The sequence below is a fragment of the Monodon monoceros genome, unplaced genomic scaffold (genome assembly GCF_005190385.1).
Source record: "Monodon monoceros isolate NGI ecotype Baffin Bay Population unplaced genomic scaffold, NGI_Narwhal_1 Super_Scaffold_8, whole genome shotgun sequence".
NCBI lineage: Eukaryota > Metazoa > Chordata > Mammalia > Artiodactyla > Monodontidae > Monodon > Monodon monoceros.
Window position 1 is genome coordinate 38,071,129 of NW_021703785.1, and position 72,089 is coordinate 38,143,217.

Below are 72,089 nucleotides of genomic sequence, written 5' to 3' on the forward strand. Positions count from 1 at the left end.
GCTTGTCTTTGATCATATTTAAGCCAAAATATTTTTCTAAGGAATGAAGGCATGGTAAAATATATTAAGATTTTTTTAATCTATAGAGTTAATTAATATTAGCTATAAAATTATGTCATGTTGCCATATGTTAAATTATTTTAGGTGTTCACAATAGTCACTCCCATATTTATATCCTCTCCACAAGTATCTTTCAGTACATACAGCTCATGGAAGCAACATATGATGATCACAGGGCAGTCTTTCTTCACCTGAAATATTACAGCGATGTGAGTCACGGGAGAGCAGAAAACGGATTAGAGATTCATAGTGCTCTCATATGCTCATAGGTGAGAAAGAACATTGCAGTTTCAGGGGAGTAAGGATGGCTCAGCACAGATGGAGGCTCCTATGTCTGCTGATCTAATGTGCAGCATAGAAGGGAGATGAAGATGCAAAGAGAGGCAGCGGTCAGAACATGAAATGCTTTGCCTGCAAAGCCGAAGTCTTGGAATATGACATATAATCTATGAAAAGAAGGCTTTTATGTAGGGGGGAATAACTGGAAGAATAAAAATGTTCATGGCCTGCATTTTTCTCCTGAAAATTGCAAGGGCTTTGTTGATGTCTATGAATAATATATATATATATATATATATATATATATATTCTTATAAATTGGATGATCTATTTTATTGAATGGAATAATGTTACTGAGAAATTGACACTGCTCTTTAATAATGAAAGTTAATATTAATATCTAGAAATCTTTTGGAATTAACAATAGAAGCAGCCTTATCATGCACTCCTCTCATTTGTGATTTACTTTAGAATTTGCCTGGCAGGTTCACATGTGAGATGTCATGGCATGCTCACTTTCACAGAAAGCAATGAAAGTTCAGAAGCTTCAGGTTACTTTCTCAGTCTCACACTGAGGAAGAGCTGGAGATTCATATTCCTTTCAATGGGACATTTGTTGAGCACCTATCGAATGTCAGGTTCTGTGCTGGGCATACGAAGCAGAGCAATAAATAAAACAGTCTTCCGTCAGTCTTTCCAATACCAGGTCTTTTTTTTTTTCTTTAAATGGAGGCTCTCCATCACCTTGGGCTAGCCCACCTGATGTATTGTTGCCACCTGTGATCTCTAGGACATCCTTGCTATCATTGGATTTCTCTCCAAATCCTAAACCCAAGTCCCAAGACAGGCACTACACTGCATCATTCACAGACAGAGCATGTCTACAGATTTCTTTTGCTAAACCTCTTTTTCATTCTCGAGGTTGTGGTTACATGCTGGTTGTACCATACTCACTCTACCTCTAGTGTTTCTTCTTTGTAAAAATGGAATGGTGCACTTGAAATTAGATTGCAAAGCTAATTATATATATATGCTGGTGGTGGGTGTTGGGTTGCTCATGCCTGTGCTGCTGGAGAGAAAGCAGCAGAACGATTTGTACCAGGAATGTACTGCAACTTAGAAAGATGATTGAAGCTTACTTAGAACAAATAAGCCTTTCTACTTAGTGTAGAAAAAAAAAAATCTAAAGATACAAGACTAAACACCAATTGGGAGATAATTTGGTAGGTCATTGCTGAAAGCAAAATAAGAAATGATGAGGGTCCAGCCAAAATAGAGGAAATAGGATTGACTAGGAAAATACTTAGAGAATAAAATCAAATGTATTTAATGGCTGACTAGATATAAATGAAAACAGAAGTCTAACATAACTTCTATATTTATGAGTTGTACACTGTAATGCCCCTTTAAGAAAGGAAAAATAGAAAATGTGACTTACCCAGCTTTGAAAAATTGAGCCTATGTATGTCCAGTCACACATTTAAGGTTGCTATTTCCTTGCTAACTTCTTCCCTTTCACACTCAGATTCCTAGGAAATTCCACTTATTTTTGTGGTTTAAACTAGTACTTATATACTCATAATGAATAACTATAAGATAAAATAAAATAATTAATATAATATAATATACTTATCCTGGCTCTTCCTCCTAAGCATCCTACTCTTATATCCAGCTCCCTATTAGACCCCTCCAACTGTATTTCCCACTGGTGAATTCATTCAATATGTCCTAATCTATATTCATAGTCTTTCCATCTTAAATTGTCCTCCCTGCTATACAGTATCCTTTCAGTTCTCTAAATTCATTTTCTTATCTATAAAAGAGAAATAATAATATCTATACTAGATTATTTCTATGAAGTTTAAATGAGACAAAAGTATTAGCATTATGCTCTCATACTAGTAAAAACTCAACAATTGGAAGTTGTTGATGATTTGTTCATCCATTCAATCATTAATTCTTAAATATTTATTGAGTAGTTATTATGTGCAGGTATTATTATAGGGACTAAAGATGGAGCAATAAACTAAACAAGGCCTATCTCCTATAGCTTCATTCCAACTGGGGGAAAGCCAATAATAAAAAATAAAAATGCATTGAGGTTAATGACATAAGAGCTATAAAGAGAAATAAATCAAGCTCTGTGAATCCAGATTGGTAGGGGTGCTCTTTCTGATAAAGAAATCACTGAAGACCTTTTTGAAGTGGTGACATTTGATCAGACATGGTAAAGTGAGGAATGAATGGAAGGAAGAACTTTCAAGGCAAAGACTAAGGAACTGAAAGGACAGGACCATACTTGGTGTATTTAAGGATTAGCAAGAGACCAATATGAGACAGGCTGGGACCTGGGATCCTATGCTGCAGTTCTTACACCTGGACAAACATCTCCTCCAGCAACAAAATACAAAGAAACTCTAAGGGACTAAAATTAACTACATGCATGAGCAGATAGGACAAATTATGAACAACAAGATATGAAAAGACCAAAACCCACACAGCACCACCAAGGGGGTGGGCAGATCACCTAAGCTACCCCTCTGGCTGGACCCTGGACACACCCCTACCCTCACCCCACATCAGGAATCAGCTTGCCCTGCCTCAGGGAGCAAGCAAAGAAACCTGCTACTTGTTTTTGCTCCCTCCTGCTGCAGCAGGGACCACAATAAAGCCTTGCCTGAATTTCTTGTCTGGCCTCTTATCAATTTCTATTGATTAAGTAGGCCAAGAACCCTGGTCGGTAACAAATATGGCTGTTGTTGAGTGGGGAAATCCACAGGAAATAAGGTCAGAGAGACAGAGAGAGAGAGTCACAGGCTAGATATTCTGGTGTTTACTGTACACCATGGATTGCCATTTGTTCTAGAAACACCAGAGGGAGATACAAAATAAATCTCTCTTAAAAATCTGTTATAAATATAATAAATAGAAACAATAACAACAAAATCTTGTGTAAAGAAAATAATAATGAAAAATTATTTTAAATAACTCAGAGTGTACTGTGATCATCCTAAATTTAAATTTAGTCTGGTATTATTGTTTTGTAGATGTTCAGGTGTATAACACTAAATCAGACTTTGTCCTCTGTATAGTTTGGCCCTTCATTTACATATTTCCCTTGAGTACAGCTTACTTAATCCAGGAGTTTTGTTTTATTTTGTTTTGTTCTTTTAACTATTTTTAACAAGTGGTAAAAATTGTACACTTAGCTTACTTTAAGTTTTCCCTTTAAAATAAATTTAGCTTATTTAAAACATTAAAGATACAATCGGGCTTCCCTGATGGCACAGTGGTTGGGGATCCCCCTGCCGATGCAAGGGATGTGGAGCGGCTGGGCCCATGAGCCATGGCCGCTAAGCCTGTGCATCTGGAGCCTGTGCTCCACAACGGGAGAGGCCACAACAGTGAGAGGCCTGCATACCAAAAAAAAAAAAAAAGATATAATCACTTTCTATTATAAATATGCTCTATGAAATTTCACAACTATAGCATAAATGTTATATTAAAATTTTACATATCAGCTTGAATCAAAGGTTTTTCACTTCCCATTTTTTATAAGGCAGTTTTTTCATAAGAAAATACATACTAGCTGACCCTCAGTCCAACAAAAAGATATTTTCATAATTTGAATTTGTGTTTTGGAATAGTGATGATGGAAAATGTTTAATATTTACACAAAATACTTTCTTAGGATTATAAACACAGAAATGTCATATTTCTTTTAGTTGGCTACAACATAGCTACACTCAAGAACTTTTTAAGATTTGATGCAGTTTTATAAGAAAAATCATGTTTGTGTTTATTTCCCTCATAGTGGTATATACCCATCCTGAAAGCTTGAATTTATTAGTACTCAATAAAGTACTAGGTTTGTTGGACTGATCCCATAAGACATTTTACTGTAGAAGGAGAATCAAAGGCCTCCAATAATAATTTATTTGGAGGCTGAATTTAATAATATGCCAGGCAAGGAAGTGTCTTAAGGAAGAGTCCCCCCAGCTCTGAAGTATGAGAGTGTCATATAGAACAAGGTGGAAATACCTTCCAATTAGGATAAGATTTGAAAAGGCATTTACTGATTGCTTATAGAAGGGAACTGGAAATCTGTCTTGCTCATTATTGTCGCAGTGTCACATCATTATTGAAGGCATGAAACTAGGCCCATTTCTTTAAAAGGTCTGGAATGTTGAGACTTGGCTTAAGGTCATGAAAGGGTCAAGCCCACATATGCACGTGCAAGACTGAATAGAGATTTCCTTTATCATTACTTATACTCATTTAGCACCTGCCTATAACCTAGAGGATAAAAGCCCCAAGTATATATTTCAAGTTGTTATATGGTCCACTAACTGTTGGTCTATTCAGCGTAAAGCCTTTATATGTTTCTGTTTTTATTTCATGATTTGACTATCAGTAATTGGTTGCAATTAGCCCATACTTAGTATGCTGTTGACACCAAAATGTCTTTACACACCCTGTTTCCTTTGCCTCTAATCACCATCTTGATAAATATTTATTAACAATGCATATTTAATAGGTATTTATTATACATTAATTATGTGCTAACAAATAAGATAGACAATGGTAAACTAAAAATATCACAGGATTTATTAATTCAGTAAGTATTTCTGTTTAATATATAATTTGTGCTAGATATGGTTCTAAAAAATAAGGATACCATGGTAAGCTGAACATAAATTACCACCATCATGGTGTTGAAGGAAACCAGAATATGTCACCTCCAAATACACCTCTCTGACATAAAATATTATTTTGAACAGAAGGTATTTAAGAAGCAGCAAATGTAGAGGGAGCTTTCTCTCATTCTTCTTTACTGCCTAAAGCCCCAAAATAAATTCTCCCTTTACTGCAGACAGACTCTTATCAGCCCAGAGATGGCACCAGAGAAATCTGTAAACAAACCTTACTCCTTTAGTTTCCTCCCGTATATTTTCCTTTTCACAGTTTGCCTTGGAAGCCTTAAACTGCTTTCCTTTGTCCTGATATTTCTCTAGAAATGTATTTTTCTTTCTTGAAGTAAGCCAGAGTTCCAAACCACCACTTTGAGTTACTTTTCTTTGAGGATTCTCCCATGTGATGTTCACTGCATGTGTTAACAAGCTGTTCATTTTTCCCTTGTTAGTCTGCCTTTTTATTAAAAAGTCCCAACTGAAAACCTATGTTGGGTTAGAGGTGAATTTTTGCCTAACTTACAATGTTTACATTCAAGTGGAGGGTTCAGAAAATAAACAAGAAAACTAATGATATAAGATTAGTATGATGAACAGTATCAAAGCGAAAACTGCAATGGACAAAGTTAAACAGGCAAGGAAGACTTTTTCCAAGATTATTACAATTGGGAAGGGAGACCAAAATTAATCAGAACTCAAATATACTGAAACAAAGAGCAGGAGAAGTTTTAAAGGTTGCAATAAACTAGTGGAAAAGTTCTGGAAGATGTTTTGAGAGCAGGCTGATCTGAAAGATGTATAAAGTACCTTGAGTTATTTCCTGAGTTTTCAGATAATTTTCTCTGTGATGAGACAATCTGTTTTTGCTAATTGGCTGCCATGGAAGTTAGTCTCCTATTCTTTCCATAGAGACTGAGAAATAGGGGCATTACCTTTCTTGATAATTACATTTCTAAGGGATGTCTTTCAAGTCTATGAGAAAAAACATTCCTGGGTTGTAAACTGGCAAGAGGCTTTTTAGAAAGACTTACATTTATCTCAAAGGGGCAGAAGGAATAACTCACAATTATAGTTGACCATTGAACAACACCAGGTTTGAACTGCATGAGTCCACTTAAACACAGATTTTTTTCCATAGTGAATACTACAATACTATATGATCTGTTTTTGATTGAATCTAGGGATATGGAACCATGGCTATGGAGGAACAATGACTCTAGTTATATGTTAATTCTTCACTGTGCAGAGGGTTGGTACCCTTAACTCCTGCATTGTTCATGAGTCAACTCTATAAATTTCCTAAAGAAAATACTCTGAGAAAAGAGAGGGCAGGGGCCTACAATGAGGAAGAAGCTCATATAAAGTTTAGTCAAGCTGAGGGAAGTGTGAAGTCTACCTTGGTCAAGAGAAAGCAAGCAGGAGAGAATAATAATGGGAAACAGCTCATTTAGAAAGCATTTTAAGGAGATGGCAGAGGAGGTGATATGTCAGCGATGGCAAAGAGGTGAGAAATCCTGGGAGCCAAAGTTTCTAGGCAGGGAGAAAAGAAAAGATGCTTTTTTTCTGATGTTCCCCTTTTCACTTCCATTCTCAGCATTGTCATAAAGCAGGAGGAAAGTTAAATAGTTTCTCTGGTCTTCTCTTTTATATCCTGGGTTAGAGGACAGCCTTGATCAGAAGTACTTTTCTTCTGGTCCCCAGCTGTTCAGCTGATATGGAAGATGGTTCCATAATGAAATTATCAAAACACAAGGCTAATGGAGACTATAGGACCACATACATTTCTTATAGCAAAGAAAAGTTCTCACATGTATTTCATTCACTGTGTTGCTTACACGAAGACACAAAGTGAACTGCTATATCTTTACCCACTATTATTGTTTGATTACTGTTTAATCTACAGTCCCTTTAACTTATACTCAGTACAATTATTTGTGTAAAAATGTTAGAATGGAATTCTACATTGCCATACATTTTTATTACTATTATACATTTCCAATGACTGACAACTATATTTGTAATTGAAATTCTTTTTAGTTACCTCCTTATAGTAGGCTATGAACTCCAAATTAAAATGTGAGTCAGCCTGTCTGAATTTAAAATTTAAAATGAATTATAGAATTTTTGAGAAAATAAACTTCATTAAAACTTTATTTGCACATTAATAAGAATGAAGTACTTGAATATTCTCTCAGGTATATTAAATATTTCTCATGCCATGTTATTGCCTTATTATTAAAATTGTTTATTTTTATACAAAACTAAGGAGGAAAAGAGTAAACTCTAGTCACAGAAGTTCAATTCAGTAAATGTCATTATTACTCCCCGTCCCTCATAAACACACACAGTGAAGTGAACTTTCAGAAAATGGCTTACATTCTAGCTGGATTTATAAAGCTGAATGATCTATAAATAACTTAAATAAGAATTGAAATATTTCACAAGGAGTAACTGCACAAATTGAGTTTATATGACAGTGTTTTAGAACTACTGCTCAGTTTGGGTAGTAATAATTTTAGGAAAAAATGTATATCCGCCTCTTATATTCATATATTATTTATTGTAGCAACTATACATATTCATATTTCAATAAACATTTTAAATATAAACAAAGTCTTCATCATGATGAAAACAGACAATATGAACAGCAACAAATAAGTTTTTAATTGTTTTAAAAATACCTACTTTTTCAAAAAAGAAACTCGATTAGTGAAAATGTTATGGTAGAACATAAAAAAATTAATGAAACATTTCAGAATTGAGTAAATTGTTTGCTTTAAAATATTGCTACTAGTATGTGAATGGAAAAAAAAATCTGACATTACAAAACTTCTTGTTTAAAAAGTATCTTTAATTATACAATAATTTAAGTACATAGGAATTATTTCCCATGTAATGGAATTTGCTCTTCACCAAAAAAATGTAGAGCTATAAAACTGATTAACATTAGCTAACAAATTATTTTATTACTGAGAATGATTTTTACTTTTAGTAATTTGTTAATTTTAGTTGACATTTTCAAAGTAACTGAATTCATTAACAATTTATTAGAAACAATTGTGCTTATTTAAAATGTAATGTATTCTCAAATTATAATGCAGCCATCGTGTTCTTTGTTATGTAAATATTGATTGACCACTATGCAGAGTTTTCTTTACCTGAGGATTTGACTATTCCCACGTTGTCAAGGATAAAATCCCCAATTGTTATGCATTATAGCCAGTGTAGGGTGCAAAATAAAGGCACTGTGTAGCAAGGAGGAAGTGGTCAATATCTCATTAGTCCACTGAACAAGATTTACACTCTGCAACACATCCTCAAGCTTCAATCTATAAATTATGTAGAACCTTTACCCCCAACTCGGGGACATATTTGAGGTTGCTATTCAAAAGGTAGGCAAAAAATTCCTTTCATGTGCTGAATTTAAGTAGAGGCATGGGTTCTAAAAAGGCAAATTTAACATAAACATTTTAAAGTTATGTAGATGGATAAATGTCATTTTTATAAAATAGTATTCTACAATGATGGATATATAATATGTTTCTAAGTCTCTTTAAAATACATAATAAACTAAAGTGCAGATAATTTATGAGATTAGAACTTATTTTATAAAAAGAATTGATAATTATTTTTGAATAACTTGTATTCAGGCCTTAAGTGTTTGTGTGTTTTTCTGTACTCTGGATTTATTTTTCCCCCAGAGGTCTTAAAAATAGAAAAACAGCATAAAGCCCATTCTATTAAAACACCAAAGGTATTTTAAAGAGGCAGAATAATAGTTTACTAGAGTAAGTTGGGGAATTTATTATGTATCTTTCACAATTCCAATAAACAGAGAAAGAATTAATAGACATCATTTGGAAAAAGAAGTTAGTGGGTCCCAAATTTGACAGCTGATGCTGTTAAGGGAAGTGAAGATGGGCACATGATTTAAATATTCTGATGCTCAGTTTGCTCATCTAATAAAATGGGGGTAACCATTTCTAATAATAATTATGAAACAAGAACTTGTGTAAAACCCTTAACATATGTGCATTAGCGTCCCTCAAATAATATGCATCTCTAAATATATAGGCTATTGTTTTATTTTTATTCTTGTCCCTAACAAATGTCTTCGTCATTACTATTTGTAATGATGCCATAGTGACTTATCAGTAATGTAATCTTTTAGAGCATCTTATTCATTACATCATCACCCTATTCACAAACTTTCTCTTAATTTCTTTAATCAAGTGTTTAAGTGCTTCTACTATTTTTCCCCTAAAATCTATTTTTTCTTTCCACTAGCTCTCTTCCCCAAACATACACCCCTGTCAAACTATATGACTTGATATTTCTTAGAAATTTCTTCCTCTGTGTCTTTACCCACATCATTGTTTTCTCATTCACAATTACCTTTCCCTCACTGCTGGTCTGGTCTATAGAAATTTGTCATTTTTTAAGAATCAGTCAAATCTGGTGTATAATTTTTAATGACTCTCATGTTTCCCCTCCTTTGTGCTGTTTTTGTGTATCGTATTTATATAACCTACATAATAAATTGCTTTATGTTACAATTGTATAAACTTTTCATTTACTTTCATAAATTATAAAATATTTGAAGGCCCCACTACTGTCTTATATATCCTTATAACTGTGACCTCAAGTATATTATATATGTAGCTTTTTTCTTGAAGAGTAATACTGTGCATTGAGTTTACCTGAAATCATGTCTGCTCACAGAAATGAATCAGTTCCCAAATGAAAATCAATTTGACCTGCTTTTTTTTTTTTTGGCCATTAAACTTAACACAAATATGGAATATATACTACACTATGTAATAGTATTGTAGTCCCAGTTTTATGTAAATGGATTCTGACAATTTAGAAAGTACAAGAGTGATAACCTTGAAACAGAATTTTTAAATTATTTTTTCATATTTACAAAAGGTTAAGATATAACTTTGTTGAGAAACATATATATCTGGAATACCAAAACACACATTTATTGAAAGTATTCTACAGATGAAGGCACAGAACAATTTTACAAGGCTTTATTATGAGATGATTATAAGCTAACCTTGAGGTTAATGGAAAGTTTGCTTAAGAGTACTTTACAAAAAAAAAAAAAAAAAAGAACCTGGTAATAGTAAGCCAATGTCACTAAAAACTTTCAAGGAAAAGGGGTTATTTTATAATCAATATGTTGTTTAACCTGTAATTTGGATAAAAATCAGAAAGGAGCATGAAAATATATTCAGACTTACATCTTTTGCAGGAAAAATCTGGCAGCAGCATCCAGCACCAGCTGGAGTTTATGCAGGTTCCTTTTGGGCCAGAAGCCAGGAGAGGATTGCAGTAATCTAATCCTGAAATAGCAAAAGCATGAAAGACCATTTCAAGGTCTAATTCAAATAGACATGATTACAACCAAATGGGGGTTCCTTTAGGAGAAAGGAAGATAGAATACCTTCCCTAGGAAATTAAATATTTTAAAACAAAATAAATCTAGAAAATATAGAAAGCAATAATAATATTTTATGATTATTCATTTCTACTAGCAATTAAAACATTTAGCTCAATAGAAGAGGAAAACTTCAAAAATAAACTACCATATGAAAGATAATTAAGACAAAAAAGGAGCACATTGCAGCTTCAATTATTTCTGTAAATATTCTTCCACAGTCCATAGTGAATATATATCATACAATTATACTGTAGGTAATCTGGCCAGATAAATTATAGGAACCAGGAAAATATATACTGCTACTGACTATTCTTTTTGCTATATGATTGGAATCTAACTCCAGTAGAAATATTTTTAAATGTATAAAAATAATAAGCAATACATTAAAGTGATGAATTAACAGTTAATAAAATATTTATAATAAAATGAAAAACATTTTAAAAAGTCAATTGTATAACAGAATGAATAAAGAAGAAAAATAAAAGAGAGAACTGTTTTGTCAATAAAAATAGTAAATTAATATTACATATATGTGTTTATAAATTGCTCTGACTGAAGCAGTTATATATGTCATACACTATGGTTGCCATTAAATGTCAAGTTAAGCTCAAAGAGAATCAGTCAACCTCAAAATAATAATTTTGTATTGTTATTAGCACTATTGGTACTTCAATATAAACAGGATTTTATATTCAAAACATTTTCAAATCTTGAATTTCTGATCAGTTGAGACTATCAAATTATTTTAACTTCTCAATTCATTCAAACCAGTTTATTTGATCTCCCTTCCCCCTTCTCATCCTCAATCTCCCTGTCTCTTCCTCCCTCTCTCTCTCTCCACATGCAGACACACATAGGACACATATTATATAATCTGCTTATCATAACTGAAAACTATTTATTAACTTTGATATTTAAAATGTTAGGTTCATCTATAGCTCTATAAGTCCACATGAGGACTGAGCTGACAGATCTTTTGACCAATGGCTAGCATTCCAATCGTTAAATTACACTGCAGGCAGATGTGACCCTCTAGGTCACACTGAAGGAATAGAAATGGTCATGCCCAGATCTTTTATCGATCCTAATGGTACAGACCTGCTGATATTCCACAGCATCGTAAATGAAGCATTTATAAATAATTACTTGATAAATTTATGGAATCTATCCATTCCTTGAGATTAAGCAGTCAAAATAAGAATTATGGTCTTGATAAACTAAGAAGCAATTTTGTTGTAAAATTTGCCAAAATACAATAAATTATGATATAAAATATCCAAATGTTTAAACCATTAAATTTAAAAATATATCTATTCATCCATTTCTTATTAATAAAGATGAAATAGAGTCTATTTTATTCAACCGTACCTAACAATAATTTCTATTCACTAAACAATCAATTTGGAAACAAGGATTATGAGATTATAACAACAGATCAAAATCTTAATAGATGCTTGAAGCTTCTATTTAGTGAAAATTTGAGTCATTTTGAAAATTTACAAAGGAACAGTTCTACATTTCCCCTTGTGAATTTTATGTAAGAGAGCTTGAAGACGAAAATATGGAATACTATTAAGACCATACTGAGTTTGGCACTAAAATACAGAGAAAAAAGTGAGTATAAAATAGCTCTTTCTAAAGAAGGTAGAGAAACAGAAGAGGAGGGGAAAAAAATGGAGGAGCTGAGTTCAAGCACATAAGCTTAGGAAAATCAAAGAGAAGTTTACAGAGTAAAGTGGTTAAAATGTTCCCCCTGAATTGTTGTAATGTAGTCATGAAAGTAAACTGTTTCTGGAGGGAAAAGCAGGTCTTTGATCTATACCTCACCTTAAAGCCTGAGGGATGTAGGTGGATTATATTTTGAAATCAAGATCAGAAGTCTGTAAGAAACAACCAAAAAAACTACAAGGAAATATTTGGTGTTGGCAAAGGAAAGAGGTCTTGTCTTATTTATTCATATTATTAAAGGAGTCAAGATTCCCTGACTCTCAGGACAGTCTCTGATACAGACAAACCAGGGTCCTCTCATCTTATCTTTTATTGTTGATTTTTGAACCTAGATAAAGACCTTCAGATTTATCATCAGAAAATCATTTTAAAAGAGTACAACCTTCCAATTTGGGGAGTCTTGCTTTTGAAAAATCAAAAGGTAACAGAAGTATAATAAATTATTAACAATGATATAGCCTCCCTCAACACCTAAGCTGCATAACTGTCGATTGCTAGGAGTTCTATTGGGAACTATAAAGCTCAGGGCTGCCATTAGTCCCCATGTCTACCCTTCAAGTCAGAGGAGAATATTTTTTTCTTTTTCTACCTTCCAAATATCATGCAAGTATGTAGTTTGGACAAAATTCAAACCAGATTTTTGCTGACAACATTGTCTGGAAACATGATTCTTGTTTGCCAGTATGTTTCATAATAGAAAAAATTCAAGAGGACATAGATGATCATTCTATCAAAATACAGTATCCAGAAATATTTAGCCATTAGTTAACAATCAGAAAACTAAAGTCAAAAAAAAAATTGTAAATGAAATATAGATGCTGGATGTGAGGAGCAGAGAAAGATCCAGAACTTTTTTTTTTTGGTGTAGCAGTACACATTGGCTGAAATCTGGAGTGGAAGAGAATAGGGAGGTGAAGATCAACAAAAGTATATTTGTAAGTGCTACCAAAGTTATTGAGGGAATACTTAAGAACCCTTTCAACTACTTACATATTTTCCTAGGACTGACCTTTACACTTTTCTCAGTGAATCAACCATGGAAGAGAATAAGCATGTCCATTTGTAACTAGAGTGTATAATCTGATATCTCTGAAGAATAGTGGCCAGGTATATTTACTGAGGTTGAAAATAGCATATAATGAAAAATAGTAAATAGTAAAAAATAATAAGTAATTAATTGTCATATGACTGCTCCATGATTTATTAAGAATTAAATAGAAACATTTTTATTGAGAGCTGGAATTATCTTTAAAGATCAACTTTTCTAATCATCTTATTTTAAGTATAAAGAAACTAAGGCTCAGAAAGTTTAAGTGTCTTGATACACACATCTAGTAATAACTTTGTTTATTACCACACATCTAGTATAATAACTTTGTCTTCTTATTCCTAATATTGTGCTCTCTTTGTGATACCATCTTTAGGTTATGTAGTAGACAACTCTTGTTTTTACCCATTTAGCCTCCATTTTGCTACTTCAAGTATCATTCCTGTCTTGTTTAGGGAACAATCATACCATCGTTGAATCATTGTTGAACCATTAAACAAGTTGCCAGATAATCCTTCTTTCTACATTACAAATTACATGTTTCCAAGTTACATGCTCCTGACAAACCCAGGCTAAATAAATACTCTATGCCTTAAATTTAATCAGTAGTAAAGTATATAGGACTGAAAAAAATTAGCAGTCCTTTTCTACAGTGGTGTCTTAAAGAAACCATGCATTAAATTCTCCTACATAGCTAATTTCCTATTTAAGAATAGATATTTTTTCTTTAAATTCTGCAATATAATTCACATTATTTCAAAACCTTCCCTCCTGCATCCAGTAGGCAGTATAATTATTGTTATTTGCAATCAATCCTAATCATACAGAAATTGTTACCAGAGAATGAATACTCAGAACAGATGGTCAGGGAAATGTACATGATTTCGTAATGTGGGGTAGAGTAAAAGACAGTGAGATTCACTAAATATTAGTTCTGAGTTTACTTGAATCTTTCATAAATCTGGATAGCACTACTATCCTTGAAACAGAGTCATGTATTATGGGAATCAGATGACAGACAAAGTTTGATTTCGTAGTGATATCCTTTATCAACACTTTGCCATTTCCTTTTTTTACATAATACAAAAATATTATGTATTCTTGAATACATAATAGAAAAAGATATACTCAGCTTCTAGAAAAATTCTAGCATAAAACTAGAGTAATTTTGGTTTTGAGGGCTAAATAGAAGACATTGAATCTCTTACTACCTACCAGGTACATTCCTGCATAACTACTTGAAATATTCAGTAGTAAAGATTTTTAAAACTAGGTAAGGTAATGACTCCAACTATAATTGCTGTTCCAGATATGGGCTTCTCATAAATTGATAAGGCCTCTGGTTCTTGGTATATGGCTATCAGCTTGACAGATGCTTTCATCTGCAAGGGAAATATATACACATATATGTATATATATACACACTATATTAATATAATATATATATGTATAATACATACACACTATATTAGTAGAGACTGATTAAAGCTGCTGAGCCAGTTATATAAAAATAAAGGGTTTATTATAGATATTAAACCATATGCAATTGAGGGAGCTGGTGGAGAAGTCTAAATGGCTGTTGCCTCTGCATACCGTGTTAGAGTTTAAGCCACCATAATTAAGTGAGGCTGGTAGTCAAGGTGTGTAATGGCAGAAAGCATGGAAAACTGAAACACAAAAGGAAAAACTGAAACTTATAACAATATGGAACCGTCAAGGACAAAATGGGATGATGAATGAAAAAGTGGAACTCATGTTTGTCTGGTGGGATTATGGAGCTGGCTCATTAGCCCATGAGAGGCCAAATGGTAAATGTTAACAATTTGTTGAGACAGTTAACATAATATTAGTAGGTTGAAATAGGCCATGGTGAGAAAAGTTTCACCATGAAATTGGCAAATTCTTCTAATTAGAGATTTTATTTTCTTGAAATCCAACTTCTAAACTTTACCACTATAACACTGCATCTACCTCCAACCATCTCCAACCCCAATGACGCCACTGACTGGTGTCACACCCTCCACCACGGCGGAGCAGCATGACTGCTTAGCCCAGGACTCTGAAAAGCTGAAGGAGAAAGCCTATGGGAGCTGGAGCTACAAGCTGGGTGATCCCACTGTCAAGGAGATGAGGCAACAACAACATGTGATCTGATGTAAGCTGAACACCTTGCCCTGAACTTCAGAGCATAAAAGCAGCTACAGCTTCACTTCTCCCTCCAAATCTTACTCAATTTTTCCACATTGTAAACCCTATCTCAGAAATATTCAGGGAAAAGAATTCTAGAAAATGTAGTTCCAACAAAGCTAAGTTGACAAATCACAAAACCACTACACAGCCAGACACCATGCATTTGAACTTCTCTGGGACAGCTATAGTTCTTTCCCATTTTGTTTCAGAGACATGTTAGCTCTCTGAATATGTACCATTCTGTAGAATCGCTAATCATCTACCATGCTGTTGATACTGTGTTGATAAAATCTGAAAAATGTGTGGTATTTACATTTCCAATTAGGGGTCTCAAAATAAGCCCTCTTGGTGCCCTGGATCACACATACAAATAACACTGTGGCAGGTAAGTTTCATTCCCAATTCTTCGTTTCCCCTTAGTACAACAATAAGCCACACACTCGCAATGGTTTCATTGTGAGAGGAACACACTTTCATTTTCCCAAACCATAATTTTGGTGAGGCCATGTAACTTGCTTTAGCCAATGAAATGAACGCATCAGCATGAGATATGTATGGATGTTTGGATTTAGTACTTTTGTGCTTCTGCTATTTCAAAGTGAAAGAAATACTCCAGACAGCCACTATCCATGGTGTCTGGAGCCGAGGCCAGCTGAACCCAGCAGAGGCCAGCTGAGTTCATGGAAATTTCAGCTAATCTGCAGATTTGTGACTTGAAGGAGAACCATTTTACCTAAACTGGAGAGCTATGGAAAAGAAGATAAAAGAGGATAAATTCTTATTATTGAATATCAGTGAATTTTCCAGTAATTAGTAAGCATTATGGTGGCAAGAGTTAACTAACACAGCTACTTTATAAGGAGACTTTCTTTTGGTGCAGAAAACATGTTTTAAATTAACTGAAAAAAATGTGTGGCTTAAATAGATATTTTATAAAACTTGATTATAATATGTCAGTTTGAATCTAGACAAAAGCATTTCCATTTAAAATGTTAAGAGCGAGACTGGCTTTTAGCTTTGTATAAATTCTATGGTTTACTTCCTGAGTCAGTCCCAAAACTCAAATTCAGGACTACTACCAATGGACTTCATAAATATAAAGAATCAAATAGCCATCTTTCCAGGACAGTGTGGAAGAACAGAACATGCATGCTATTGATGGCAAAGATATAGCATCTGCAAACAGCCATTGTCAGATGTGTTCTTCCTGCCCCAACTGTATGAGAAAGGACACAACCTGGTACCTGACAACACATCACTGAGGTCTCTCTCAATATTCAGCAGGCACCTTCTGCCTTGAGTGACACGAATCACCTCTTTCATTACTTTTTAGTATCATGCTTATCTTTTGACCTGAAATCAGTGGAAATAGCCTGATAAATAATTTTTCTCAAATCTCTTAAGGATCTGTACTACTTTCTTAGGGTTGCTGTAACAAATAACCACAAACTAAGTGGCTTGAAACAATAGGAATTTATTCTTACATAATTCTAGGGACTAAAGGTCTGAAATGAAGATGTTGCCAGGGCCATGATCTCTCTGAAGGCTCTAGGAAAGAATCATTCCTTTCCTCTTCCAGCTTCTAGTGGCTTCCAGCAACCCTTGTCATTCTCTAGCTTGTGACTGCCTTCTAATCTCTGCCTCTGTCTTTGCATTTTTCTCTCCTCTTTATAGGACACTAATCACTGGATTTAAGGTCTACCCTAATCCAGTATGATCTCATTTTAAATAATTACATCTGAAAAGATCCTATTTCCAGATAAGGTTGAATTCTGAGGTTAAAGGTGGACATGAATTTTTGACCACTATTCAACAGACCATAGTTTGCCCTTGGGTCCCCTAAAATCCATACCCATCTGACATGCAAAATATTTACATTCATCTTGTCTCAACATCCCCCAAAGTCTTAAAGTATTCCAGCATTAACTGTAAATCCAAACTTTAATATAAATATCATCAACTGAAAATATTCCAAATCTTGTCATCTATATCATACATGGATGAAACTCTGGACATCATCTATTCTGGAACAAAATATTTCTCCATCTGTGGACCTGTAAAGTTAGAAAGCAAATTATTTGCATTCAAAATGTAATGGTGGAACAGTCATAGTGTAGGCATTCCCCATTCAGAACGGAAGAAAATGGAAGAAAAAAATGGGATTACTGCTCCAAAGCAAGTTTACAATCAAGCAAATCAAATTCCATTAGATTTTAAGGCTTTGGAATAATCATTTCTGGTTTTATGCTCTTTCCTCTGGGACCTTGGCTGCAGTGGTGGCTCCACTCTGCAGACCAAAACACAGAAAACTTAATGTCTTAAATGATAATTTATTATTATCACTAACGATTCTGAGGTAAACTTGGCACAGCTTGTGGTACTTGTTTGGATTTTTCATGCTGTTACAAACAATCTGGGACTAGAGTCCCCTTAATGTTGGGCAAGCCAGATGGTTTGTTGAAAAGACTGATAATTAATATTTACCATAGGATGGGACTGTTTACTAACTCATGACATGGCCTCTCTGTGTGGCCAAGCTCTCAAAACGTGGCATCTGTCTTCCAGAAACAAGAGTTTCAAAAAGTAGAAATCTAAAGCTACTGGGCAAATCAAGGGTTACTTCCAGAACTACTATCATGCCACTTCTACCATGTTTGACTGGTCATAACTGTCACAAGCATGTTCAGAGTCAAGAGGTCTGAGAAACAAAAGCCATATCTGGAGTTTCAAAGTCACATTGCAGAAGAGCATATGAGATGGGAACTACTGTCTCGAAATTTTTTTAGAGATACTAGTTTATTAAATATATATATATATATATATTTTCCATGTTATCTTGTTATATTATGTAATATGGGTATATTAGTATTTTCCAGAGAAACAGAATCAATAGTGTATATATATACACAGAGAGAGAGAGAGAGAGAGAGAGAGAAAGGAATTGACTCATGTGATAATAGAGCAAGTTGAGAAGTCCCACAATCTGTCATCTACAAGCTGGAGATTCAGAAAAGCTGATGGCATAATTGCCATCCCAGTCCAAAGGCCTGAGAATCAGTGGAGCCTATGCTGTAAGTCCTGTTCCAAGGGCAGGGGAAAATGGATGTCCCAGCTCAGCAGAAAGGCAGGAAGCAAAAGGAACAAATTTCTCCTTCTTCTGCCCCTTTTGTTCTATTCAGGCCTTAATGGATTGGATGATGCCCACCCACACTAGGAAGGAAAATGTGCTTTACTGAGTCCACCAATTCATTTGCTAATCTTATCTGGAAACACCCTCACATACATACCCAGAAATAATGTTTAATCTGGGGACTCCTTGGCCCAGTCAAGTTGACACATAAAATTAACCATCACAGTGGGTCACATTTTTCTCCAGCATCTAATGAAAAATTTTATTTCTTCCAATCTCCTGAAGGCCTTCAGATCTCTGCCCTCTGCACAATCCTAATACTAATGTCACATAATTATTTTTTAATAACAATATCTCATTTCAGGAAGTAATTTATGTTCCAATTATTCTTACATGCCAAGCTACCCCAAAACTTAGTAGGTTAAAAAAATCATTTATTATTAACCTTTGAATTTCTGTAGATTGTTTCAACCTAGCTAAGTGGTCTTTCTTAGCTCTCTCATCCATTAGTCAGGTGACAGGTAGGACTGGAGTTGCCAAGTAGGGTCACTGACATGGCCTTTGATGCTGTTTGTCAATTGGGAATCTCAGCTGGAGCTTTCAACCAGAGTACTTATCCTCTTAATGTGGCTTGGGCTACAAACAGGATGGCATCTTTTTTCCAACTGGGAGCATCTCAAAAATCATCATCCCAAAATATGTGAAGCTGCAAACTTGATTGAGGACTACCCCCAGAACTGGCAAGGTGACATTTTTCCTAATCTATGTGTTAAAGCAGTCTCAGGGCCTGCTCATATTCAAGGGGTTGGAGAAATAAGTTCAAATTCTTGGTGAAAGTGGCAATGTCACTTTGCAGAATAGCATATGGGGATGAACATATGGTTGTGGACATCTCTGGAAAATATGGCTATGGAAGGGGTTTCTCTTGTAAGAGAGACTAAAAGGTAATTGCTCTGGTCTGATGTTTTGCCTCCTCAACATTCATACATTTCAATACTCTCCACCAAAAGTCATGGTATTGGGACATGGGACTTTTAGGAGGTGCTTAAGTCATGAGGCTGGAACTCTCATAAATGGGATTAGTGTCTTATAGAAAGGCTCCACAGAACTCCCCAGCCCCTCTGACCATGTGAGGATACAATGAGAAGTCTGTGACACAGAAGAGAGCCCTCACTCAAACCTGCTGGCATCCTGACCTCTCTCTTCCAGCCTCCAGAACTGTGAGAAACTCAGAACATGTTTCTGATGTTTATAAGCTACCTAGCCTCAGGTGTTTTACCATAGTAGTCTGAATGGACTAAGACAGAAACCATCTAAATACATTTCCGTTTCACTTGAGGCACAGAGCTAGAAGACATTTGTAGTTTCTTTAACTTTTAGGAATGGCCATATCACTTACATTTTAGAATGAACTTAGAAATACGTGTACCACCTCCATACCTGAACCATGATTCTCCCTATTGTGTTATTTCTCACATATTTTTCTGTTTTTAGTTGGCTAGGACAGTGATACCCAAGGGCAATCTGGGAAACAACATGGAGATGGCAGAATTTCTGTAACCCTGTGTCCCAAAGTGACTGTGTGGATTAGACAGAGCCATTGATGACACAACCACTTATCTTGATTCTTCTATGTGTAATGTGTAATGAGTGTAGAATTCTAATATGACAACTCCCACCCCATGACCATCACCCTAATTTCCTCTTGTTGAATGTGGACAGAATCTATACATACGATGAGATATTTCTTCCTTGCTTTTTTTACTGATATATTCTATAGCAAATTAGATTTTGCAGATGTAATTTTCAAAATCATTTGACTTTCAGATTGGGAAATGATTTTAGGTAAGCTGGACCTAAGGGGCTCTTTCTGATGAAAAATATTCAAAGACAGAAATCTGAAGCATAAGAGGGATTTGAGGTGGTGGAGATTCTACATTGTTGGCTGTGGCAAGGAATGTAGATGGCATTTAGGGCCTAAGAGTGACTTCTGGATGACTGACAATCAGCCAGGAAATGAGGATTCCAGTCTACAGTCACAAGGAACTGAATTTGTCCAACAACCTGAATGACCTTGGATGTGTACCAGCTCTAGATGACCACACAGACTGCCAAAACCTTGATTTCAGCCTGGCACGGCCCTAAGCAAAAATCCCAGCCACATAGAACCTCAACTTCTGATGTACAGAATAATGGGGCTGTGTTGTTTTTAAATTTGCTATATTTTCTCTTTATTGCACAGGTAAAACAAGTGTAATTTTTAACATTTAATAAACTTTTTATATTTTAGAAAAGTTTTAGGTTGACAAAAACATTGTGTAGAATGTACAGAAAGTTCTTTCTCTGCACACAGTTTCTCCTATTAACGTATTGTATTACTGTGGTACATTTGTTATAACTGATGAACCAATATTGATACACTATTATTAAACAAAGCCCATAGCTTAATTAGGATTTACTCTTTGTGTTGTGTGGTTCTATAGGTTTTGACAAGTGCATAAAGTTGTGTAACAGCCATTACAGTACTGTAGTATACAGAATAGTTTCATCTATCTAAAAATTCTTTGTTCTACCTTTCTCTCCTAAACCCCTAGCAACAAGTGATCACCTTACTGTCTCTATAGCTTGTCTTTTCAGAACATCGTTTAGTTGGAATCATAGAGCATATAGCCTTTTCAATTAATAATATGAATTTGTTTCATCTATGTCTTTTGTGATTTGATAATTTCTTTTTATCATTGAATAATATTCCATTTTATATATTTACCAAAGTTTATCTATTCACCTATTGAAGAATATCTTGGTTGCTTCCAATTTTTGGCAACTATGAGTAATGTTGTTATAAACATTTATGTGCAGTTTTCTTGTGTAGACATAACTTTTCAACTCATTTAGGCAGATATGTAAGAATATGATTGTTGGATCAGATTCTAAGACTATGTTTAACTATGTGAGAAACTGTCAAATGGTGCTCTGAGGTGGCTGTACAATTTTGCATTCCCACCAGCAATGAATGAGTGTTCTTATTGCTCCACATCTTGACCGTTATTGGGTGCTGTCTGTGTGGTACAGTTTAGCCAGGTATGTAGTACTATCTTGTTGTTTTCATTTGCAATTCCCTGATGACTTATGACGTTGAGCATCTTTTCATTTGCTTATTTGATGGCTGTATATCTTTGGTGAGATGTCTGTACAGATCTTTAGTCTTTTGGGTTTTTTTTTGTTTTTTTGGTCTTTTTTTATTGTTGAGTTTAAAGAATGTTTTGTATATTTGGATACAAGTCCTTTATGAGATGCATGTTTTGCATATATTTTTCTTCCAGGCTATGACATCTCTTTTCATCATATTAACAATAACTTTCACAGAGCAAGACTGTCTAATTTTAATGAATTTCAACTATTTTTTTTCATGGATTGTGCCTTTGGTGTAGTATGTAAAAATTTATCACCAAATTTGAGGTCACCTACATTTTTTCCATTTTTATCTTCCAGATATTTTTATAATTTTGTATTTTACCTTTAAATCTATATTCCATTTTGAGTTATTTTTTATGAACGTTGTAAGGTCTAGAGAGTTGTATGTAGATTTATTTTCTTGTATGTGGATGTCCATTTTCTCTAGAACTATTAATTGAAAAAAAATTATCTTTTCTGCATTGATTTATTTGCCTTTACTTTTTTGTCAAAAATCAGTTGACTATGTTTGTCTGTGTCTACTCTGGGCTCTCTATTCTATTCTATTCATGGTTTTGGCTATTTTTCCCTAATACCATAATTTCTTATTTGCTGTAAACTTATAGAAATACTTCAAGTCAGGTAGTGTCAGTCTTCTGACTTTGTTTTTCTTCTCTGGGTATTGTTTTAAGCATTCAAATTTGTGGCAATTTCTTACTAATCATTGGAACAGCTACATAAGGTTAGAAATGAGTAAGCATTGTTATCTTTACAACACAGTTTGTGTGTGTATGTGTTATTTCAATACAATCTATCCTAAATACACCACTTCTTATTATCCAGAAAAGTTTGGTAATTTTGGAATCTTGTGTTCCATGAATGTCTTGTAGAAATCTCTGCTTGAAGCTTTCTAGCTGTAAGTGTTATTTATGGAAATGTTGATTACTGATTTGAATTTTCTAAAGTTTATAGGAGCATTCATTCTTATGTATTTATGAGTCAGTAATGCAAATTTTGGTTTTCTAGGTATTTTTCCATTTAATTCAAATATTTTGGCATAAAATTTTGTTTAATATTCCTAATTGATTTTTTGTGTCTTCACCATCTGTTGTGATATCCCTCTCTTGTTGCTAATATTGTTAATTTGTACATTCACTGTCAGTTTCATGCTAATGAAAAAAAATTATGGCTTTTTTTGAGCCAGATGCTGGGTTAATTAAATTTGGTCTTTCTATATTTTCCAATATTTGATCAATTTTTGTAAATGTTCTATGTGTGCATAAAAGTAATGACTATTTTATCATAATTGAGTGCATTTTTCCATATATGTATATTAGGTCAATTTTTAATTTGTGTTGTGCTATTCTGTTATATTCTAATTATTTTTGTCTTCTATAAATTACCAGAAAAAATGAATTAAAATCCCAATGTAATTGGAGATTTTTCTCTTACTCTTTACAGTTTTCTCTCTCCTTCTCCTTGTTCACCTCCCTCTCTCTATTTCTTTCTCATTCTCTCTCTCTCTCTCTATATATATATATATTTATATAATATATTATATATATAACATATATTTACTTCTCATTATTTACACATGGAATTACTTTGCTATTGCATATTTTGCATTAATTCACCTTAATGTTTGCTATTTTCAAATTCTCTATTTTTGTTTATCTGAATTCATTATTTAGACATAGAAAATATTTTTGCTTGTTATAAGTTTTCTAAGTCATCAGTTGTTTCCTTTCAGCATTATTAAAAGTATCATGCCTCTATCTACTGATTTGCATTGTGATCTTCTACTTAACTCCATGTCCTTTAACCTCTTTTCCATCTTTTCCATCTATCTTTCTTGTTACTACATCCTGGATAATTTTTTTTGAGCTCTTTTCCAGTTCACTAATTTGTTGCTAACCTATGTCAACTGGGCTGTTAAACCTGTCCTGTGAGAGTTTAATTTTGATTATTATTATTTTTCCAGCTTTAGAAGGTTTGAAGATTTATTTTTCATTCTTTAACTTTCAGATTACATTGATTATTATTTTTTAAAGCTTTATTCCTTAATTTTCTAAATGTCACTGGACTCAGTCCATATTTTTAACTTGATTTTATTTTTTCAAACATAGTAATTTTTTTTAATGTTTGTGACCAATAATTACAGTCTCCTTATACACTTGTATTAGTCTATTAGTGCAATACACTATGTAACTCTTTCTGCTCTCTCTTCCCTCTAATACTTCTCTCTCATTATGTTTCATTTTCTTCTGTGTTAGGATATTTTTTACTATCTTTCACAAGTTTTTTTTTTTTTTCCTTTTACCACCATCCTTCAATTTCCCCTCTCCCACCCTCTGCCTCTGGTAACCATAAGTTTGATCTCTTTTTCTATGCATTCCTTGTTTTTTGTTTGTTTGTCTCTTTGTTTTTAAGATTTCACTTAAAAGTGAGATCACATAGCATTTGTCTTTCTCTGTCTGAGTTATTTCACTTAGCATAATATCTTCAAGATCCATCCATGTTGTTGCAAATGGTAGGATTTCCTCATTTTTTTATGGCTGAATAATATTCTACTGTGTGTGCATATATACATACACAAATATATATCACAAATTCTTTACACATTCACTCATCAATGAACACTTAAGTTGTTTCCATGTCTCGGCTATTGTAAATAATGCTGTTATGAACATCAGGGTGCCAATATGTTTATGAATAATGTTTTTGTTTCTTTTGGATATATTGCCAGAAGTAGAATTGCTGGATCATAAGGTAGTTATATTTTACATTTTTTGAGGACTGTCCATACTGTTTTCCATAGTGGCTGCACCAATTTACAATCCTTCCAACAAGGGTTTCCTTTTCTCCACATCCATGCCAGCATTAGTTACCTCTTGTCTTTTTAATGATGACCAATCTAACAAGCATGAGATGATACTTCATTGTGGTCTTAATTTGCATTTCCCTTATGCCTAATGATGTTGAGCATCTTTTCATGTATGTTTTGGCCTTTTATATATCTTCTTTTTAGAAATATCTCATCAGCATTTTTTGCTCATTTTAAAACTGAGTTTTTTTGGGTTTTGTTTTCTTGTTTTGTTTTTAATTTTTTTTGCTATTGAGTTGCATGAGTTCTTTGTATGTTCTAGATATTAACCTCTTATCAGATATATGACTTGTAAATAATTTTCCCATTCAGTAAGTTGTCTTTTCACTTTGTTGATGGTTAATTTTACTGTGCAGAAACTTCTTGGTTTGATGTTATATATATTATAATTTTTGAAGTATTATTTATGAGATATCTTTGAAGGCTGGGATAAAGATACTATCTTCAAGAGAGTATTTGGGTATGTTTCTTGTAGACGCAAATCAACACATATTTAGTTTATAATTTATAGCTTGAAGTTTATGGGGCCCTGGGAATGAAAGCTTAGGCTGTAAATCAGTGTGCATGCCAAAGGTATTTGCTCCTTCTGAGAAATAATTTTTCTTCAAAATAGTTTTTCTTCTTCCTGCCCTATTCGACAAAAAAGAATCTAAGTGTCAAAGTATTTACTACTGCTTCAGTTGTCTCAAGAGAATGTATCTCTTGAGGTATCCAAACTTAATACCAGGAAGATCTCCTTTAGGCTGCTCAATTTGGTAGTATCTGGACTATGATCTCTGAAGTTCCTATTCTACTAGGCCATCAAAATTATAGTAAATTTCTTTAATATTGACAAATGCTGTCAGAAAAGATGTGGTATTTTGTCTTTCCTTTCTCTCTGTAATCTAGCTTTCTCTTAATTTTAACCTTTATGTTTATAAAACTCCTATGTTTTAAGAAGACTTTTAAATTGTTCATCCACATTTTTAGTTGTTTTCAGTAGGAGACAGGACTAAATATTCCAGTACATTGTATTCCTGAAATAAAATAATGTGTACCTTAAATACAAATCTTGTTACATTTATCTGGAACAAGAGCTGAAGAGAGGTCAATATGTAAACTAATTCATGGGCAGTGGCTAATTAACCAGCCAGATGTTAGTAATCTGTCTGCAGCAAAAATAGATGGTTAATGTCAATGATGTTTTGGAAAGAAGAGAAAAAATAGACCTCTTTAATTACACAGAAATTATGACTATTTGTTAACTGTGTATGTTTATGAAGAGATTCAAATGACAGAATATGTTCTTAAAAATCTGCTAGAGAAGGTGACCATTCTTAGATTAATGAGCTTGTGAACAGAATGAGAATTGTGATAAAATTTTTGACTACAAATGGGCTCAACAATATGGGCTGACAAAGACCTTCAAGATGGTGGAGGAATAAGATGTGGAGATCACCTTCCTCCCCACATATACATCAGAAATACATCTATATGTGGAACAACTCCTACAGAACACCTACTGAACGCTGGAAGAAGACCTCAGACTTCCCAAAAGGCAAGAAACTCCCCACGTACCTGGGTAGGGCAAAAGAAAAAACAGAGGCCAAAGAATAAGGATGGGACCTGCACCACTGGGAGGGAGACTTGAAGGAGGAAAAGTTTCCACACACTAGGGAGAGAGTGCAGCAACAGGGGTGCAGAGGGCAAAGCGGAGAGATTCCCACACAGAAGATCTGTTCCAACAAGCACTCACCAGCTCAAGAGACTTGTCTGCTCACCCACTGACCAAGACGGGTGGGGGCTGGGACCTGAGGCTCTGGCTTCTTTGGAGATCAGATCCCAGGGAGAGGACTGGGGCTGGCTGCACGAACAAAGCCTGAAGGGGGCTAATGTGCCACAGCTACCTGGGAGGGAGTCTGGGAAAATGTCTGGACCTGCCTAAGAGGCAAGAGACCATTGTTTCAAGGTGCACAGGGAGAGGGGATACAGAACACCGCCTAAACGAGCTCCAGAGAGAGGTGCGAGCCATGGCTACCAGCACGGACACCAGAGGTTGGCATGAAACACTAAGGCTCCTGTTGCAGCCATCAGGAATCCTGTGTACAAGCACAGGTCACTATTCACACCTCCCCTCCCGGGAGCCTGTAAAACCTGCCACTGCCAGGGTCTTGTGCTCCAGGGACAACTTCTCCGGGAGAACACATGGTCCACCTCAGGCTGTTGCAACGTCACACCAGCCTCTGCCACCACAGGTCAGTCAGCATTCTGTACCCCTCCCTACCCCTGGCCTGAGTGAACCAGAGCCCCCTAATCAGCTGCTACTTTAACACTGCCCTGTCTGAGCAAAGAACAGACGCCCTCAGGTTACCTGCATGCAGAGGCGAGGCCAAATCCAAAGCTGAACCCCAGGAGCTCTGTGAACAAAGAAGAAAAAGGGAAATCTCTCCCAGCAGCCTCCAGAGCAGAGGATTAAATCTCCACAGTCAACTTGATGTACCCTGCATCAGTGGAATACCTGAAGAGACAACGACTCATCCCAAAATTGAGGAAGTGGAGTTTGGGAGCAACAATATATAGATATTTTTCCTTTTTTCTTCTTGTGAGTGTGTATGTGGATGCTTCTTTGTATGCTTTTGTCTGTGTGGCTTTGCTTTTACCATTTGTTCTAGGATTCTGTCTGTCCTTTTTTTTTTCTTGTTTTTTTTTTTTTTTAGTATAGTTTTTAACACTTGTTAACATTGGTGGATTTGTTTTTTAGTTTGGGTCCTCTCTTCTTTCTTTCTTCCTTTCTTTTTTTTTCTTTTTTATTATTTTTAATTGTTTAATTTCTAATAATTTATCTAGTTTTTTATTTGAATAACTTTATTTTATTTTATTTTTTCCCTCTTTCTTTCTTTTTTTCTCTCTTTTCTTTTGAGTCATATGGTTGACAGAGTCTTGGTGTTCTGGCTGGGTGTCAGACCTGTGTCTCTGAGTTGGGAGAGTCGAGTTCAGGACATTGGTCCACCAGAGACATCCCGGCTCCACGTAATATCAAACTACAAAAGCTCTCCCAGAGATCTCCATCTCAATGCTAAGAACCATCTCCACTCAATGACCAGCAAGCTACACTGACGGACACCCTATGCCACACAACTAGCAAGACAGGAATACAATCCCACCCATTAGCAGAGAGGCTGCCTAAAATCATAATAAGGTCACAGACACCCCAAAACACACCACAGATGTGGTACTGCCCACCAGAAAGACAAGCTCCAGCCTCATCCACCAGAATACAGGCACCAGTGCCCTCCATCAGGAAGCCTACACAGCCCACTGAACCAAACTTAGCCACTGGGGGCAGACACCACAAACAACAGGAACTATGAACCTGCAGCCTATGAAAAGGAGACCCCAAACAAAGTAATTTAAACAAAATGAGAAAACAGAAACACACAGCATATGAAGGATCAAGATAAAAACCCACCAGACCAAACAAATGAAGAGGAAATAGGGAGTCTACTTGAAAAAGACTTCAGAGTAATGATAGTAAAGATGATCCAAAATCTTGGAAAAAGTATGGAGAAAATACAAAAAAGTTTTAACAAGGACCTAGAAGAACAAAAGAGCAAACAAATAATGATGAACAGCACAATAAATGAAATTAAAAATTCTCTAGAAGGAATCAATAGCAGAATAACTGAAGCAGAAGAATGGATAAGTGACCTGAAAGATAAAATAGTGGAAATAATAACTGCAGAGCAGAATAACGAAAAAAGAATGAAAAGAATTGAGGACAGTCTCATAGACCTCTGGGAAAACTTTTAATGCACCAACATTCGAATTAGAGGGGTCCCAGAAAAAGAAGAGAAAAAGAAAGGGACTGAGAAAATATTTCAAGAGATTATAGCTGAAAACTTCCCTAATATGGGAAAGGAAATAGCCAGCTAAGTCCAGGAAGTGCGGAGACTCCCATACAGGTTAAATACTAGGAGAAACATGCCAAGACACATATTAATCAAACTATCAAAAATTAAACACACAAAATAATTAAAAGCAGCAAGGGAAAAACAACAAATAACATACAAGGGAACCCCTATAAGGTTAACAGCTGACCTTTCAGCAGAAACTCAGCAAGACAGAAGTGAGTGGCAGGACATATTTAAAGTGATGAAAGGGAAAAACCTACAACCAAGATTACTCTACCCAGCAAGGATCTCATTCACTTTCGATGGAAAAAATGAAAACTTTACAGACAATCAAAAGCTAAGAGAATTCAGCACCACCAAACTAGCTTTACAACAAATGCTAAAAGAACTTCTCTAGGCAGGAAACAAAAGAGAAGGAAAAGACCTGCAATAAGAAACCCAAAACAATTAAGAAAATGGTAATAGGAACATACATATCTATAATTACCTTAAATATCAATGGGTTAAATTCTCCAACCAGAAGACATAGACTGGCTGAATGGATACAGAAACAATACCTGTATATATGCTGTCTTCAAGAGACCCACTTCAGACCTAGGGACACATACAGACTGAAAGTGAGGGGATGTAAAATGGTCTTTGATGAAAATGGAAATTGAAAGAAAGCTGCAGTACCAATTCTCCTATCAGACAAAATAGACTTTAAAAGATAAACTATTATAAGAGACAAAGAAGGACACTGTATAATGATCAAGGGATCAATCTAAGAAGATAGAACAGTTGTAAACATTTATGCATCCAACATAGGAGCACCTCAAAATATAAGGCAAATGCTACCAGCCATAAAAGGGGAAATCAACAGGAACAAAATCATAGTAGGGTATTTTAGCACCCACTTTCACCAATGGACAGATCATCCAAATGAAAATAAATAAGGAAACACAAGCTTTAAATGATACGTTAAACAAGATGGACTTAATTGATATGTAAAGGACATTCTATCCAAAAACAACAGAATATACTTTCTTCTCAAGTCCTCATGGAATATTCTCCAGAATAGATCATATCTTGGTTCACAAACCAAGCCTTGGTAAATTTAAGAAAAGTGAAATTGTATCATGTATCTTTTCCAAACAGAACACTATGAGACTAGATATCAAGTACAGGAAAAATCTGTAAAAAATACAAACACATGGTGCCAAACAATACACTATTTACTAACCAAGAGATCACTGAAGAAATCAAAGAGGAAGTCAAAAAATACCTAGAAACAAATGACAATGAAAACATGATGATCCAAAACCTACAGGATGCAGCAAAAGCAGTTCTAAGAGGGAAGTTTATAGAAATACAATCCTACCTCAAGAAACAAGAAAAATCTCAAATAAATAACCTAACCTTACACCTAAAGCAATTAGAGAGAGAAGAACAAAATAACACCAAAGTTACCAGGAGAAAAGAAATCATAAAGATCAGATCTGAAACAAATGAAAAATAAATGAAGGAAACAATAACAAAGATCAATAAAACAACAAGCTGGTTCTTTGAGAAGATAAATAATATTGATAAACCATTTGCTAGGCTCATCAAGAAAAAAAAAGGAGAAGACTCAAATCAATAAAATTAGAAATGAAAAAGGAGAAGTAACAACTGACACTGCAGAAGTACAAAGGATCATGAGAGATTACTACAAGCAACTCTATGCCAATAAAATGGAAAGCCTGGAAGTAATGGACAAATTCTTAGAAAAGCACAACCCTCTGAGACAGAACAAGGAAGAAATAGAAAATATAAACAAACCAACCACAAACACTGAAACTGAGACAGATTAAAAATCTTCCAACAAAAAAATCCCAGGACCATAGGGCTTGACAGTTGAATTTTATAAAACGTTTAAAGAAGAGCTAACATCTACCCTCCTCAAACTCTTCCTAAATATAGCAGAGAGAGGAAAACACCAAAACTCATTCTATGAGACCACCATCACCTTGATACCCAAACCAGACAAATATGTCACAAAGAAAGAAAATTACAGGCCAATACCACTTGTAACTGTATGCTAACACATATATATGGAATCTAAAAAAAAAAGAAAAAAGAATGCTCTGAAGAACCTAGAGGCATGACAGGAATAAGGATGCAGACATAGGGAATGCACTTGAGGACACAGCGAGGGAGAAGGGTAAGCTGGGACGGAGTGAGAGAGTGGCATGAACTTATATATACTACCAAATATAGAATAAATAACTAGTGAGAAGAAGCTGCATAGCACAGGGAGATCAGCTCAGTGCTTTGTGACCACCTAGAGGAGTGGGATAGGGAGGGTGGGAGGGAGACGCAAGATGGAGTAGATATGGGGATATATGTATATGTATAGCTGATTCACTTTGTTATAAAGCAGAAACTAACACACCATTGTAAAGCAATTATACTCCAATAAAGATGTTAAAAAACAACAACAACAAAAAAGAAAAAACAATATGGGCTATTTTTACTATAGGTATCCTTGCCTCTACTTAAACAAGTGTTGCACAGTTTTCTAGAAGCAATGCCTAACATGAACTCCCAATATATTAGAACGGTCAGTGATTTGTCTTTCATGTAGTAAGTAATTATTTTGTAATTTTGTTTGCTTTTTCTTAACCTCATTTTTTTCTCACTATTATCATTTGGACATTCACTGAAAATCTTTATGATATATAGGATTGCTTCTGAAAAGTAATTCATATCACAGTAGAAAGCTAGTACCCATGAAATATACATTTCCTAACATTTACCTTATCAGTGGAAGCAATTTGACTTTACTTTAAAATGGTGGTATGGCTTTGAAAATCCAAATGCTCTGATGCTTTCCAGCAGAATGTGGAATATGCTATAGATTTGTAAGTTATGTATGATCATGTTCCTCCCGTGTCAAGAGTACATGTTACTGGGGACTAAGGTATGAGGGTAGAAGAAGGGTCTATTGTTATTTTTCCTAGATATATTCCCTAAATATTAGTTTTCTCATCAGGATACAATGGGCTATGTTTGTTCTATTAGATGTTCTAATATTAAAACAAGGAATACTTTCACCAGAGATTGCTTTTAAGACAGCAACTTATCCATTCTCAAGTCTTCAGGGCACAGGGTTAGCCCTTCTTTCCTAAAAAGAAGAAATGCTGTGATGACTGTAGTGATTTATTCAAATTTACACTTGGAAGTAGGAATGCTACCATATAGTGAACACTGAGTATTGATGAACTCTGAAGAGGCCCATGGGTCACCCTGTGTCCTAATGTGGCTGGGGATGACTTTAATGATTTAATGGTGTCAGAGTTGATGCTGGAGGATCTAATTCTAAAAAGCCTTTTTCAAATGTATGCACCTGGTGCCTTGATGTGGGTGAGTAGAAGGCTTGGCTCAGCTGGGTCTGATGTTCACAGATATAAACAGAGACTCTCTAGCATGACAGTTTCTGCATAGTTGAGCTGAACTCAGCTCGGTTTTACATCAAACAAGATGGAAACTATGGGGCATTTTATAACTTGGCCTTAAAAGTTACATAACATCATCTGTACAGTACTCTGTCAAAGTAGCCATAAAATCACCCTGAACTGAGACAAAGGGATATAAATCCCAATCTTTCAGTGGTAAATATGTTACAGAATTTTAGACATAGAATTAGACAAAGAAATGCATAGACATTTAAAAAAATATTCTAAACTCACTCTTTGATAACAAATTAATTACATACCTTTTACATATAAAATAAACTCCCTTCCAGGATCCCCAAAAGTCCAATCATTTTATGATATCAGTTCAGGCTCATGGTTGAAGATCTCAATCACATCAGAATGCATATGAGTATCTTCGTATTTTGTTCTTCAGGAAAAATTTCTATCAATCTGTAAACCAATTAACTAAAGAGACCAATTTTCTTCCACCTAATAATCAACATCAAATGGAAGAAAAAAAATTACATAACCAAAAACCACCCCTACTCACAATGGAAAAAAGGAAGGTGTACAGAAAGCACCGGTCCTAGCAAATCTGCAATCAAGCCAAGAAGACATGTCTCGTTTCTTGATTAGGCTCCAATCCTGCTTCCTGGACTTTTGGTTATATCTTCTGGACATTAAGTTCTACCTTCTCAGTCACCTTTCCTTTTCCATTATAAATAGGCAAGGTCTGTAGCTGAGTAAATATCTCAACCTCCTTTCTACCCATAGAATTTTGGAGTCCACTGAGATATTTTCATGCTGTATTTTGTGCATGGAGTCCAGGTTGCTACAGTATTCTTAAACTGTGCTTCTTATGAAACTTTTCATAATTTAGTCCATTAAACAGAAAACTATGTTCACAAGTTTCCTTGAAATTAACCCTTCTTTACCAAAGCTTCCTCTGAGCTTGCTGTAAGACTACAATTATAAAATTCTTAGAAATCCTGTTGTTTCAGAGAGAGGGACAGTGAGGCACACTTTTGAGAACTTTTGTTTTCCTTATCTGAAAGATTCTATGAGACATTAGCTTAAGATTCTTTGTTTGTTTGTTTGTTTTTGAGTTTTTTTTCACTTTTGCCTTTTTATCTTTTTAATTTTTTTTGAATTTTATTTTATTTATTTTTTATACAACAGGTTCATATTAGTTATCTATTTTATACATATTACTGTATATGTGTTGATACCAATCTCCCAATTCATGTGACCACCACCCTCCCCCCACCTGCTTTCCCACATTGGTGCCCAAACGTTTGTTCTCTACATCTGTGTCTCTATTTCTCCCTTGCAAACCGGTTCACCTGTACCATTTTTTTCTAGGTTCCACATATATGCATTAATATATGATATTTGTTTTTCTCTTTCTGACTTACTTCACTCTGTATGACAGTCTCTAGGCCATGCACGTCTCTACAAATGAACCAATTTCATTCCTTTTTATGGCTGACTAATATTCCATTGTATATATGTACCACATCTTCTTTATCCATTCCTCTGTTGATGGGCATTTAGGTTGCTTCCACGACCTGGCTATTGTAAATACTGCTGAAATGAACACTGGAGTGCATGTGTCTTTTTGAATTATGGTTTACTTTGGGTGAATGCCCAGTAGTGAGATTGCTGGGGCTATAGTAATTCCATTTTTAGTTTTTTAAGGAACCTCCATACTGTTCTCCAAAGTGGCTGTATCAATTTACATTCCCACCAACAGTGCAAGAGGGTACACATTTTTCCACACCCTCTCCAGCATTTGTTGTTTGCAGATTTTTTGATGATGGCCATTCTGACCAGTGTGAGGTGATACTTCATTGTAGGTGCGATTTGCATTTCTGTAATAATTAGTGATGTTGAGCGGCTTTTCATGTGCTTCTTGGCCATCTGTATGTCTTCTTTAGAGAAATGTCTATTTAGGTTTTCTGCCCATCTTTTGATTGCCTTGTTTGTTTTTTAATATTGAGCTGCATGAGCTGTTTATATATTTTGGAGATTAATCCTTTGTCCATTGATTCATTTGCAAATATCTTCTCCCATTCTGAGGGTTCTCTTTTCATCTTGTTTATAGTTCCCTTTGCTGTGCAAAAGATTTTAAGTTTCATTAGCTCCCATTTGTTTATTTTTTATTAATTTTTTTTTTCAGTACGCGGGCCTCTCACTGTTGTGCCCTCTCCTGTTGCAGAGCACAGGCTCCAGACGCGCAGGCTCTGCAGCCATGGCTCACGGGCCTAGATACTCCGTAGCATGTGGGATCTTCCCAGACCGGGGCACGAACCTGTGTCCCCTGCAATGGCAGGCAGACTCTAAACCACTGCGCCACCAGGGAAGCCCCCATTTGTTTATTTTTGTTTTTATTTCCATTACTCTAGAAAGTGTGTCAAAGAAGATCTTGCTGTGATTTATGTCAAAGAGTGTTCTTCCTATGTTTTCTTCTAAGAGTTTTACAGTGTACGGTCTTACATTTAGGACATTAATCCATTTGGAGTTTATTTTTTGTATGGTGTTGTTAAGGAGTGTTCTAATTTCATTCTTTTATATGTAGCTGTCCAGTCTTCCCAGCACCACTTATTGAAGAGGCTGTCCTTTCTCCATTGTATGTCCTGCCTCTTTAGTCATAGATTAGTTGACCATAGGTGCATGGGTTTATCTCTGGGCTTTTTATCATCTCCCATGGATATATTTTTCTGCTTTTGTGCCAGTAGCATACTGTCTTGACTGCTGTAGCTTTGTAGCATAGTCTGAAGTCAGGGAGCCTGATTCCTCCAGCTCCTTTTTTCTTTCTCAAAATTGTTTTGGCTATTCGGGGTCCTTTTTGTTTCCATACAAATTGTGCAATTTTTTTGTTCTAGTTCTGTGAAAAATGCCAATAGTAGTTTGATGGGGATTGCACTAAATCTGTAGATTGCTTTGGATAGTATAGTCATTTTCCCAAAGTTGGTTCTCCCAATCCAAGAACATGGTATATCTCTCCATCATTTTGTGTCATCTTTGATTTCTTTCATCAGTGTCTTATAGTTTTCTGAGTACAGGTCTTTTACCTCCTTAGGTAGGGTTATTCCTAGGTATTTTATTCTTTCTGTTGCAATGGTGAATTGGATTGTTTCATTAATTTCCCTTTTTGATCTTTCATTGTTAGTGTATAGGAGTGCTAGATATTTCTGTGCATTAATTTTGTACCCTGCAACTTTACCAAATTCATTGATTAGCTCTACTAGTTTTCTGGTGACATCTTTAGGATTATCTATGTGTAGTATCATGTCACCTGTAAACAATGGCAGTTACTTCTTTTATGATTTGTATTATTTCTTTTATTTCTCTGATTGCTGTGGCTAGGACTTCCAAAACTATGTTGAATAACAGCAGTGAGAGTGGACCTCCTTGTCTTGTTCCTGATCTTAGAGGAAATGCTTTTGGTTTTTCACCATTGAGAATGATGTTTGATGTGGGTTTGTTGTATATGGCTTTTATTATGTTTAGGTAAGTTCCCTTTATGCCAACTTTCTTTGGAGGGTTTATCATAAATGGGTGTTGAATTTTGTCAAAAGCTTTTTCTGCCTCTATGGAGATGATCATACGGTTTTTATTCTTCAATTTGTTAATATGATGTATCACATTGATTGATATGCATATATTGAAGAATCCTTGCATCCTTGGGATAAATCCCCCTTGATCATGGTGTATGATCCTTTTAATGTCTTGCTAGATTCTGTTTTCTAGCATTTTGTTAAGGATTTTTGCATCTATATTTATCAGTGATATTGGTATGTAATTTTCTTTTTTTGTAGGATCTTTGTCTGGTTTTGTTATCAAGGTGATGGGGTGGCCTTATAGAATAAGTTTGGGAGTGTTCCTTCCTCTGCAATTTTTTGGAAGAGTTTGAGAAGGATGGGTGTAACTCTTCTCTAAATGTTTGATACAATTCACCTGTGAAGCCATCTGGTCCTGAACTTTTGTTTGTTGGAAGATTTTATTCACAGTTTCAATTCCAATACTTGTGATTAGTCTGTTTGTATTTCCTGTTTCTTCCTGGTTTAGTCTTGGAAGGTTATAACTTACCAAGAATTTGTCCATTTCTTCCAGGTTGTCCATTTTATTGGAATAGAGTTGCTTGTAGTAATCTCTTATGATGCTTTGTATTTCTGCAGTGTTCATTGTAACTTCTCCTTTTTCATTTCTAATTTTATTGATTTGAGTCCTCTCCCTCTTTTTCTTGATGAGTCTGGCTAATAGTTTATCAATCATTTTTTTCTTTTCAAAGAACCAGCTTTTAGTTTTATTGATTTTTGTTATTGGTTTCTTTGTTTCTATTTCATTTTTTCTGCTCTGATCTTTATGATTTCTTTCCTTCTACTGACTTTGGGTTTTGTTTTTTCATCTTTCTCTAGTTCCTTTAGGTGTAAGGTTAGATTGTTTATTTGAGATTTTTCTTCTTTCTTGAGGTAGGCTTGTATTGCTCTAAACTTCCCGCTTAGAACAGCCTTTATTGCATCCCATAGGTTTGGATCATTGTGTTTTCATTGTCATTTGTCTCTAGGTATTTTTTGGTTTCCTCTTTGATTTGTTCAGTGATCTCTTGGTCATTTAGTAATGTATTGTTTAGCCTCCATTGTTTCTGTTTTTGTTTTTGTTTTTTTTACTTTTTTTCCCCTGTAATTTATTTGTAATCTCATCATGTTGTGGTCAGAAAAGATGCTGATATGATTTCAATTTTCTTAAATTTACCAAGGCTTGATTTGTGACCTGAGATGTGATCTATCCTGGAGAATGTTCTGTGTGCACTTGGGAAGAAAGTGTAATCTGCTGTTTTCAGATGGAATGTCCTGTAAATATCAATTAAATCTATCTGGCCTATTGTGCCATTTAAAGCTTCTGTTTGCTTATTAATTTTCTGTTTGGATGATCCCTCTATTGGTGTAAGTGAGGTGTTAAAATCCACCACTACTATTGTGTTAGTGTCGATTTCCTCTTTTATAGCTGTTAGCATTATGTATTGAGGTGTTACCATGTTGTGTGCATATATATTTATAATTGTTATATCTTCTACTTGGATTGATCCCTTGATCATTATGTAGTGTCCTTCCTTTTCTCTTGTAACATTATTTTAAAGTCTTTTTTATCTGATATGAGTATTGCTACTCCAGCTTTCTTTTGATTTCCATTTGCATGGAATATCTTTTTCCATTCCTTCACTTTCAGTCTGTATGTGTTCCTAGGTCTGAGGTGGGTCTCTTGTAGACAGCATATATATGGATCTTACTTTTGTATCCATTCAGCCAGTCTGTGTCTTTTAGTTGGAGTAATTAATCCATTCACATTTAAGGTAATGATCAATATGTATGTTCCTATTACCATTTTCTTAATTGTTTTGGGTTTGTTTTTCTAGGTTGTTTACTTCTCTTGTGTTTCTCACTTAGAGAAGTTCCTTTAGCATTTGTTGTAGAGCTGGTTTTGTGGTGCTGAATTCTCTTAGCTTTTGCTTGTCTGTAAAGCTTTTGATTTCTCCATCAAACCTGAATGATATCGTTGCCAGGTAGAGTAATCTTGATTGTAGTTTCTTCCCTTTCATCACTTTAAATATATCATGCCACTCCCTTCTGGCTTGTAGAGTTCCTGCTGAGAAATCAGCTGTTAACCTTTTGGGAGTTCCCTTATATATTATTTGTCATTTTTCCTTTGTTGCTTTTAATAACATTTATTTGTCTTTAATTTTTGTCAATTTGATTACTATGTGTCTCCACGTATTTCTCCATCTGTTTATCCTACCTTGGACTCTGCGCTTCCTGGACTTGGCTGGCTATTTCCTTTCCCATGTTAGGGATGTTTTTGACTATAAACTCTTGAAATATTTTCTCTGATCTTTTCTCTCTCTCTTCTCCTTCTGGGACCCAAATAATGCAAAGTTGGTGCATTTAATGTTGTCCCAGAGGTCTCTTAGGCTGTCTTCATTTCTTTTCATTTTTTTTCTTTATTCTGTTCCACGGCAGTGAATTCCACCATTCTGTCTTCCAGGTCACTTATCTGTTCTTCTGCCTCAGTTTTTCTTCTATTTGTTACTCCTAGTGTTTTTGTTTTTGTTTTTGTTTTTGTTTTCATTTCAGTTATTGTATAGTTCATCTCTGTTTGTTCTTTAATTCTTCTGGGTCTTTGTTAAAGAGTTCTTACATCTTCTTGATCTTTGCCTCCATTATTTTTCCAAGGTCCTAGATTATCTTCACTATCATTTTTCTGAATTCTTTTTCTGGAAATTTGCATATCTCCAGTTCATTTAGTTGTTTTTTCTGGAGTTTTATCTTGTTCCTTCAACTGGTACATAGTCCTCTGTCTTTTCATTTTGTCTGTCTTTCTGTGAATGTGGTTTTTGTTCCACAGGCTGCAGGATTTTAGTTCATCTTGTTTCTGCTCTCTGCCCTCTGGTGGATGAGTCTATCTAAGAGGCTTGTGCAACCTTCCTGATGGGTGAGACTGCTGCTGGGTAGGCCAGGGTGTTGCTTTGGGGGCAAAGCTCAGTAGAACTTTAATCTGCTTGTCTGCTGATAGGTGGGGCTGAGTTCCTTCCCTGTTGGTTGTTTGCCCTGAGGCCATTGAGCACTGGAGACTACAGGATCTTTGGTGGGGCTAATGATGGATGCTGGGAGAGCTCACACCAAGGAGTACTTCCCAGAACATCTGCTGCCAGTGTCCTTGTCCCTTTCCTCCAGATCCCCTTTCCTCCAGGTTCTAATGACATTTTCTATTTTCTTTTTTTTTTTTTTTCAGCTCTTGTTAGTAACTTTTTGTAGGCCTATCAGGCTTCTCTAACAGTGTCTTCAAAACTCTGCCACATCTTATCTGAATAACCAAAGCAATTGTGAAAAAGAAGAACAAAGCTGGAGGCATAATGTTTCCTGATTTCAAACTATATTATAAAGCTATAGTAATCAAAAAAGTATGATATTGTATAAAAAAGACACACAGATCAATGAAACAGAATTGAAATAAGAAATAAACCCATGCATATATGTTAAATTAATTTACAACAAAGGAGCCAAGAAAATACAATGAGGAAAGGACAATCTCTTTAATAAAATGTGTTGGGAAAACTGGACAGCCACATGCAAAAGACTGAAACTGGACCATACACACCAAAATTAACTCAAAATGGATTAAATACTTGACTGTAAAATCTTAAACCATAAAACTCCTAAAAGAAAATATAGTTGATAACCTCCTTAACATTGGTCTTGGTGATGCTTGTTGGATTTTCAAAAACAGCAAAAGCAGAAAAAGTAGACAAGTGGGACTGCATCAAACTAAAAAGCTTCTTCACAGCAAAGGTAAACATCAAGAAAATGAAAAGGCAACTTACCAAATGGGAGAAAATATTTGCAACTCAAATATCTGATACAGGGTTAATATTTAAAATATGTAAAGAACACATACAAGTCTATAACAAAGAAACACAGGGTCTGTTTAAAATTTAGGCAGAGGGGGCTTCCCTGGTGGTGCAGTGGTTGAGCGTCTGCCTGCTGATGCAGGGGACGCAGGTTCGTGCCCCGGTCCGGGAGGATCCCACATGCCACAGAGCAGCTGGTCCCGTGAGCCATGGCCACTGAGCCTGTGCATCTGGAGCCTGTGCTCCACAATGGGAGAGGCCACAACAGTGAGAGGCCCACGTACCGCAAAAAAAAAAAAAAAAAATTAGGCAGAGGATCTGAATAGACATTTTCCTAAAGAAGACACAGATAAATGAAAAGGTATTCAACACCACTAATCATCTGTGAAATGCTAATCAAAACCATAATGAGATATTACTTCACGACTGTTAGAATTGCTATTTTCAAGAAGACGGGAACTAACAAGTGTTGATGAGGACATGGAGAAATGGAAATTCTTGTGCACTTTTGGAGAGAATGTAAATTGGTGTAACCATTATGAGAAGCAGTATTAAAAACAGATCTACCATATCATCTAGCAATTCCACTTCCAGGTATTTACTCAAAATAAATGAAAACTTTAACTTGAAAACATATATGCTCTCCCTCATCTCTATAGCATGATTATTTACAGTAGCCAAGGTGTGAAAGCAACCTTAGTGTCCATCTACGCATGAATGGATAAAGAAGTTGTATATGTATACATACAGATACACACACACACACACACACACACACACACACATGCTGGAATATTATTCAGCCATAAAATGAAGGAAGTCTTGTTATGTGCTACAACATGAACAGACCTTAAGGACATAATGCTAAGTGAAATAAGTTAGAGAGAGGAAAACAAATATCATATAAACTCACTTATATGTGGAATCTAAAAATCAAAATAAAACAAAAAAACAAGCTCACAGAAAAAGAGGTCAGATCTGTGGTTGCCAGAGATTGGGAGTGCAGGGTGGGCAAAATGGACAAAAGTGATCAAAAGGTACAAACTTCCAGTTATACAATAAATAATCATGTGTATGGAATATACAGCATGGTGAATGTTGATAATAATACTGTATTGTGTGTTTGAAAGTCGATAAGAAAGTAGATCCTAAAAGTTTTCATCACAAGAAAAAAATGTATAACTATGTGTGGTGATAGATGTTAACTAAACTTATTGTGATAATTTCACAATATATACAAATATTGAATCATTATGTTATACACCTGAAACTAACATGATTAGTTGATTTGCATGGGGGTTGGTTAAATGGTGTTGGAGTTTCCACTTCTAAGATGTCTTCTTCCCCCTTATGGTTGGGGCTTTGATGAAGTTGGATGGAAGGCTGAGAGTATCTGGGATTTTTGGCAGATAGCCTAATATAGTATTTTCAGAATGACAGCACTGGAGTAGTTGAACATCTTTCCTGGTGGTTCAATGCTCTAGCAAACAATACAGAATCCACATGAGCTTCCTGACATTGAAGGTATTTCTTCAGTTCTGTGTCGGCCAGAGCAATGGTGAATTCATTCATGTTTATGAGTGTCTCAAAGAAATTGGGGCCAAGTTTTAAAACTACCATATTGGAAATTCCACTTTTATATGTGAAGTATAGTGGTTCTGTTCCTCTGGAAAACCCTATTACAGATTTTGGTACTGAACATGGTTTTAGAGGCACAGAATTTTTAAGATGAGTTTTCTGAATTGGTTGTGAGGTTTCTGGAATTGACTTTCTAACTTGATTAGATTTAAAGACATTAATGACTAATTCCAGTAGTAAAGAAGACACTAACAGCCCATGGTATGAAATGGTCACAGATATGCAAAATACCTATATTAGATAGTCGTAATCTATCACTTGTAAGAAGCAAGGAGCTGAATGACTGTGTGTGCCCTGAGGGTAACCCCTATCTCCTGTAGCTGCAATACTGAGATTGCTGAAAATCAAACACAGAATCTTATCCTGGAATTGCATGAATTACAATGCAAATTGAGCTCCAAACTTGGCAGGGTGTTTACTTTTAAAGGGAGGGAATTGATTGGGAAAAAATGGTATCTTTTAAATTATGATGTTGGCATGTGTGAAGACCCTTGATGAAACTGGAGACATTAGGTCCCTAAATTCTGCTGGAAGACGTCTCCCAACTTCCAGTGATATTTGCCTTACTGGCCCCATCTGCATTGACTAAGGAAACTCTCATGGCCTTCCCTCAGGCAGTAGCCATACAAGACAATGCTAATTCTTCAGAGTACCCACCCTCAGCACTCTTCTTTTTTTCTAGACCTTTAAGTAGACTCAAGTGCCAACAGGCCCCGTAAAGGTGAGGTACAAAGTGTATTACACTACAAAAGAATTATTTGCATTTCTAATTTATACAGAGAAATACAATTAACATGCATAGGGATGGATACTAAGGATGTGGGATAATAGTGGAAGGAAGATATAGTTGGATCACATTGAATTTATGGATGTGGGTTCACTGAGTAGAGATTCTGCATTTAATGTGGCAGCCCCAGGAGTCAGAAAGGGTTGTAACATTTTTTTTTGGTTTGGTTGCCTGAAGCATGGACCAAAATGTGACCCACCATGAGCAAACTGGAAATACCCAAGCTGCTTTGGTTTAATGTGGAGGAAGGGATTCAAAGGCTTAAGGAGATTGGAATTTTGAGGGAATTTTTAATTTAAGACCTACTCACCCACATTGGGAGGTCCCAAAAGCATGACTTCCACTAAGACTGTGAGAAATAAGTTTGCAGTGGGCTTCCCAGTATCCTTGAAGGGCTCAGGGATTGCTCCTCTATATAGGGCAGACCTTAGTAGGAACTGAAGCTACTGAACTGGGAAATTTAAGTGCAATGGGAGTAGTTGTATCCCCAGGTAACAGGGACCAAGTGGCAGCATTAAACCACTAAAGGAAAGTTGGGTGTGATTACCTTAATAGACAGGGGAGTTAAAGTAGCAATCAGAAAAGTCTGACTCCTGCAAATCTATGGCACTGGTTAATAGATCACAGTGTTCTTAGAAGTGAAATAGGTATGAAGCCTACTAAATTCTTATTTGATCTGCATAAGTAAGAAAGTTCTAGATCACACACTTACCAATGCCATGACAGTTTGGAGGTTAACCATAAAAGGCCAAAAAATAGGCAGTGGCCCAATTCCTGGAAATCCCCAGTCCTTCCCTGGAATAATCCTCCACTCATTAGCCTCCAAAATTACCCAGCCCATAAAAACAAACCACAGCATATTTTGGGGACTCTCGTCTTCTGAGATAGCCCACACTCTGTCTGTGGAGTGTGTTTCTCTCTAAATAAATCCACTTCTTAGCTATCAAAAAAAAAAAAAAAAAGAAGTTCTAGATCAAGGGAACAAAATTCTAGCTTGAATCATAAAAACAGTGAGTCACAATCCTCCAGTCAATTTTCAGATTTGTCTTTTACAAAACCAGAATCCGTTGAGTGAAGGAGAGAATAGATCTCCTTGAGGAAGGACTCTGGTTCATGCCCCAAAATTTATGCTGTGAATCTTTTTCCCAGCCTTTTTCCAAAGGGAACTACAATCTTTTACCAGGGTAACTATGCATTGGGGAAAAAGAAATAATCAGACCTTTTGGAGACTAGTAGACACTGGTTCTGAACTGACTCTAAATCCAGAAAACCAAAAACATCACTGTGGTTCACCACTCAGAATATGGGCTTAAAGAGGTTAGATGATCAATGGAGTTGTAGCTCAGGTTCATTTCACAGTAGGCCCAGTGTGGCTTCCAAACTCATCCTGTGGTTATTTCCTCAATTCCCAACTGAATTATTGGAAAAGGTACACTCTGCAGCTAGAAGAAAGTTCACATCACTTCCCTGACCTATAGAGGGAGAGCTATGATGGTGAGAATGGCCAAGTGAAAGCCACTAGAGTGGCCCTACTTACAAAGGTAATAAATCGAAAGCAATACCACATTCCTAGAGGTATTGTAGAGATTAGAATCACCAACAAGGTCTTGAAGGGTATAGCGGTGGTGATTCCCACCACATTCCCATTCAGCTTTTTCCTAGTTGACCTGTGCAGAAGACAGATGGATCTCCAAGAATGACAGTGACTCTCATAAGCTTAACCAGGGTGGTGGCTCCAATTGCAGCTGCAGTACCAGATATGGCTTCATTGTTGGAGCAAATGAACACATTCCCTAGTACCTGGTATTTAGCTATTGATCTGGGAAATAACTTTCTTTTCTCCTTTCCTGTCAATAAAACCAACCATAAGCAGTTTGTTTTCAGCTGAAAAGGACAATAATACACTTTCACTGTCCTTTGTCAGACACTCCAGCCCTATGTCATAAATTAGTTTGCAGGGATCTTGATCACCTTTTCATTTTACAAGATATTACACTGATACATTACATTGATTGAGACTAGTGAGCAAGACATAACAACTTATTTGTTAAGTAAACATTGGTAGTAGTACTGATTGGTAAGATATTTTTGTGCCAGAGAGTGGAGAATAATTCTGACAAAATTCAGGGACCTCTATGTCAGTGAAATTTTTAGGGGTCTATTGATATAGGGCATGCCAATATATTCCTTCTAGGGTGAAGGATAATTTATTACATTTAGCCCCTTCTATAACCAAAAAAAGGCACAGTGCCTAGGAAGCCTCTTTGAATTTTAGAGGCAACATATTCCTCATTTGAGTGTGTTACTTCTCCCTATTTACTGAGTGATATGAAAGTCTGCTAATTTTGAGTGGTGCCCAGAACAAGAGAAGGCTCTGCAACAGGCCCAGACTGCCAACCAAGCTGCTTTGTAACTTGGGCCATATGATCTAGGAGATCCAATGGTGCTTGAAGTGTTGGTGGCAGATAAGAGGAGTATTTGAAGCCTTTGGCAGGCCCTCTAGGTGATATGTAGAGCAGGTCTTTAGAATTTTAGATCAAAACTCTGCCATCCTCTTCAAATAACTCCTTTTGAGAACAGCTCTTGACTGGTTATTGGGCCTTAGTGGAATCTGAATGCTTAATCGTAGGCCAAAAATTGTGTGTGCACAGCAACACTCCATCATCAAATGTAGATGGTATATACATGATGGGGAAAAAACAGGCCCTGAAGGCATAAGTAAATTACATGAAGAAGTGACCCAAGTACCCATGATCCCCACTCCAGCTCACGACCTTCCCTCTTCCAGTCTGCACACGTGGCTACATGAGGGATTTCCTATGATCAGTTAACAGAGGAATAGAAGATTCAGATCTAGTTTACAGTTGGTTCTGCACGATATACAGACACTGCCTGAAAGTGGACAAGTAAATCCTTACAGCCCCTTTCTGGGACATTTCTGAAGGACCCTGGTGGAGGGAACTCCTATTGGAGGCATAAGTTCAAGCAGTGCACCTCTTTGTTCATTTTCCTTGGAAGGACAAATGGCTAAACATGCAAGTGCATACTGATTTATGGGCTCTGACCAATGGTTTGGTTGGATGGTCAGAGACTTTGAAAGAACATGATTGGATAACTGGGAACAAAGATTTTTGGAAAGAGGTATGTGGATTGACTTTTCTGAATGGGTAAAAACTGTGAAGATATTTGTGTTTTCTGTGAATGCTAACCAAATGATGAACTTAGCAGAGGAGGATTTTAATAATCAAGTGGATAGGATGACCCATTCTGTGGATACCAGTCAGCCTCTTTCTCCAGCCAGCCCTGTCATCATCCAGTGTGCTCGTGAACAAAGTGTTTGTGGTGGCAGAGATGGAAGTAATGCATTGGCTCAGCAAAATGTTCTTTCACTCACCAAGGCCAACCTGGCTATAGACACTGCTGAGTGCCCAATCTGCCAAAAGCAGAGACCAACACTAAGTCTCTGATATGGCATCATTCTCTGGGATGATCAGCCAGCTACCTAGTGGCAAACTGATTACTTTGGACCACTTCCATCATGGAATGAGACTCCTTTTGCTCTTAATGGAATAGACACTTACTCTGGATATGGACTTACCTTACTTACACACGTGTTGCTGCCAAAACTAATACCCATGTATTTATAGAATGCCTTATGCACTGTCAAGTTATTTCCCACAGCATTACTTCTGATCAAGGAACTCACTTCACAGCAAAAAACCCTTCAGCAGTGGGCTCATGCTCATGAAATTCACTGTTCTTGCCATGTACACCATTTTCAAGCAGCTGGTCTGATAGAATGATGGAATGACCTTGTGAAGATTTAGTTACAGCATCAATTAGGTGACAATACATTACACGGTTCATGCAAGGTTCTGTATAAGGTTGTATATGCTTTGAATCAGCATTTAATACATGGTGCTATTTATTTCATAGCCAGAATCCATAGGTTTAGGAATCAAGGGATGGAAATGTGAGTTGCACCATATACTATTATTACTTTTGCTTCAAGTTTCCATGACATTATTCTCTGCTGGCCCTGAGGTCTTAGTTCCAAAGGGAGAAATATTTCCACCAGGAGACACAAAAATGATTCCACTAAACTGGAATTTAACACTGCTTCCTGGCCACTTTGGCTTTCTCATGCTTCTGAATCAAGTAAAGAAGGTAAGGTAGTTACTGTACTGGCTGGGGTGATGGATCTTGTCTATCAATGAAGAAATTGGACTGCTACTCCACAGTGGAGTAAGAAAGAGTATGACTAGAGTACAGGAGATTTCTTGGAGTGTCTCTCAGTGTTATCATGCCCTGTGATTCAGGTCAATGGAAAAAATAAAATATAACCCAATCCTGGCAGGACCGCCACTAGTGACCCAGATCCTAGAGAATAAAATTGTGGATCACCTCACCAGGTTAAGAACCATGATGGGCTACAGTGCTTGCTGAAGGCAAAGGGAATACAGATTGGGTAATGGAAGAAGTAATTCCAATGACTAAGTACAGCCACATGACCAGTTATCACAATAAGGACTGTAATTACCATGAGTATTCCTCCTTAGTGCATGTGCATGTGTGTACTTGACTGGATCACAGATATCTGATTCAGCATTATTTTGGGGTATGTCTGGAAGACTGTTTCTGGAGAAAATAAGCATTTGAATCAGTAGACTGAGTAAAGTGGATTGCCTTAACTAGTGTGAGTGGGCATCACCCAATCCATTGAGGGTCTGAGTAGAACAAGAGAAAGAAGGATTCACTTCACTCTCTCTCTATATATAAATATATATATATATATATAGAAAGAGAGAGAGAGAGAGAGAGAGAGAGATTATACATTATACAGAATGTATAAGGAAAGGAATGTATGTGTAAAGACCACAGATTTAGTTGATTTCCTCAGGACAACTAAATGTAAGTAGCAGAGCCAGGGCATGACACTACATATTCTTTTTTATTTCTCTGTTATTTTCAGAATAGAGAAAATGGAAAAGAATGAGCTATGGCTCAAATCAGTTTTTCTTAATATGTCTGAATTCACTATGAGAAGGGAAAAAAGTGGTGAGACAGCCTAAAGTAAACTTGTATCCACTATGCTCTTTCTGAATATGTTCTTGCACATAACTGAAGCTTTTGAGAAGCTCTGTCTTTCTCTTGGCATACTATAGTTTGTTTGGTAAGTCGTTTTTTCTGCACATACGTTCTACTCTACAAATAAATTATGCAATTTTCAAGAAACAAGTAACTGGTTTGTTTATATCACTCTCCAACTTGTCCACAATGGCATAAATGCCATTTAGGCAATTATATAAAATGTAAAGTTTTTTGGAAACAATTTATCTGCTCTTTCTGTCTGTTGTGTGCGTGTGCATGTTCAAATTTGAAACCTTTGCACCACATTAATGACAGACTTTGCATTTATATTAAATGCTCAAAATCACATTTTAATTAAACTTTGGCTATAAACTCAGCAAATGTGGTTCCTCCCATCATTACCATTATTAAATTCTCATTCCACAATAATCGAGACAAAGTAAAATGTTGACAAAGTATTTTAAAGACTTTTGTTTTCCCTCAAATAATCATAAAATCTAAGTCTTACAAATGTATTAATATACTACTGCCTTGAAACAGGAAATAATCTGCAATACTTTTTTCTTCTTATCTTTTTTCACAGAGAAGCTATAGAGTAAATATAAATATAAGTTTATATAAAACATTCTTTTCTACTTATTTGTTGAATAAAACCAGTGAATTGAGTGAGGTTTTATTAAAGATTGTAGAAAAACAATGCTCACTTCAGCAGTATACATTTTGCTTCAGTTAACACAACACATAGAATGTGATATGTAACAGATGGTGGTATAAAAGCAAAGTAGTGTTTCCTGTTTGGTGTATTTATATTTACGTGCCCATTTATTGGGGAAGAAAACAGCTAATCTGCTATTTTTTTAAGAAAAATGGAGTTATAAGAGAAAATTTCTAAAGACACAATTGCTATTTTGCATGTTATATTGAAGCTACTACAAAACTGTAGAAATGAAAATAAAATTTCTTCAATTCACATAATCTGAGGGGTATATCAGTGAAAGAAATGCCAAGGACATTTTAAAAACTGACTGTGTTTTCAAAATTATACCTGAAAACTCCACCTCTTTAAAGTCTTTCCACTAAAACTTGGTATATGATGAATTAACTAACTGAACTTTAACACTGAACAATATCATGGCAAATGAACTCGTGTGTGTGTGTGTGTGTGTGTGTGTGTGTGTGTATGCATAAAAGAGACTCCATATCCCTGGAATGAATGAACTCAAATGCACAAATTATATCCCTGATTGTCTGTCTTGTATACAAATGTAGAGAACTTACATTTATATTGTTTCTTATGTGATTTTTCAAAACAGTTTTATTTTCTTAGATAAGGAAATGAAAGTTTAAAAAATTAATTTACCTGTTTACTCATTATAAATTTATTAAATTTATCTATTTATTAAAAATAAATTCAAAATGAATTAAATACTTAAATGTAAGACTTGAAATCATAAAACTTTTGGAAGAAAACATATGTGATATATACTTTGACATTAGTATTCATAATTTTTTTTGGATATGTCTTCTTGGTCAAGAGAAACAAAAGCAAAAATAAATAAATGGGACTACATCAAACTAAAAAGCTTTTGCACAGTGAAAAAATTTATCAACAAAACAAAATGGCTGCCTACTGGATGAGAAAATATATTTGCAAACAATATATCTGATAAGGGCTTATATCCAAAATATACAAGTATCTCATACAACTCAACATCAAAACAAAAACAAATGATTCAATTAAAAATTGGCAGAGAATCAGAATAGAAAATTTTCCAGAGAAGACCTACATATGGCAAACAGGCACATGAAAAGATGCTCAACATCATTAATCATCAGAGAAATGTAAATCAAACCACAATGAGATATCATCTAACACCTTTCAGAATGTCTATTATCAAAAAGACAACAGGGCTTCCCTGGTGGCGCAGTGGTTGAGAGTCCACCTGCCAATGCAGGGGACACGGGTTTGTGCCCCAGTCTGGGAAGATCCCACATGCCGCAGAGCTGCTAGGCTTATGAGCCATGGCCGCTGAGCCTGCACGTCCAGAGCCTGTGCTCCACAGCGGGAGAGGCCACAACGTGAAAGGCTCGAGTAATGAAAAAAAAAAAAAAAAAAGACAGTAAATATCAAGTGTTAGCAAGGATATGGAGAAAAGGAAACCCTCACACACTGTTGGTGGGATTGTAAATTGGTACACCCACTATGGAAAACAAAATGGAGATTCCTCAAAAAATTAGAAATAGAAGTAGCATATGATCCAACAATACCACTCCTGGGTATTTATCCAAAAAAAAAATAACCAAAAACACGAATTTGAAAAGATATCTTCCCCCTCATGTTAATTGCATCATTATTTACAATAACCAAGATATGGAAGCAACCTAAGTGCCCATCAATAGATGAATGTATGTATGGTATATATGAAAGTTGTTAAGAGAGTAAATCCTAAGACTTCTCATTACAAGAAAAAAAAACTTTTTTTCTATTTCTTTAATTTTGTATCTGTAGGAGATAATGGATGTTCACTAAACTTATGGTGGTAATCATCTCATGATGTATGTAAATCAAATCATTATGCTACACACCTTAAACTTATACAGTGCTGTATGTCAACTAAATCTCAATAAAACGGGAAGAAAAAAATAATTTATCTAAGTTTAGAGAGCAAGTATGTGGTGGTCCTGGAATTTATACAACTTTCAAAACTATGCTGCAAAATCAAAATTTAGAAATCAACTTTGACTTTATATGTTGGGGCTTTGATGTCTTTCTTCCTATTTTTGAAAAATCAGAATGAATTATTCAAGCATGAAGAGAGGTAGATTTGTTATGACATTAATAAAGTTTGGGTTTCAGGATGTTTTTGTACTCCTTAATATAAAGCCTCCTAAACTAGGCACAGTTTTCCAGATGACCCACCAGATTTTATTTCTCTTGTACTTCAAAACCCCCACTTGTAGGTTCTCCATGTCATCATATGAACATAATCATCTACAGGGCTTTACTTTAGCCTTGTGCTTTAGAAGAACTTATGGCCATCTTGAAAAGAAATACTGAGCACTGTGTTGTTGTAACCATAGATTCTCTCCCTCAGAATAATACACTTTACAACCCTTTTCAAGTGGTTCTTAAACTTCTGCTCTGTAGAACTTTTCAGAACCTTGGCCTTGAGTGTAAGAGACTTGAGAGCAGAGATCATGTGTTACTCATCATTTTACTCCTAGTACCTAGAGTAGTGCTCATCAGTAAGTACCTTGATAAGTTGAAATATTCCTCTTATTACAGATGTAGTTATTTCAGGCAAGAATAAAAAGGTTAGTGTACTGAGGGCTATATACATTTATGAATAAATAAAAACTCTTCAGAAACAGTAAATATTTCCAGCAGGAATTAGCTAAGAATGAAAGGTGTAGGCTTTCTCAAATATAGGAAATCAATATGGGTGGGCTTTAGATAAGAGGGAAGAAAATGCTCTGCTTATCTCTGACTCCAAAATAAAATTCAGGTTGAACATGTATCCTCTTTATGGATGCTGACTGAGCAGAAAAACTGAGACCTCAGAGTAAATTATAAACTGGAGATGTAATGAATAGGCTAAATTACATGATGTCATGCTATTGTCTGTGTATATTTTTAGCTATCTAGATATATGTATACAGCTTTCATCCTTGGGTTTTACTGTGTCATACAACAGTACATTTTTTTCCACATTTCTTTGTTTACTGATGTAATACTTTTGCTGGCAACAAATATACAGATGCACACCCATACCTGATAGACAGCTGCACACATATACACAGTTTTTTTTTTTTTTTGCAGTACGCGGACCTCTCACTGTTGTGGCCTCTCCCATTGCGGAGCACAGGCTCCGGATGCACAGGATCAGCGGCCATGGCTCACGGGCCCAGCTGCTCCGAGGCATGTGGGATCTTCCCGGACCGGGGCATGAACCCGTGTTCCCTGCATCCGCTGCATCAGCCGGCGGACTCTCAACCACTACACCACCAGGGAAGACCATATACCCACTTTAAAAAAATTTTTTTGGCACTAGATCTTTTACCTATTGGGGTCTTTGTGTCTTTCTTTTATTTTTTAGGAATTTTCAGAATTATTAGAATTGCATTAAAATAACATTAAAAACCTTATTAAATTTGTAAGTTCAATTAAAGAACAGCAATTTTTGAAGGGAAAACTTCTCAAATGTATTACTTTTAAAAATTCCTCACTCATCAACTTTCTTAAAAGAAAACTCAGGGATGAGCCCAGTCAACTATGCAAAAATTGATGAGCTCAAGGGCAGGGCGGGTCAGAAGAATTAGACCCCTAATGGAAAATCTAATATCATATACACACACAAAATGACCCTTATACTTCAAGAATCTAAAACATGTTCAATTATATTGGTGAGGTTGACAGAAATAATAGTGTCTGAAGCCAGAATTATATCACTAAGTATATTAAAACATAAAGCAGTATGTGGCAAAGCAAAGGTAATTCTTATAGCAAAAATTAGTGGTTTGGATATATGCAGCAGATGCCATTTTATCATAATATTACTCCCTGCTACCAACTGAGTAAAGTCTAAATGGTGTTGGAAGATGTAAAGTCCTCCATGAGCTGACCTTGACCAACCAACGTCCTTAGACTCAACACCTGACCAAACCTGCATGCTTTCTCATCCTCTGACTTTGTACAAGATGTTCTCTATAGCAAATAACTGCCTAACCCCAACCTATCTTGCTCATCCCTCAACCACATGAGAAAACACCAGTGTCAGTATCTCCTGAGAAATATTTTATGGCCCCTTGCTGAGCTAAATACTTCTCAATCTCCACTACTAGAGCATGAGTTTCATGGTGTCATAGGTTGTTTCTTTCTTCCATTAACCAGGGACAAGGTGAATAGAGAAGCACCCTTTCTTACCTATCAATGTAAACATTTTTTCTTCTGTGCTCAGGACCCACCTCTTTCCAAGATAAAGATTCTTTCCTACAGGGAAACAATACCTCTTGATGTGACTTTGCAGGCACAGCACAGGGTATGCACAATGCATAATTAGTCAATGTACAAATCAATTATGGCTTTTATTTCCTTATTTGACAAAAAGAGAAGAAAAAATAGGTTATAAGAAAATGATGAAGAAGAGATAGAAGATGGCAGTGTGGGAAGATGTCAAATTAGCATCTCCCCACAACTAGGGTGCCTGCAGGCCACTGGTGGGGGACCCTGACACCTAAGGAGATGGGAGGAACCCCAAGTGAACTGGTAGGAAGTGGGGGAAATGAAGGGGGAGGAGAAGTGAAGGCCAGATCAGATCAGTGTCCCTGAGGCCAGGGAGATCAGGGGAGGCAGGCAGGAGAAGCCCTCCGGCAGGAGCAGGAGAGGAGTGGAGAGTATTTGCCCTGACCAATCGAGCCAGGGAAGACTGCTGGGCTCCCAGGTGAGGTTCCCCGCCCTCTGAGAACAGTGGTGGGGAACACGCCTGGGCCCCTTCTGTTCCGTTGAGCCTAAGCCCCACCCCCCACAGCCCCCAGGGCATTTTACAGCCCTGTGGGTTCTAAGCATAGGCCCCACCCACTGCCCTTGCTTAGGCCCCACCATCCTCAGCCAAGGCCTTTACCTCCCTTTCTTTTTTTCCCCTCGTCTTTTTTACTATTGTGGTATAGTTGTACCTTCTGGTTATTGGTTCATCTATAATTTTATTTTTTTATTCTTTCAAACATGTTTGTTGGTTTCCTAGTCTAATTTTATTTTTTACTTTGTTCTCTTCTTTTTTTTTTGCCACCCCCACATGGGTTGTGGGATTTTGGTTCACAAGCCAGGGTCAGGCTGAATCTCCTGCAGTGGAGCTCTGAGTCTGAACCACTAGACTAAACAGGAAACCTCAGACCCCAGGGAATATTCATTGGAGTGAGGTCTCACAGAGGTCATCATCTCAGCACCAAGACCCAGCTCTACCTAACAGCCTACAAACTCGAGTGTTGGAAGCCTCAGGCCAAACAACCAGTAAGACAGGAACACAATCCCACTCATAAAAAAAAAAAAAAAAAAAAAATTAGATGGCAAAAAGTACATCACAGATGAAGGAACTGGGTAAAAACCAACAAGAACAAATAAATGAAAAGTAAATAGGCAATATACCTGAAAAAGAATTTGGAGTAATGATAATAAAGATGATACTGAAATTCAGAAATAGAGCGGAGGCACAGATAGAGAAAAATACAAGAAATGTTTAACAAAGATCTAGGATAACTAAAGAACAAACAGATGAACAACACAATAACTGAAATTAAAAATACACTAGAAGGAATCAATAACATAATAACTGAGACAGAAGAAAAATAAGTGACTTGGAAGACAAAATGGTAGAAATAACTGCTGAGGAGCAGAATAAAGAAAAAAGAATGAAAAGAATTGAAGACACTCTCAGAGACCTCTGGGACAACAGTAAACACACCAACATTTGAATTATAGGGGTCCCAGAAGAAGAATAGAAAAAGAAAGGGTCTGAGAAAATATTTGAACAGATTATAGTGGAAAACTTCACTAACATGAGACAGGAAATAGTTACCCAAATGCAGGAAGCACAGAGAGTCCCATACAGGATAAACCCTAGGAGAAATACACCAAAACACACATTAATCAAAGTAACAAAAATTAAATTCAAGGAAAAAATATTAAAAGCAGCAAGGGGAAAACAAAAAATAACACACAAAGGAATCCCCATAAGGTTATCAGCTTAATTTTCAGGAGAAACTCTGCAGGCCAGAAGGGAGTGACAGGATATACTTAAAGTGATGAAAGAGAAAATCCTACAACCAGATTACTCAACCCAGCAAGTATCTCTGTCAGATTCAATGGAGAAATCATAAGCCTTTCAGACAAGTAAAAGCTAAGAGAATTCAGCACCACAAAACCAGTTTTACAAAAAATCTTAAAGAAGCTTCTCTAGTGGCAAACACAAGAGAAGAAAAAGACCCATAAAAACAAACCCAAAACAATTATGACAATGGTAATAGGAACATACAAATCGATAATAACTTTGAATGTAAATGGATTAAATGCCCCAACTAAAAGACACAGACTGGCTGAATGTATACAAAATAAAAAGACCCATATATATGCTGTCTACAAGAGACCCACTTTAGACCTAAGGACACATACAGACTGAAAGTGAAGGGATGGGAAAAGATATTCCATGCAAATGGAAATCAAAAGAAAGCTGGAGTAGCAATACCCATATCAAATAAAAGAGACTTTAAAATAAAGACTGTTATAAGAGATAAGGAGGGGCACTACATAATGATCAAAGGATCAATCCAAGATATAACAATTATAAATGTTTATGCACCCAACATAGGAACACCTCAATACATAAGGCAAATTCTAACAACCATGAAAAGAGAAATCAACAGTAACACAATAATAGTAGAGGACTATAACACCCCACTTACACCAATGGACAGATCATCCAAACAGAAAATGAATAAGGAAACACAAGCTTTAAATGACACAATAGACCAGATAGATTTAATTTGATATTTATAGAACATTCCACCCAAAAGTGGAAGAATACACTGTTTTTTTCAAGTGCACACACAATATTCTCCAGGATAGATCACATATTGGGTCACAAATAAAGACTCAGAATATTTAAGAAAATTGAAATTTTATCAAGCATCTTTTCTGACCAAATTGCTCTGAGATTGGAAATCAATTACAGGAAAAAAATTGTAAAAAACACAAATACATAGAGGCTAAAAAGTACACTACTGAATAACCAAGAGATCACTGAAGGAATCAAAGAAGAAATTTAAAAAATACATAGAAACAAATGACAACAACAACACAAAACCCAAAAAGTATGGGATGCAGCAAAAGCAGTTCTAAGAGGGAACTTTATAGCAATTCAATCTCACCTCAAGAATCAAGAAAAATCTCAAATAAACAATCTAATCCTACACTTAAAACAACTAGAGAAATAAGAACAAAGAAAACCCAAAGTAGGTAGAAGGAAAGAAATCATAGAGATCAGAGAAGAAATGGAATAAGCAAAGAACAATAAAACCAAAAGCTGTTTCTTTGAGAAGATTAAAAAAAAAAGTGATAAACCCTTAGCTAGACTCATCAAGATAAAAAAAAGGGAGAGGATGCAAATCAATAAAATTAGAAATGAAAAGAAGAAATCACAACTGACACCACAGAAAGACAAAGGATTATAAGAGACTACTACAAACAACTATATGCCAATAAAATGGACAACCATGAAGAAATGGACAAATTCTTGGAAAGGTACAATTTTCCAAGACTGAAATAGGAAGAATTAGAAAATATAAGCAGACATATTACAAATAATGCAATTGAAACCATAATTAAAAGTCTTCCAACAAACAAAAATACAGGACCAGATGACTTCACAGGTGAATTCTTACAAATATTTAGAGAAGAGGTAGCACCCATCCTTCTCAAACTATTCCAAAAAATTGCAGAGGGAGAAACGCTCCCAAATTCATTCTATGAGACCACCATCATCCTGATACCAAAACCTGAAAAAGATATCACAAAAAACAAAAATTATAGGCCAATATTACTGATGAACATAGATGCCAAAATCCAGAACAAAATACCAGCAAACAGAATCCAACAGCACATTAAAAGGATCATACACCATGATCAGGTGGGGTTTATCCCAGGGATGCAAGGATTCTTCAATATACACAAATCAATCAATGTGATACACCACATTAACAAATTAAGGAATAAAAACCAAATGATCATCTCAAAAGATGCAGAAAAATCTTTTAACAAAATTCAACACTCATTTATGATAAAAACTCTCCAGAAAATGTGCATAGAGGGAAACTACCCCAACATAATAAAGGCCATATATGGCAAACCCACAGCAAGCATCATACTCATCATCATACTTCACCAAAAACTGAAAGCATTTCTGCTAAGATCAGGAACAAGACAAGGATGTTCACTCTTGCCACTATTATTCAACATAGTTTTGGAAATTTTAGCCACAGAAATCAGAGATAAAAAAAATAAAAATAAAAGGAATCCAAATTGGAAAAGGAGAAGTAAAACTGTCACTGTTTACAGATGACATGATACTATACATAGAAAATCCTAAAGATGCCACCAGTAAACTAGTAGAGACAATCAATGAATTTGGTAAGGTTGCAGGTGCAGGATACAAAATCAATGCACAGAAATCTCTGGCATTCCTATACACCAACAATGAAAAATTAGAAAGGGAAATTAAGGAAACACTCCAATTTACCATCACAACAAAAAAAATAAAATACCTAGGAATAAACCTGCCTAAGGAGGTGAAAGACTTGTACTCAGAAATCTGATGAAAGAAATCAAAGATGACCCAAACAAATAGAGAGATATACCATGTTCTTGGATTGGAAGAATCAATATTGTGAAAATGACTATACTACCCAAAGCAATCTACAGATTCAGTGCAATCCCTATCAAACTACCAAAGACATTCCTCTCAGAATTAGAACAAAAAATTTTACAATTTGTATGGAAACACAAAAGACCCCAAATAGCCAAAGGAATCTTGAGAAAGAAAAACGGAGTTGGAGGAACCACGCTCCCCAACTTCAAACTATACCAGAAAGCTACAGTAATCAAGACAGCTTGTTACTGGCACAAAAACAGAAATATAGATCAATGGTATAGGATAGAATGCCCAGAGATAAACCCACACACATATGGTCACCTAATTAACGACAATGGAGGCAAGAACGTACAATGGAGAAAAGACAGCCTCTTCAATAAGTGGTGTGGGGAAAACTGGACAGCTACATGTAAAAGATTGAAATTGGAACATTATCTGATACCATACACAAAAATAAACTTCACATGGCTTAAAGTCCTAAATGTAAGACTGGACACTGTAAAACTCTTAGAGGAAAACAGGAAAAACACTCTTTGACATAAACGACACCAAGATCTTTTTTGACCCACCTCTTAGAGTAACAGAAATAAAAATAAACAAATAGGACTTAATTAAACATAAAAGCTTTTGCACAGCAAAGGAAACTATAAACAAGACAAAAAGACAACCCTCAGAATGGGAGAAAATATTTGCAAATGAAACAAGAGACAAAGGATTAATCTCCAAAATAAAAAATAGCACATGAATCTCAATATATAAAAAAAAAAGATCCAATTAAAAAATGGGAGGAAAACCTAAATAGACATTTCATCAAGGAAGACATACAGATGGCCAAGAGGCACATGAAAAGATGCTCAACATCACTATATTTTAGAGAAATGCAAATCAAAACTACAATGAGATAAATCACCTCACACCAGTCAGAATGGCAATTATCAAAAAATCTAGAAATGGTGTGGTGAAAACAGAACCCTCCAGCACTGTTAGTGGGTATGTAAATTGATACAACCACTGTGGGAAACAGTATGGAGGTTCCTTAAAAAACTAAAAATAGAACTACCATATGACCCAGCAATCCCACTACTGGGCATATACCCTGAGAAAACCATAATTCAGAAAGAGACATGTACCACAATGTTCACTGCAGCACTATTTACAATAGCCAGGTCATGGAACCAACCTAAATGTCCATCGACAGATGAATGGATAAAGAAGATGTGGCACATATATACAATGAAGTATTACTCAGCCATAAAAAGAAATGAGACTGAGTTATCTATAGTGAGGTAGATGGACAAAGAGTCTGTCATACAGAGTGAAGTAAGTCAGAATGAGAAAAACAAATACCATATGCTAATGCATATATATGGAATCGAAAAAAAAAATGGTACTGATGAACATATTTGCAGGGCAGGAATAAAGATGTCGACATAGAGAATGGACTTGAGGACATGGGATAGGAGGGGGAAGCTGGGGCGAAGTGAGAGTAGCATTGACATATATACATTAGTGAATGTAAAATAGTTAGCTAGTGGGAAGCAGCCACATAGCACAGGGAGATCAGCTCAGTGCTTTGCTATGACCTAGAGGGGTGGGATAGAGGGGATGGGAGGGAGGTCCAGAGGGGGCGGACGTGGGGACATATGTATATATATAGCTGATTCACTTTGGTGTACAACAGAAACTAACACAGTATTGTGAAGCAGTTATACTACAATAAAGATCCATTAAAATAAAAAAAAAAACAGGCAGAGATAAATTTCAAAAAGAAAGAAACTGATGAGAATTTTGAAGTGCATTTAAAGATAATATTTTATAATATGCTAGAAATTCACCATGAATAATCAAATGAATTAAGGAAAAATAAATTATTCATGTTTTAGGGATATAGAGTATTTTCTGAGTCTATTTGTTTTCATTTCCCTCTCTCATTTGCTATTTTAGCAAATTTTCTAACAAATATATTTGAATTTAAGAATTCTTATTCAAAAATCATGTAGCTTCTTTACTTTTTAAAAACTATTAGTGAGTAAGAATACTGCTAGTTGAACTTATTTAAAGCACTGAAATATTTGGTTTTGGTAGAATTATGTAGAAGAAATAAAATAATTAAGCAGTGAAGAGAAGTGGCCAGGAAATCAAGTCTGAAATCAGATTCGTGCTCAAATCTCATTTGTGATGCTTGCTAACTTATGACTTTGGACAAGATCATACTGAATTTTCCTGCTTATAAAGAGGAAATAATAAGAGTTTTTCCACTTGGGGTTGTTGGAGGGATTGAACAAAATAAGAATTATAAAAAAAATTTCACAGTGCCTGGAACGTAGTAGATGTTAAATAAATATTATCTATTCTACACTTTAATAATAAGAGGAAACTAGCATAATCAATAATACTGGAAACAATGTGAAAAATGAAACCAACCCAAACTATCCAGTCTCTCTAGTTGAGGATCCCAGGAAATACACAGATACTAGGATTATGAATTGTAAGACAGATGAAAGTCTATGTGAAAATTGGAGACTGAGATAGGAGGGTCCCACTAATGACCTTGGTGAGAAAAAACAATCAGCAGAATCACGGATCCATAAAACATGCTGCAAGGTAGCCTAGAGGAGATCTTTGAAAAGAGAAAATCAGCACATAATAAAGAGGCACAGAATTACAGAACCAATTTGGAGAAAACCATTTTGAGAAGTTTTGAATTGTTTTTTATTTTTACTTTCAAAGACATCTTGATGAAAGTTCTTTAAATGTATTTTGCAATTATTCTTTTAAAGTCTAAAGGAAAGAAAACAAATGGAATAGGTGCTGACTGCAAAAGAAATTCTAAATAAACCATAAAGAAAAAATATCCTATTTTATTAACATTTTTGATATCATAAAGTATATAAGTAGCAATATGCTTTCTTTGTTGTTGTATCAATGAAATATTGTAACAAACATTTTTTTAAGGAAAGGTAAGTTGTTCATTTATTTCATGATTTTAAAATGTACTAACTTTTAATTGGTATCATTCTCTAAGGAACTGATTCAAAACTATATTATTTTTAAAAAATCAGCAATGTGATAGTGGATTGAAGAACACATATAGCTACATATTGCATAAAAGGAAAATATTAAATCAATATACTGTAATACAACTGTAATCCTGTTACCTATAACCCAAGTTTTCAGTAAGTCTGCAACATAGTTATATTTCTGTCTGGGATTTTTTTCTTTTTTTTTTTTTTTTAATGGCATGAGTATAAGTTCCAGCTAAAAGAACTCTAAACCATTCTTCTTTAAGATATCTGCCTTTTAATATAGTAGAGAAGTAAGATGATCCAGAATTTGGTAATTTCAGTGAATTCTGAAAGAAAGACCAAGGTGAATTGTTTGGTTCAACATTGTGATAACCTCATTCTTCAATAATTTCTCTCACTATGCCTTGGGTCTCAGGTAGTACTGATACCCCTCTATCCTATAAGAGATATGACTGAAATACTTCTTAATGCCAAGATGTTAGAAATGATTGAAGAAAAAAACTTGATATAATCTAGAAAAACAATTTTGAACAAAAAAGTTGCATAAGCAGATATGTAGCAAGCAGAAAAATCTAGGTATCAATTACAAACTAGTTTTAATTTCAAACCAAACAAAAAAAAAAAGAGAGAGAGGTGAATTTTTAAAATCTTTTATTTTGAATGTTTTGGAATTAAAGTAAGATTACCCACTCCCCCTCAAAAAAAAAGTACAGAATTCTTTTATACTCCTCACTCTGCTACCCAGGAGCCAAAAGTGTGAGGAGAAATGGGATTTGCAAAATCTCAGTATCTCTCCCAAGATGCTTATCATCTACCACAAGAGAAATGGTAACTCATGCTGCCGGTGAGAAACAGGGCAGACATCAACTAAATCACGTGATTAAGGTAAACATCTAATGAGAATCTCTATCATCAATGCCTGAAAAGAAATGTTTATTTTTAACAAAAGTAAATCTATCAGAAAATGTTCCATAGCACACCTTGGATATTATACAATGAGAATCTCAATCACTTTTCAGTAATAAATTCTGTATCAGACAACCCTAAGGAAAAAACCCTAAATACTATTTAAGAGAAATGATTCTACCTAGAAATGTGTTTATGTATTCTTCATAGAGTTTTAAAAATGAGGACATTTTATAGTAAATTAAGAGAGTTTTTTTTTTTTTTTGGCTTGGTTTTTGTTTGTTTTTTTTGTTTGCTTGTTTGTTTGGTTTTGGTCTTTTGAAAAGCTGGAAGATCTTGCAAACCTAGGTTTACATTCCCACATGGTAACTGCCTTCTTTAGACAGAGGAAACTCTTCAGTTAGCCCCTGTCCCCACCACTTCCATGGCCTTACTTCAGAGAAGCTTCACTTTTCTACGTTACCTGGTTAACATAGGTAAACCAGGTAAATGCCTGGTTATGTAGACATTTGATTCTGTGCTCCCCAATGTGTAATATTGTGCCACGCTTAACCCTACCCTCACCTTCATTGTGGGTATGTGTTTGTATGCGTGTGTGTGGAGATTTTATATATATATATATATATATATATATTAGTTAATTATTTATTAACTTAGAGGAGGATAGGAGAGGAACTACAACAGACTTAATACTTATCTCAGAGTTTATATAATTAGAATGGGATGGTGAGGTTACTTACTTTTATTTTTGTGCTTCTCTGTATTTGAATTTTTAAAATAAATAGGTATTACTTTTGAATTCAAAACAAATCTCATAACAAAGATGCTATTAAAGACAAAAAAGAATGAAAGCCATAAAGATAGACATAAGGAAAAAGATAGAAGCAAATTATCACTGGGATCAGGAAGTATGGCCATATACATTCTACCAGGATCTAAGTGTGGGAAAGGATTCAGCATAAACAGGTCTAGTTTTGTCAAATCTCAGCATATAGTCAATATTAAAAACTTATAGTTAACATGTACTGGAATAAAATAAATTTCAGGAGGCTGAAGAGTCTAAATCCCTTTCCTTGAGGGATTCACAGTCCATTGGGAGAATATGAACAATAACAACAAATTAACCAAAAAACAAAACAAAACAAAAATAGCAAACAAATAGATCAGAGCATAGTTTAAACCTTAAAAAATTGAGTTCAATTTTCTAAATATGTGTAATATATATGTTTGCAAGTCTATTTTCAAGTCCAATAATTTGTGTTCATAACATATTTAGGAAATAAGGAGGTATGTATCATCTTTCTTGTATTTCAGGTGAAAAAAAAATGCTCAGAAAGGAATTTAAATCATCATGTTTACACCAAGCTGGAATAAAAAGCAAAATTGTCTGATTTTTTTCCTTAGACAACTTTTACTACAATATTCCATCTTAGAAAATATTTAAAAAAGGTCATATGATTAAGTATTTAATTTCATCTTCATAAAATGGAGATAGATTCCTACAAAGTTGATATTTGAACTTCATTTTGAGTGGAGGCCTATTAAATTATCTTTAGAACATTTTCCCTTAATAGCTGTCTGGCATTGGTCAGCCTCATTAGAATCTTCTGATGGTGATAAAACCTCAAATTTTCAGTTGATAAAATACAGATTTTTAGCACCAGTCCCATATATGAATTAATAGCTTTGGGCTTGGTATAAAAAATGTGCATTTTTAAACAAACTTACAAAGTTTTCATGGTAAAGAAACTTCTGATGTTTATACAAATGTGAGACCTCTGGTTGCTAAAATGAAAAGGAAAGAGAAGAGAGTTCATATATGTTGAAAATGTGAGGGAAAAAAATAACGACTCTGAATAGGTTTTGTTGTAAAAGAAGAACAATGTGCAGACAAACTTGGCTTGTGTGGAACATTTAAAAGTTTAATCAGGACAACTAGTGGATTTGAAAGGTTTTGTCATCTGGGCTCCATCTGGCCTTGATTCTGCAATTTTGAGAGTAGCTTTTCTCTTTTCATTGATGCTGAACTGAAGGTCAGCATCAATGTAGTCTTAAAACATCAATGGGAGTAAATTTGATTCTTCAGGAGCCTGGGGCTATTGCTTGTATTTCTCTGGTTCTGTGTCTTTAACTGAATGACCAGACCATTCAAATAATCATTCACATGATATATTAATAACAGAACTTTTAGGTTAGATACAATGTTTCTAACAAAAGTGCCCTGAGAAAAGGTATCCTGAATTGATTCTATAAATTTTTAATAAATTGAAACTCTTTAATCAGTGCTTAACATTTACATTGCTTTGTTTTGGGTCAAAGAGTTTTGCAAGGTGGAGGGACAGTTAAAGGAGGGAATGACCAAAGACTGGGTGAACAGGAAGAAAATTATTTAATAATCCCCATAAAATACGATAAAGATTTGAACTAATGTTAAATGGGAATGGAATAAAAAGGCATTTGTGAAAGAATTCAGTAAGAAAGATTTGAAAATATTTGATGACAGAATAAATATGGAGGTAGATAATTAGATAAATATCAAGAATGTTGTTTAGTTTCCTAACAAAATTATGATGCTCTTTTTTTTCTAAAAAAATAAAAAAGAAGGTCCAGAGAATAATCTGGATTTTAGAAAATATTGATGAGTTTTCTTTTCAGCATGTTGAGGAATTTAAAGTGAGAGGAATGTTAGATGGATATTAAAATAATTTATAAACTTGAATGTTCAAAACTGATTCTAAACTTAAGAGGAAGTTATGCATAAACTCTTAGACATAGGAAGAACAAAAGTAGTTCTTTATATTTTGTATCAAATTGTGTGGTGGTTTTAAAATATTTCCCCTGAAATTTTGGACATTCTCCCATTGATGGAGTGTATGGTCATCTCCTTGAATCTGTCCTGTTTTATGACTGCTTTGAAAGATAGAGCCCAGCAGAAGACACAGTATGTGACTGCCAAGTCCACTTGGTCCTTTCGGGATGCTCTCCATCAACCCCCTCTCATACTGTCCCTCTAAAACACAGCCACCATTATGCAAAAGCATAAGCCAATAACAAAGCCATCTGTTGGCTCTTTGGTTTGTAGTCCCAGCTGAGCCCACCTCACGGTCATTCCAGACCTGGTTCCAGACATATGAATGACAAAAACATCTTAGAAATGGATCCTCCAGGCTTAATTCTTCTACTCCTTAGCCATTTGAGTCTTTCCAGCTGTAGTTCCATCTTTAAATTCCCAGTACGCAGAACCTGTGAGCTTAATAAAAATTTGTGCTGTTTTACACAAAAAGATTAAGACGCTGTGTTGCATAGTAATAGTACAAGAGCAACCTCAGTTGGTCATCCTCAGTCAGTCAGATTGTCCCAGCTGAGGCCTAGGCATTATGGTACAGACACAAGCCATACTTGCTGTGCCCTGTCAGAACTCCTGATCCACAGAATCCATGAACATTATGAAACTTTTTTTAATACCACTACATTTCATTAGTTCATTATCCAGCACTAATAAAAACATATAGCCTTTTGAAAATGTGATGAAATTCATGTGTGACTTCCTTATACTGCACCCAAAATGTTGCTTACAACTGAGGAGTTCTCAAATGTTCTTGTTTTTATGGCGCTAATAAAAACAGTTATCATTGAACAGATGCTTATGGGAAAACCTACCAGACAATTTCTCTGAAGAAATTGATCTGTCTTTCATAACAAACTGTGGAGGTATGTACTCTAGTGATCTTTATTTAACATATACAGATCACTTCCCCATACTCTATAAGGTAATTATTACTATTAGTTTAATAGTACATATAAAAAAACTGAAGCTCAAAGAGAGTAAGTAATTTTTCTAAATTTATGTGACGATTTAGCTATGGGGAAAGGGTATAAATTCACAGTCTAGCTTGAGACTCTATGCTCTTAACCTCTATATTATGATGGATCTCAACTAACTCTAGAGAGTACACATACCTCAGCTAAGATTAAACCCTTAGTTACAGATTGTATCTAAATTACATTTTTGTTTCTTAACTCTAATTCCATGCTCCTTCATTCAGTCTGCCTCAACAAATCACTAATTAATAATTCTACTTTTCCATGTGAATTGAACAGTGATTAAGTTAAGATGTCTTTAACTAAAAATATAAGGCTGAAAACCTACACACGAACTATGTACATTGAGCATAGCAGGATACCAGTCAGGGTCATTAAATAAGAGTAAGTTAATTAAGGTCATTAAACTGTTTCTAGGCATGGTGATCTGACCTAAAACTATACAGCATTTTTCTGCTTTATTAAATTTGAATTGTGCCATTGTAGATCTCTCCCTTTTGGAAAAATCTAAAGTATATCTGGAAGAAAATCAGCACATTGGGGAATACTTACAATATCATAAGAATCTCTTATTATTTGAACTTGTCTCAAATTGTTTTCATTATGGATGTTTTAACAAGAGATGAATGCTCATCATGAAGGAAGAGTAATTTTTTTTTCAAGGTTGATATTCCTTTAAGTAGGAGGGATACATGTGAACTGGGGAATGACAGAAAGGAAAGAGGTATGTCAGCTAAACCAAGTGATTCATATTCTGTTAATAGAGAGACAGCTGTTCATCTTAATCACTCTCAGGCCCTCTTTCACTGCTTTGTAGTTCCATACTGTTATCTTCACAGTTCCCCTGGGCATGTGCTATCGCTTCTGCACCAACATGCTAACAGGGGTTAACTATAGAAGACAATGTGCACATGACATTGGTGTGGCACGGTTCTCTAGCAAGCATCTTCAACATAATGTTGATTCTATTATTTGTGGTACTGTTCATTTCAATCATGCAGATATAGATAAGCTTGGATAAAATGACACAACTCTCCTGCATTTAATGACCTTTGATGTCACACCTCTACTAAGTTTTTGGTTTTGTTTTGTGATAATATAGTTCTTCAGTGCAATCAGTTCTCTATTTCTACAGTTAAACTTTGAAATTTTCTCCATCACTCTCCTTATTAATGGCTTCCTTCTTGATATCTTATTTATTTTATAAATTTATTTGATATTACTCATTTTGTGCCTCCTTTCTTACAGGAAATGATAGACAAACTGATTTCTGATTGTTTCCTAAATTGTTGCTTAGGTTTAGAATAATATTTCCTTTTCCATCAAATCACATGTAAGTCATATGCAAGAAAACTGGCATCAGAGGCAGCTTTTCCAAACTTGTTTTCTAGTTACTTTTTAAATGTTTTCCCACTTCCACAGTTTAGTTTTACTCTCTTCATTCTTTACATTAAATTGTTTTTATTATTGGATTTTATGTCACTACAAAGTGAACAGTAAGAATTCTCTCTAATCCACTCTTTATTTTTATAACTTTGGTAGCATGAAGTTCTCCTTGACACCATTTATTTTTAAATAAAGACTCATTTCCACGTGACCTTTTGATTTATTTTCTTGATTTTCTGATGATTATGTATATTATATACTATACATATATATGTATAATTTGTTATTTATAATAATGTAAGTATTGAATTTATCTTATATATTATAATATAAACTGTTTTAAACTGTTTTATTTACTGTTTTATATTAAACTGTTATATTTAACTGTTTTATTTATTTAAAATATTACATTAATATTATATTAATTCCTGTCTATGTTAGTGATCAATTCAAAGTTAATATCCCTTTTTGATCCTTAGCTAAATATCTTTTAATTATAACATATTTCTTCTTATGATCAAGGGTACATCATTTATAGAAGTAATAAGATGCACATAAAGATCTTTTCATTTTATACAAAACCTTTCATTATAGAGTTATTGCTCATCTGTCTGGTCCCAGCCTTTGTCACGACCCTTTCCTCTCTATACTACAGCAATAATAAACTATTTGTAATTTCTGAGATATCACAGTTACACCATAGAATAAAATGTTGGCATCAAAGGAGCTCTTGTGGAAAAGAAAAGGAAATGAAGAAGGACTGGGAAGAAGTTATCCTGAAATGAAGGCCCTGCAAACCCTCAGTCAGTCCCATCAAGAGACCTGTAACAATATGCCTTTCCAGAGGTGTCCTGCAGAGGCTCAAAATAGCTGCATTTTTATACCTTTGGCTGATGCAGGCTGTTTAGGGAAGGGACCCATTGGTAAAAGTTGTTCTATGAAGTTGCGACAAACCTTGAAATAGATAACGGCTGGAAAATGTATTGGTACCTGGCACAATTTCTTCCCTTTGACAGGGATCTAGGGGGCAAATCCTCATGTTCCCTTGAACTTGGAAGATATAGTGAACTAGGGTCTTCCTCTGAATTAATATGATTAAAAAATATGAATGCTTTATAAATGAACTGGCTATGAAAGAAGGAGAGGTGGCTGGGTTAGGAGTGGTCCCATATCCCATGGTTTGTCAGAGCAAAGGATGCTTAGAACACATACCCCATGTGCCAGATAAAAGCTATTAACTGTAGGGAGCTAGCATGGGTTGCATAGAACTCTTCAAGACAGCTTCCTAAGGGGATGAGAAACCTCAATAGAAAGCAACTAGAGGTGTACCTCCAGATATCTAGGCATCAACCAAGGAGTTGAAAACAACAAGCCAGAATAAAGATGCATGTTAATTATTGAACTCAAGTTGTCTTTATGACTAGAAGTGCCTAAAAATCTCTTTTATTATTTGAGAATTATCAGAAGAATATAGAATGCATCCTAGTTTTCTTCTAGAAAGATAGGGAAGCATTCATCTTGCAGAATAAGATAAATGGAGAGTGATAGAAAAGTTTCAGGTTCTTTTCTCATTATTTTCTGTACACCCTACTTGTTCAACAAAATAGTGTACTCACGTTGAACTTCATATTTTTATGCTTGCTTAGATCATTTTGCTTAAATTATGTGTAAAAATATACTTTCTAAAATAGGAAGTAAGGTTAAATTTATGATATGAAGTTATCGTGATTCATTTCTTCTTTATATATACTTAACCCTTTCATATTTTGAGATATTTTTTTAAAAATTCGGTAAACAAAGCTTCTACAGAACTTGCACTTTAAAACCACTGGAAACGTCAAAATTAGGAGGAATCAAAATATCATATTAAGCAATTTCAAGTGGAAGAACTTGGACTGTGTGCTGGGTCCCTATACTTATTCCCCTATCACTTGATAAAATTTGCCATCTTGCTCAGAGAATAGAACAGCAAGCCTAGTCTTTGATAATGACATAGCTTTGTTTAGACCAAATTAGGAGAGACTTTAAAAAATAATGGGTCTTAATACATAATAATTACTGGAAAGAATGGCTCTGTAACTACAGTTTTTCTTTTCCCTTTTACACACAGTTTTACCTATTAGAACACATAGTGGTCATTTAATCCTTACTTGACTAACCTGTCATACTCTATAATCAGTAAAATAACTCAGCTGTAGTTTTAACTTGGAGTGTTTTCATTGACAAATTACAATAGAGTGTAATCAGAAACTCAAAAAGGAAATGACTGCATATCGCTTTTTTCACCCACTTAATGTAAGTTACCATACTTCATAGTTAGTGAGTGACATTATTGCTGGGAATATTCACCTTGTGTAAAAATAGAAATCAATCACTGGAGTAATCATATCCTCCAGGAATAATAGCATAATAGAGCTAGAAGGATCTTAGCAATTATCTAATCCATTGGAGAGCTGTATGTGTGAGAACTTGTTTCTCCCAGGGATGCCACAAAGACTGCCTTGGGAAAAGGGGACAAATTTCTGGGTTTCTTTCTGTTATCTCACCTAAAATGCATCAACTTTTTATCTGTTCAATAGATTGGGGGAAAAAACAATTTGATTTACTTAAAAAAATATTCAAAATCACAGAGTTCAAAACGCTTGTCCTGCATATAAGAAAACCAAAGCTCAGGAGAATTTTCCCAAACATGGATAAAATGAAGCAGTAGAAGAGGACAGGTTACAGTGATATAGATATGGTTTAGCTGTCTGTGACTTACTTAAGCAACATTTATACTTTGAAGTATTTCTTTATCACCATAGACGATTCCTACAGCTCATGTCTACAATTCATGACCCCCTTTAACTCTTAGTATAATCTTTGTGACAATTGTAAGTTTCCTAACTTGCCTTATTGCCTGTATCCTCTCCAGCTCTAGTCAATAACCTTATGCTACTTCCTCTACTAAATTTCCTTCATTGGCTTCATCACTGACAAGATGCATTTTAAATGCCATAACAAAATTGACTAATTATTTTATAACTAGAATCCACCACTCATTCAAATCTCAGCTTTAACCATTCTATCCTATACACCCTGTGCTACACTCCCACTGTTCCCTGTTCATACAATGTTTTTCCACATGATCCCCAGGCAAATTATTTCCACTTCCTGGAATAATGATCAGTCTTTGTCTATTAATTTTTTTTTTTTCCAGAATCTAGTGTAAACTCCTCCATGAGGCTATCTCAGGCAGGTCTAGCCACTGTTGCTTCTGTCTTCACCGATGTTTTTCATGTATCCTTTGTGATGTGGATTATATTATTTAATCAAAGTGTGTGTGTGTATACACACACACACACAGACACACACACATGTATATACACATTACCTCATATTTGTAAAAGAGATGCAAGCCTCCAAGAATAGGAGATCCTTCCTCTGATCATTTGCCAACTAATTAGCACATTGTTTTCCATCCAACTCCTTTCCTGGATACTGTCTTTTGCCATTCCAGTGCAACAGCAAAGAGGCATTTTTATTCTTAAGAAGACTAACCTTAATAGAACTAAACATGGTTTGAAGAGACAGTCCATTTTTCCTGGCTATGAGGTCTGGTATCTGTAGTCCAGTGAGGTGCTCCACTGAGCTGGCTGGATACATACTGCCAGTGTTTAATTCCTAATGTTCCCTTTGTGTCTATGACAAATCACAACTATTGCAGAGCTAGCTTTACCCCATACCAGTCTTTCTTCTTTTATTATTTATAGCTCCATTTTTGAATGTTCCATGGCCTCAGGCAGCCATGTTAATGTATCTTTGTAACTGACACTGTCCCTGGTGTCACATTTCCCAGTGGCAATTATACAAAATTGTAACAGACTCATAGACATAGAAAACAAACTTATGGTTACCAAAGGGGGAAGAGGGGTAGGGAGAGGTAAACTAGGAATTTGGGATTAAGGTATACACACTACTATGTATAAAATAGATAACCAACAAAGAACTACTGTATAGCACAGGGAACTATACTCAATATCTTGTAATAACCTATAATGGAAGAGAATGTTAAAAAAGAATATATACATTTATAAATACACATATAACTGAATCACTTTGTTGTACATCTGAAACTAGCACAACATTGTAAATCAACTATACTTCAATAAATTTTTTTTTAAAAAAAGAAAGAAAATAACAATACGTACAAAGGCATGGAAGCATGAAAATTCCTGGCACTTTCTGGGAATGCCGTAACTGATTTTGACTAAAGCAAACTATCTGAGGGGTGAAACAGCAGGGGCTGAACCTGGGGAGAGAGGGCTGTGACCAGATAGGGAAACACTGTTTATATAGGAATAAAGCTGCAGTCTCCATCTGTGACATGAAGAATACTGAAAGTTGCCACAGTACTGGTATATAGGGACTAGTGTCATATCTTAGAAAATCAGGAAAGATTGGTTTGGTACAAAGAATAGAGACAACAAGACAAGTTAAGAAAATTTTGAAAAATTCAAGGTGATGAGGAACTGAATAAATGTGGTGACCAACTTGATGAAGAGAAATTAATGTATTAGAAATCTCTTTGGAATGTTGATTATAGAACTTCATTGACTATCATGAGTGAGAGAGAATTGTTAATTACAATTGGATTTAATGCACTGGACATATCAGTCTCTAGTCTGTCTGATATCACAGTAATATGTTCATGGAGAATTTGAAGCTGAAATGGTTGAGATGCATAAAGCTAGTGTGAGCACTAAAAATAAAGGTTTTACTGCACTTTTAATTCTATGCAATTAGAGTTGAGAAGAATTTTTGTATGTGGGCTGAAAAACACCACTATTCTCTGTTAATATTCTGATCTTTATCAAAAAACTTTTTAGCAGGGTCTAAAAGTTTTTGACTCTGAGGCAGAATTAAAGCATAATAATTAGTCTCTGATAAGTCTCGTTTGTCTCTCAACATGATTTTTAGTTTTAGCAAGAACTGATTTACTGAGAAACCTCAGTAATCAGAAATTGGCATGCTTATTTACTCTCCTGAAAGTGAAACCCAGACTCTGAAGGATAGATTTCTGGAAATAACAGTTTAGGAAACTCATAGGCAATCTTTACAGCAAGCTAGCTAATTAGCCATGACTTTAATCTCCTAAAACAAAAACTTTTGGCCACCCTTTATTATGGTTCTGCTTTACTAAGAGCATTATAAATAAAATGAATCATATAAAGTAATTAGAATATTCAAGAGCATAGAGTGACAAAGTTTTAAAAATGATCAATTTATATGAGACTGAAAACCAAAACTGATTATATTTTGTTATTCTGTGAATGAATTAAACCATACATAATAATAGCTAGTAGTTCTTGGGTCTTAAAAATCGGTGATAGTAGAAAGAGCAAGTGCCACTCCCTAATGGTGGAGATTCTTGCCAAAGGCTATTTACTATTGCCCTTTTATGATAAATACAAGCATAGATATTTGTAAATACTAATTTTGAATGATCTGGGTATTGCTTGGCAGAAAGCACACAAAGTTGATTGGAAAAACTAGGAGTGGACAAGGTAGGAAAATATTTGGCTAAGAAATGTTTATGAAAAAACACCTATAAAAGTAAAAATGAAGTAACTAAGAGGTTATGCAAGTGTGGAATTAGGGAGAACTTTTGAGGGGGCTCTATTTTCTTGTCTAGGAAAAGAAAACAGCAATTCCTTTTTGTAGAAACTAGAAGGAAAAAGAATGTTTAGTTCACGCTGACAGAGAGATACCTTCTGTAAAGAGAGCAATTTCAGTGAAAACATGAGAGTTCTTTCTATGAGAAGCCAGGAATAACAAAACAAAACAAAATAAACAAGTAATACACAAAATATTCTATCTTGTTAGTGATAAAGGATCTTACAGTTAACCTTGTTATTTCTGAAGCATAAGCAGGGGGAGACTAACCCAATAAATCAAACTTTCAATTTGGACATTGTAAAGCTAGCTATACTGACTGTCCTTCATCAGAAGTTTGTTTGAATTTTTGAAATTGCCCAGAAGAAGAAATGCCTGCACATTGAGTGACTATAGCATCTGAAAAAGTACTGTGGCTTTTGCTGAGTACCATTTTGCTTCTGCTTATTTGCACCTGTTACAATATCAAAAGTTCCTCAAATTGAACTTGTTTTGTTTGTCTAACTCCTGTGCTCAGATTAACTTTTTACCTTTAGTCATTCCTGATTTGAATCACTTTTATTTTATTTTTTAAATTCATTCTTCCTCAATTGATGTCTGAATAATTTCAGCTTCTATATTCCCATCACCTATCTTCATTCTGTGATTGATCTAAGCTTGGGAAATCTCCAGTTTTACTCAACTTTACCACAAACAGCAGGTCCCCATTTATGGCATGTGTCACAGTAGTTGGCAGCATTTCATCTGGGCACAGTAGGGTAATTTACTTACAGACTGCAAGTCACATCATTATTAGCAGTCTCTTAACTGCTCTGAGGCCAAGGCTGAAATACTATAAAGGTCTGAAGAGAATATCCAGGTATACTTGTGGAATTACCATTTTACATGACGTGGTGAAAACTAGTAGGCGACACTTCATAAAATTCCCTGAGAATGAGTTGATTACATTTTTATAAGCCAGCTGACAAGCTAGGCAGAGAAGTGGGTTAGGCCA

General features: G+C 35.2%; 1 pseudogene; it reads left to right on the forward strand.

Moving 5' to 3' along the window:
- The first annotated feature begins 15,244 nt into the window (after positions 1-15,244).
- On the forward strand, positions 15,245-46,372 carry LOC114888059 (annotated as a pseudogene).
- The last annotated feature ends 25,717 nt before the right edge of the window (positions 46,373-72,089 follow it).